The sequence below is a fragment of the Cyprinodon tularosa genome, unplaced genomic scaffold, assembly GCF_016077235.1.
Source record: "Cyprinodon tularosa strain WSP-4 unplaced genomic scaffold, ASM1607723v1 ctg490, whole genome shotgun sequence".
Lineage (NCBI taxonomy): Eukaryota > Metazoa > Chordata > Actinopteri > Cyprinodontiformes > Cyprinodontidae > Cyprinodon > Cyprinodon tularosa.
Window position 1 is genome coordinate 29,557 of NW_024039219.1, and position 72,089 is coordinate 101,645.

At 38.8% G+C, this 72,089-nt stretch overlaps 1 protein-coding gene across 1 annotated transcript; it reads right to left on the minus strand.

The window, feature by feature from the left end:
* Positions 1-5,238: 5,238 nt before the first annotated feature.
* On the minus strand, positions 5,239-53,028 carry scinlb (scinderin like b). Its single transcript, XM_038302475.1, has 17 exons — positions 52,873-53,028; positions 43,112-43,299; positions 35,040-35,194; positions 25,291-25,452; positions 23,584-23,733; positions 23,177-23,266; positions 20,171-20,303; positions 17,090-17,178; positions 16,806-17,021; positions 16,596-16,729; positions 16,419-16,509; positions 12,614-12,784; positions 11,984-12,158; positions 9,959-10,074; positions 9,777-9,854; positions 9,586-9,646; positions 5,239-5,882 (listed from the first exon to the last, which is right to left on the minus strand). Exons 2-17 carry the CDS (start codon positions 43,290-43,292, stop codon positions 5,722-5,724), a joined length of 2,163 nt encoding a protein of 720 aa, XP_038158403.1. The 5' UTR covers positions 43,293-43,299; positions 52,873-53,028; the 3' UTR covers positions 5,239-5,721.
* Between the last annotated feature and the right edge of the window lie 19,061 nt (positions 53,029-72,089).

Consider the following 72,089-nt stretch of genomic DNA (forward strand, 5'->3'; position numbering starts at 1 on the left):
CGTAGACTTCTTCAGCCACAGAACCAAGACGAATAGGCACATAAATAACGCTAAATGCGGCAGTATAGGGGAATTAAAACCATTTCTTACCTCGAAATATTTAGAAATACGTTTCTGCTGCCTATTGCTAGCCATGCCTAAACGAATGTGAAGCTTCCGGGGGAGTAGCCTAGTGTTTTATGAAATATTAAAATAATGAATCATTAGTTTATATCTTATACACAGCCTATCATTTTAATCCCATATCAAACACAGTCTTTTAAAAATAAATACATAAATAATTTCATGTTTTTAAGTACAATATTATGTTACTCCACAGCCCCCCACCATGGGGGGCTGATGCTATGACGAGGGAGGCTGCAGCCCCCGCAGCACCCCCCTTCCCGTGCCACTGATCGGTTCTTAATTATTCACAAAGCTTTTAAACACTTACCTTTAGCATAAAATGGGAATCCAAGCACAGACCCAAGCTCAGATTATCTAATGAAAGTAAGTGTCCAGGAAACACAGAGCCAGACAGACAAGCTCAGAGCCAGCTCCCATGTCAGAGGATGAAGAGAGCACATCCAGTTAGTCACAGTCAGAGAAACAGGACTACACTGGAAAACAGGCCAAGCTCCAACATCTAGAAACAAAGGTGTTGATGGCAGCAGCACAGCTGATATTTCTCTCCAGGATGGAGTCACACCCAAACAGGAACAGACCAGATGAAGCTACTATGAGAAAAAGCAGAGAGAGCAGAACGTTAGAGATTGAACTAACAGATTCTACAGAGTGGGAGAATAGAGATAGAATGAAGCAGAATGATGAAAAAGGGGTCCCTATGTCCTCCAGCAGTCTAAGCCTATAGCAGCAGAACTATAGAGATAGCTCAGGATAACCTGAGCCACTCTAACTAGAAGCTTTATAGTTATAAGCTTTGGCAATTCTATTCTGGATTTAACAGGAAGCCAATGAAGAGAAGCCAGGATAGAAGAGATACGATCTCTCTTTTTCATTTTCATCAGAACTCTGGCTGCAGCATTTTGGATCAGCTGAAGGCTTTTAACTACAGTTTGTGGACTTCCTGATAGTAAAGAATTACAATAGTCCAGCCTTGAAGTAACAAATGCATGGACTAGTTTCTCAGCATCACCCCGCGACAGGAGATTTCTCATTTTTATATGTGAGAACGAGGATGTTGGAGCTTGGCCTGTTTTCCAGTGTGGTCCTGTTTCTCTGACTGTGACCAACTGGATGTGCTCTCTTCATCCTCTGACATGGGAGCTGGCTCGGAGCTCGTCTGCCTGGCTGTGTGTTTCCTGGACGGGGCCGCCTGTGGAGCTGGTTGACAGTTGCCTTTTGTATCTATGCTTCTTTTTCTATGTCTGCTTCTGTCTCCTTGAACCCCAGTGGGCCTCAGCAGATGGCTGCTCACACTGAGCCTGGTTCTGCTGGAGGTTTCTTCCTGTTCAAAAGGAGTTTTTCCTCTCCACTGTCGCTACAAGCATGCTTAGTGTGAGGAATTGCTGAAGAGTCAATGAGTCGATGCAATCGGCGGAAAACTTGGACCAATCTGACTGGATGATCTGGTTGAATTGTGACCTGAGATGACATGTTGTTATTTGGCGCTATATAAATAAACTGAATTAATTTGAATACATTTTGCAATATTCCGGAGATAAAAGAAGGAAATTGTAGAAAACTCTTATATATGGGATTTTAATGACAGATCCTGATCAAGAATAAAGAAATATAACGTATTAAAATCTGGATTCTGTTCAGGGCACTCATTCTTGGGGCTCCTTAATAGCAGCTTATCATATGTTTGATAATTGCCAATATTGACACATCTTGGCCAATACTCCACAAAGATTAGCTATATTTTCTTACTTTTTATTGTTTTAATATATTTATATAAGACATGGGATCAGAGTTGTACCAACTTCCTCTCTAATGGAACATCTTTGTATGAGAAGGCTCACTGTAAACAGCTGAGGCTTCAGCTTCTTTGTCCTTCTCTGTAGAGCTTTAGGTGGAGACATTTCAGTTGGCTGCTACAGATGTCTCCATGACAGCGGTAGACAGGCCTGTGCAGAGGATAAATCTAGCCTGTAGGCAATCATCACTCTCTAAACCTGTCCTTCACAGACATATGTCCTGCCAGGGTCTGCCACTACCTGACTGGCAGACAAGAGTTTTTGTCCTGCAGTACAATTAAAAGATGTTGTCATGAAGCCGAGGTCAGATGGACCCAGTATTCAAGGCGAGACAGTCAGTAGGAAAGTTCAAAAAAGGTTTATTAAACAAAAACTAAGGTGGAGCTGCGGCTCGCGGATACTGCAGGCAGGAGGGGGGGGCACCGCCCAATCTCAGACATTCTGTAGTGGGAGAAACACAGGTAAGTGACCGCGATCATCTGACTGAAAATGATGTTCTCAGTGAGTCACTTACCTGGTTTAGCAGTCCAGACCAAGAATGTCCCAGTGCTGCAGTTCCAGAGGACGTGCTGAAAGCCGGTCCTGGTCAGGGATCCAGAACAGATAGAAACAGAAACAGGTGGCAGGATCCAGACTTCCAGGCATCCACAGGCTTCTAGGAGGGTTCAGAGTCTGACTGGGACCAGAAGCGTGACCAGGTGGTCACGCACAGGAGCAGACAGGAACAGGTGCAGACAGGCAGGCTCAGTGGAAGAGGGTAGCCGAGACAGGACGTGGAACCAGAACTTGAAGCAGGACTTTAAACTGGTTTTCTCCTGGAGCCAGGCTTACTCAGATAAAAACTGAACCTCCCCCCATAATGAGCCAAAAACCCAGAGGACTCCGCGGGGGAGGAACAGTGGACGATCAGGAGACGAGACAAACACAAAACCCTCTTTCCACTGGCAGCTAGGATCCAGGACATGAACCAAATAAAACTGAACAGAAAGACTGACAGAAAGACAAGCAATGATCTGGCCCTGAATGCTCAGGCTGAACTGAATATAAACCAGAGGAAACAGGTGAGAGGAATAAATTATAATTGAGGCAGGGAGGGAAAAACGACAGGTGAAAGGAATGACAAATTAAGGAGCAAACAGGCCAGATCATGACAGATGTTCATATTAATTCTAATAGTAATAATAAATGCAGCCAGAGTTCTGATGAAAATCATATTTCTCCTATCTTTGCTTCCCTTTATTGGCATCTCGTTAAATCCAGTACATAATTAAAAATCCTCATTCTCATTAATTAAGCCATAAATAACAAAGCTCCATCTGATATCAGAGATCTGATTGTTCCTGATGTTCCTAACAGAGCACTTCGCTCTCAATCCGCAGGTTTACTAGTGGTTCCTAGAATTTCTAAAAGTAGAATGGGAGGCAGGTCTTTTAGTTATCAGGCTCCTCTCCTGTGGAACCAACTACCAGTTTTAGTCCGCGAGGCAGACACCCTGTCTACTTTTAAGGTGTGGTCAGAAAATTTAGATTTCTTTTATTTCATATACTAATTCATACTATTTACTCACTATAAAAGTTTATCCTGCAAGGCCACACAATTCTCCTGGGGTGAATAGTTGAACACCTTTTTCCCACCACAAAGGGTGGGCTTAGAACTTTCCTTTTTGATAAAGCTTATAGTTAGAGTGGCTCAGGTTATCCTGAGCCACTCTATAGTTTGTCCTCTATAGCAGGCATCCACAACCTCGGTCCTGGAGGCCGCCTGTCCTGCAGGTTTAAGAGGTTTCCCTGCTTTAGCACAGCTGATTATAATGATTGCAGTAGACCAAAAGCCTGTTAATCAGCTTTCAATTAAAATCAGCTGTGCTGGAGCAAGGAAACCTCTAAAACCTGCAGGACAGCGGGCCTCCAGGACCGAGGGTGGGGGATGCCTGCTCTATAGCCTTAGGCTGATGGAGGACATAGGGACCCCTTTTCATCTTTCTGCTTCATTTTATCTCTATTTCCTCTTCTGCAGTATTTGTTGGTTTAACCTCTAAATTTATATTTCCTTTGCTTTTTCCTCATCATAGTAGCTTAATCTGAACTATTCCTGTTTGGTTGTGACAGCATCTCAGAGAGAAATAGCAGCTGGGCTATTGCCATTAACACCTTTGGTTAGAGATGATAAATTTGGGCCTGTTTTTCAGTGATATTCCTGTATCTATTGTAGACAAAGTTTGTGTCTATAACACGAAAAACGTAAATATAATTTCAAAGTATATGAATGCTTTTAGCAAGTGTCTATTAAAAATGGAAATGATTGTAAAAAAACAAACAAAAAAACAATGTGCCTCTTAACAACCTTCTTCTTCTTCTTTTTTCTTTTATCATGATTTAATATTAATTCCAAAGTTAAAATACAATCCACTGGACTTACAAACCACTGAAAAGACGTTTCTCTTCCATCCAGGAAGCTTTTTCAATTCAAAATGTCAGAAATAGTGTTGAGTTCCAGGCCTTATAGAGGGGACTAACAAAGCCTTGTTTTTGATGAACGGGTCCACCCCTTTGGTATGGGGGTCATTTGGCTTCTTTTGTGTTTTTTAGCTTTTTTGGAATGACCTGGATGACTGAGAATCTTCCCCAGCACATGATTTAATAGCTTCAGATGATTTTGGTTGATTCTTAGCACATTCATTTAAAAACACCCCCTATAAAGTAGATAAACTTTGCTCATCTAAGCCTTTTAAAAATAAAGTGAATATTTTATATTCGTTTACTGCTCAGTTTCTAAAATGGCTATAAAAAACATGCGATCTTTTCCCTATTCCTCTGCACCTTCTCTTTTTCAGAGGGAATCTGATGACCTGTACATTTCAGGGCAGATATTTGTTTTTCCCATGATCATAACACAAGCTTAAATTTCACATCCTTGTCACGTTTTGGTTGGTTTGAGGACCCAAAATGCCAAACCAAACACAAGGAGCCAGGGAGAGACGAGGTAGGAAGACAACAACATGAGAAGCCAGCAAAGACAAGGAACCAACAAGGAGAGACAGCAGAGGGAGAGAATATATAGCTGACTGAGACAAAGGCAGGGCTAACGAGCTGATGAGGAGCAGGTGTGAGAGGAGACAACAAGGGAGCCAAGGGGAAAGGAACACACACAAGAAGACAACAGAAGACAACAGAAAAACCTGAGAACTAACATAAATCTAGAAACTACAACAAAACAGGAATTAAACCAATAGAACTAGGAAACATGGAGCAAAGTAAAGCGCAACAGAACCAAAACCATGACAATCCTTAAATAAAGGATCAAAGACCAAAAGCTTTAAACTAAAAAGTTTTATTTAAAAGCCATTCACATGAATATATCAGGGTGATTTAAAAAGCCATGAAGACAAATATTCCGTCTACAGATCTTACAGAGCATGTTTTAAATTTAACAAGCAGAAAAGTCAACAACAAAGAGTAGGATGTAATTCATGGAATATGTTCTGTTTAACTAAACATGATGCAAAAAGAAATAACAGGTAATGGAGATGGTTTCGCTACTAGTTTATAAACCGAAGAATAAAGCGCTAAGAGATAGAAACAGGACAGACTGTTTATATTTTATTCAGGTTCTTCCTGACAATCCAAAGGCAAGAAGCCCAAACTGAGAGATGAATGAACCATAGTGGAGCTATTCAACCTCATAAATGTAATAACATTGGTATTGGCACTTAGGTATTTGATTAAAGCAGGAATTATACTGTAATGTAGAGAGCTGATAGAAAAAAGGGCAGAGTGCAGAGGATAAGGCTGGGGTTTTGTGTTCAGAAGCGGGCGCGGATTCTATCCAGTGGATCCTTGTCCCACATCTTGGCATCCCAGGCCTGGAACCAACCTGTGAAAGTGGGAGGCTCTGCGCCCTGCTTGATGGTGGTGATGGGCAGCCCTTTGCGACCAGACGGGTCTGAGTCCACGTAGTCTTTGGCTGTGTGACGAAAAGTGAAAGAAAGAGATAGTTTCGTTCATTAAGGATGAAACTAACAGCGAGTCCAAAAGGGATCTTTATTTACATAAAACTGATTATTATTTACACCGAAAATACAGGCAGTAGGAGGTAAACCATCCTTCCCTGTGAAACACGGACCAAAAACAAAACATTTAATGTGTCTCTGGTCAAACTGAATGTTAGCGCCCTCGTAGATTAAAAAAGGGTATATATTTTTGCCAAAACAAATGAAATTAATTTCAATATAAAAAATAAAAAACTCAGACGTCGAAAATGCAAATTTTGTGTTTTTTACGGCACTAGTGGCTTGTTTTTTTGGACAGGAGGCTGTATGAAAGATGGGGAGAGACATACAACAAAGGACCACAGGTTGGATTTGAACCCAGGTGGGCCTCCATACATGGGTCATGTGTGCTAACCGCTGTGCCACCAAAGCACACCCAAAGTTGCACATTTTTTTTAAATTTCCATGATTAGAGGTAAATATATGGTGGCCCTGAAGTGCAAACTGCAACTACAAATCTAAAAGCGCAACTACATTAAGGAAATCGCAACTACATAAAGCAAAGCGCAACTACATTAAGAAAACAAAACTACATAAAGCGCCGTTTGACCCTTGAACCGGAAGTCATTCTGCCTGCTGCGGCTTTTGAAAACATGGATATTGTCGGCGCCCCAAACATAGCTGCCGTTATCCAGGAATATTTTGAATCAGGACATACGTACGAGGCGATACTGGATATGCTCAAGACTAATCACGAAAGTTTAGTTAGTTTGCGTACACTGAAGACACACTTAAAAGAAGCTGGACTGTTCAGACGACGCAACTTCCGGTTCAAGGGTCAAACGGCGCCGTCGTCCAATCAGCGATGTCTGATGTTTCCCACTGGTACCTACCTTTTCCGGTAGGTTCATGTAATTGTGTTTTCCTTAATGTAGTTGCGCTTTGCTTTATGTAGTTTTGTTTTTCTTAAAGTAGTTGCGCTTTTAGATTTGTAGTTGCAGTTTGCACTTCAGGGCCACCGTACAAATATTTCTAACATTTAAAAAAAAGGTTTCCTGACATTGTAAAGAATGATATTTGGGGTTTGCGATTCCAGGCCCGGGGTCTCTCTCCATGGGAGTTTGCATGTTCTCCCTGAGCATGTGTCGGTTCTCTCCGGATACTCCAGCGTCCTCCCAAAGTCTGAAATCTTTCTCCCCCAGGAACTTGGGGCCCTAGGCAACTGCCTAGTATTGCCCAATGGTAAATCCCTCGCTGGCTGTAAGATAATGTACTTGACACGTTTTATTCATTTTGTTTAAGCTGGGATTACATGTGTTTCGTTTTTCAAAAACATGGAAAGGATGCCATTTGTGCCTTTGTGGAAGATGTTGAAGATGCACATTCCTCCATACTGGATTTGGCAAAAGTTTGATTTATCAGTTAACTCAGCTAATTGTGTAGCAAATCAAGAATGTGATGTGTCACATTTGGTACTGCATCTACACTTAGCTAAATGTTCAATGTGGGAAGCAGGTGCCACTTGGTGATTTTACCCAATCAGCTCTAAGCATTCCATTGAATGAAATCCCTCCCTTTTGCGAAAACTTTTCACAGGAGTCTATCCGGATGGATACACGTATAAATGTTCTTATGATCTTATGATCTTATGCCAGATCAGTGCCAATACTTCATGTCACGCAATAGATTGTAGGCAACCATTTAGCTCCCAGCGGTGGCTAGTGATGGCAATTTCAAAGCCCCGTGAACAAATGAACTATTTTGACACAATTGGACAAAACTTGACACCATGTTTGATACATTCGATACAGTTAAGAATGGCGGCATCTGCTGGATGCTATCAGAACTACAACTGAGCAGGTATCCTAATGTCTGCATAATTTCATGCTTGAACTTGTTTGTTGCATAATAATGGTGTTAATAAATATTCTAGAAATAAATAAGAAAACTAATGTCTGACCTGTGCCCCATTATTATCAGGTTTTAAGTTCGGATCCAACCCGTTTCCACTTAGGATACCTCTCGGCATGTGTGACCTAATATTTGAGTAGGCTGGACCTACAACTATATAAACACGTCAATAAATTATCCTTTAAATAGTTACTTCTACTGTTTTCTTCATTGTCTACTGTGGTGTATATATATATATATATATATATATATATATATATATATATATATATATATATATATATATATATATATATATATATTGTATATATGGTATCTGTATCGGCGAGTACCAACAAATACGGCATTGATACCATTTTGAGAGCCAAAAGTTTATTCAACTATTGTCACCCATTCTAGGTAGGCAAAAAAACCTAGCCCAATGCCTATGCTGTAGTCTGTGCATATAATCTGTTATAGTCTATGTTTCAAATTTACCAAGGAATCGCCAAGATGAGGATTGCATATTGTCGGATAGAAAGTGGGATAAAATATCATAGAAACATGAACTAACTATACTTAACAATACAGAGTGGTTTTATATAAAGTGATTGTTATGGTAAGAGCCTGGTTTTGAAAATGGATCGTTTATATTCTATTATCTCATTTGCAGTGGGATGCAAAATGACCTTTTCTTAATGTAGTCTAGTAAAACAAATCCCAAAATTTAGAAAATTTCTATAAAAAAAATAATAAATTCCTGTCTTAAAATCTGTGTTGTTTTTTTTTCGTTATCTTCTGCAGGCCAGTTAGTTCTACGTCAGCCTGAACACCTTAATTCGGCCAATCATATATCAATGCTTATCTGTCAATCAAATGTGGGGGGAGTAATTAACCAGCGCTCTCCCCCATCCTCCTCCATGACTGAGGTACCCTGAGCATGGTACCGTCCCGCCACACTGCTCCCTTGGGGCGCCATTGAGGGCTGCACGGGTGAGGCATAAATGCAATTTCATGGTGTGCAGTGTTCACTTGTGTGTCACAATGACAATGGGAGTTGGAGGAGTTTCCCAAAGGGCTTTCACGCTTTCACAATCTTGATTCATGTCGCAGCTAATATACGCAACGGTTGAAATCAGAATCCTTTCCTTTCCCATTGAGTTGCGTCCCAGTGTTCACGGGGATGGACGTCTGTGTCTTCAGCAGGCGTAGAGCTAATAGAACTGCGAGGCAAGGGCTCAAACATGTACGGCTGGAAGCCTTCTACACCAAACCAAGCTTCTGCCGCCCTGGCGTCCTCTTCCACAACATCTTCGCTTTCCTCCTCTAAATAAAAAATGGATGACGGAGGAGACTCATCCACGACCTCCGACACTAAACTCTCCTCCTCTTGCATGTTTCCGCTGTCCATAGCGTTCCTTGACAGCGTCGTTTCTAAGTCACCAATTTAGTGCTACTTGGTCCCAATGGAATTTCCCATTGGGAACCTGCTAGCACTAAGCTGCTAACTGGTTAGCAAGATGCTTCAGACAAACCGGCCACAACCAAACTTGCTTGCAAACCTTCCGCCACAACAATCCCGCCCCTTTGACAATCGACCAATCACATTTACTTTATTCACTCGTGTAAAGTCGGGCACCATCTGGGGAGAATTCGGAAATGCAACGGTTGGAACGGCCGCTTTCCTACGCCTTAAAAAATGTTTAAAGCCCAAATTACTTAAACGAAACACATTTAAAGATCCCCTCAGTTTTTGCGTCAATCTTCACACCTTTTAGCGTTACCAACCTATTTTGGGCGCTGCGTTCTTTTCCTCGTCGTTGGCCTCATTGCCGACCCAAAGGAAGAGCTGCAGAAGGGAAAGAGACACATTCAGTCAATATGGTACCGTAGCACCAGGTTTGAGGCTCCAGTCAGAGCCAGCAGAGCTCTAAATTCTGAAATGAGCGTTTGGGTGAAAATAAAAACACTAATCTTACCTGATCCCAAGCATCCAGGATCATGACGTCATCAGTGGCCAGATCTGACTGTGTGAAGTCTCCTGGTACCTCTTCCACCTGAACAACAGCGTAAAGTCAGGCTGGCAGCTTTTAAGTCTGCTGCTTTTTACAGCCACATTATAATAAATAAAGAAATTCTGACATGACTGCATTCGACTTACGATGAGTCTTCCTGTTTTGTTGGAGCAACCGAACAAACGAGGAGGTCTGGCTGTGCCCTGCAGGCTCTTTGAGGTCTGGTACTCCTTTTTGCCGCCCAGAACTGACCAGAAATCAGCTGAGGAGGAAAAAAACATTTAACCTTTAGCTAAAAGATGCTAACAGACACAGGGAGACTTTTTTTCTACAGCAGATCTAATAGAGTGGTTTAGGTTAGAATGGAACGTGGAATTAAACAGTGCTGCCCCACCCCCACTTGTTGCTGTGCACTGCCTGTCAGCTCTCTAGTGGTGGCCTAGTGGTTGGGGTGGAAGTTTTCAATAGGGGGTTCAAGACCCCTAGGGGATCTACAGAGGTACTGAATTGGGATCGCAAAACTTTTGGGTGATTAGACTTTTTTTAATAGTAAACCCTGCAATTTTTTCCACTATTTGAAATGTATTTAAATCCACATTAACATGAATTCAACAGACTAGTAAACAGATAAATGGAGGCAGAAGATGTCTTTCAGTCATCAATGCTCACATTCAGCGACACACAGGAGCTCTTTCAAGCTGGGCAGCGTTTCATTCACAACACCTGTTCCATCAACCAGGAATCAGAAATACTTTAATAATCCCAGGGAGGGATTACTTTAGTTACATTACTCCATCTGTAATAGAGGGACTATAGGAGCAGTTTGATATAACACTATTTCATACAATATATATAATTAGGGGGTCCCTGTTCCATCTCGCCATCAGTTTGGGGTCCTTGGCCTGGAAAACTTTGAAGACTCCTGGGTTAGTAACCTGACTCCGCCAGATGGATTTGCTCCGCATATCCATCTGGAAACCTTCCGTTGAAGTAATTTTGGGAAGGGGCGAAAATCCTGGTTAGCTGATTGGCCTATGTTGGTGATAGACGGGCCAAATAAACCAAGCAGATCAACGAAGCATGTGACGTACTAACAGAGCGACGATGAAAACAGAACCACAAGCCAGGCTACTCTTGCCGAAACCAGTCGGGAGAAGAGCAAAAACATCTTTTCCTCTGAGAAAAGCCTCCAGAGCAGTGTTTTGCTCTTCTTTCAGTGAAGAAATACTCTGTAATTCCGATAAAACTTGCTCGATAGCCACACTAATGCTAGTTTCATCGGCTGAAGCCGCCATGTTCTTTAGACTGAACTGTCGCGCTTCTCGTTGCGTCACACCTCAACCCGCCTCAAAGCCAACGCTGATTGGACGTTCGTTTGGTGAACGGCTCCAGATTTTCTTTAACGGAGAGTCTCCAGACTGATCTGCGAGTGAAACCTTGAAAGCTCGCGAGATCAGGATGGTCTCACGAGGCTACTGGGTTAGGACATTGCACAATTCAAGCCCCACTCCCACAGACTGCCACTCTGGCTCCCTGATCAAAGACCCTTAACCCCAAACTGCTCCCTGGGCTCCACACTATGGCAGCCCACTGCTCCATGTGGAGTAAAGATGTTGAGATATGTTTGTTCTTAGCCTCACAGGCTCCAAACGAAGGTCATGAGAGATAAGAATGAGTCACAAAGCCTCCTTCATGGCATGAAGGTGAGGACTGCTGTTATTAGGAGATCCATCTGACCAGTGAGAGATAGATTAACCCTACAGGGAATGGCCTTGATGAACTTAAGTTGTTTTTCCTAAAAATGAGGGAGAAAGTTCTTTATGCAGGGGGTGGGTTAGTTCCCCTGGGGGGAGTGTGTTTGGGATTTCTGTAAGGTATAAATAAATGTACTGAGGTTTCCTCAGTCACAGCTCTATCTCTCCGTCGGAGGATGTAAAATAAATATGAAACTTATTTCCTGCAAGAAATGCTTCTGTCTCAGCTTCTTAACTCCACATCCCCAATGGGATGGGTTAAATGCAGAGAGGTAATTTCGTTGCTCTGTACTTGTGACAATGTAATAACAATAAGAGCTAAAAAAACAAATGTTTTCTTTACTTTAGAGAAAGAAGCATTAGACCATCTTGTAAACCTTCCTCTTTTTCTCCGCATGCATTAAAAATGAGACCCACCTGGCTCCTTGCCCTCTGAGACATTGTTGGGACTGCCGCCCAAAAAGCCAACAACGTGCTTGGCCGCGTTCATCTCCTCCTCGCTGGCTCCCACGCCGCGCCACACAAACAGGCCTTTGGGGGATTTCAGCACGAACACGTCGTTGGTGTTCAGATTGGAAGCCGAGGCCTCGACCTGATTGGAACAGAGTTAGAAAACTAAGACTGAGCTTCCCCGCATGTGACCGTAAACACTGTGATTGGAAAATTTATATTTCTCTTATTTCATATATTTATTACGCTATTTACTCACTGAAAACGTTTGTCTGTGAGGGGTGTTTGTAGAAAAGACACTTCTTCCCATAACAAACCAGATTCTTTCTCAAGGTTTATTTATAACATGTTACTGTTTAACCAAAATGTCTGTAATTTGTTTTGACTCTGACTTCTTTCCATTGTTGTAAGTAAGGAGGAACGAACGCTGCCCAGGCAGAACAGGGCTGATTACCGAGCAATCAGGGCTTTATGATGAACTGTTCTCGCTTTACAAAGATAAAATAAATTGAGTAAAATCCATCGATCTCCGTTTATTTAACTGGAGTAAATAGTTGGATACTTTTTTCCCACTACAACACCTGTAAACAAACTCACCTCTACAGCACGGGTGGCGCCGGAAGAGCTCTGACGGATGTGGAAGAGACGGGTGCTGCCAGGCTGAGACTGCCCACCTTTACGAGAAGTTCCCCCACTGTGGATGATCATGGGTTTGCCCTGGAAGAGGCTCATCAGGTGGGGAGGCTCCTGACCCTGAGTCACTCTCACCTGTGGATAGGGGGGGGCGAGCTGATTTAAAATCCTTCTCCAAATTAACCCTTTATAGGGGACTCAGTGAAATACAAGACATTTTTACCTTCAAAACATTAAAAAAATATGGATATTCTGAGGGCAAAAATGAAAAAACAAAAAACAAAAGTACGGAGCCCCTAAAGGGACATGGAGGGGAAAAAAACAACTTTTGCGAGATCCTGCAATACTTTTGCTAGATCTCGCAATACTTTTGCAAGATCCCGCAATACTTTTGGGAGATCCTGCAATACTTTTGCGAGATCCCGCAATACTTTTGCGAGATCCCGCAATACTTTTGCGAGATCCTGCAATACTTTTGCGAGATCCCCCAATACTTTTGCGACATCTGGCAATACTATTGCGAGATCCCGCAATACTTTTGCTAGATCCTGCAATACTTTTGCGAGATCCAGCAATACTTTTGCGAGATCCCCCAATACTTTTGCGAAATCTGGCAATACTATTGCGAGATCCCGCAATACTTTTGCGAGCTCCTGCAATACTTTTGGGAGATCTAGCAATACTTTTGCGAGATCCTGCAATACTTTTGCGAGATCCCCCAATACTTTTGCAAGATCCTGCAATACTTTTGCGAGATCTCGCAATTGTTTTGCAAGATCCCGCAATACTTTTGCAAGATCTCGCAATTCTTTTGCAAGTTCCCGCAATACTTTTGCGAGATCCTGCAATAGTTTTAGGAGATCTCGCAAAAGTATTGCGGGATCTCGCAAATGTTTATTTTTTCCCTCCGTACAAAAGTGCTTCTATAAGAAATTCATGGAAAACACACTGAGAGTGAAAGAAACATATTTTTTGGTCCAACATAACCTTAGAGGCATTAATGCTGATTCTGGCACTTATAGTTTTTATTTTATAAACCTAAGTATAATTGTTAACTAGGCTAATTAACTTTTTAACTTGACTTTTTAATTTTTCAATTAGATTTTTACCTTTTTTCTTAAGTTAACTTTTTTTCCAACTCAATTTCTAGTAGGTAATATCTCACTTAAGGGCTCGTCTACATACTGAAATGTCAAAATAAGATGTACAGCCATGTAGCAGCATCTTTGCTGAATGGCTGGATATAGATCTTGTGCTTCTAGACCTCACCGCGGGACATGAAGGGGGGGTTCATTTGTAAGGGGTATGAAAGTGAGGGTTAGGAATAAAAAATACAGACTACGCAAACCGCATACAGCTGTTCACATGGAGGGAAAGAGCTGCTCAGAGCGTCAATCATCTTGAACTTTAGGAGAGACATTCAGTAAAAGTGAAGAAGTTTGAAGACATTTAAGAGATCCCAGCAAGTTCCAGGACTGAGAAGTTTCTTTGACACCAGTGCAGAGCCATGAGGTTGGTGTAAGAACCTCTAACCCGAGTACTTATGGTGAGAGGCTTCTGATGCAGAAAACAGCAAATATTTATGTTATTTTTTCCGCAATGCTGGCCTCTGTATTTATTAGTTAATGGAAAATGAGCAGCCGGGATTGAAATGGGACTGAGAGCAGAGGACATGTGTCAAAAATCAACAGGCTCAAACCCGTGAGACATTGAAGAGGAGGGTCAACCCCTCTGGCTCAAAATGTCTCAAGAGTCTCAAAATGCTGATTGAAATATTCTCACTTCACAGCATCTTTATGATCGGATCAACATATTTCCACTCTCTTTAGGAAACTCATGGAGTGAAAATTGTTTCATTATTCTTTCACCAAATAACATGTTTTTTAAATGAAAGTTTGGGAAAAAAAATGCAATCCAGGAATGAAATAAAAAAATTCTTAATTGGAAAAAGATTTAGATAACAATTTTCCTTTTTTCTTAGATTTTATCTCTTCAAATGATTCATTCTTCATAGTCTTTATTTACATTTTATTTTTTCCTCATTTAAAAAAGTAATTTTTTTAATATTTTAATTTCCTTTAATTTAATTAAAAAACATGTTCATGGGTTTTTTTTTTTATTTTGTTTGTTGTTTTTGTTTTAGACAATTTTTCTTTGGGTTGAAATTTACTCTTTAAATTCTCTTTAAATTGCATTTTACAGATCAGATTTTCTTCACTTTTGGGGGCGGGTTTTCCTCTGGTGTGACACAACTGCAACACAATTGCATTGTCTTATTCCAAGTGCATATTATCTAATTATCTTATTTAAAGAGTAAAAATACTCAATCCATTGCAAACTATCTCATTTACCTACTCAAATTACGGGTAAAAACACATCGTTTAAGAAATTTTTACTTATTTCTAGATCGTTTTTCCAGTGTACAGCACAAATGGAAAAGAATCACATTTTTAAAACTCAAAAAGTGAAAATTAAAAATATAAATTCTGTAAAAACTATAAAAAAAAAGTCAATAGTGAAAAAGAAATAAATGTTAAAAAATCCAAATAAAATATGTGAAAACAGCAATATTCTTAAAATCTTCTTTCAATTTTTTTAACGTTTCATCTCTGGATTATATTAAAAACACGTCATTTGTTTGCAGCAATAATAAAACATAATTTACTCCACAGAAATTCTCCATATGTCCAACAAACAGGATCTGAGTTCTGAGTCTGTGGGGCTCAAACTAACGGAGACTTTTATCACAGGACGCCCTGCTCCGACCTCTAGGCCTCCAATCCCCCAAATATTGTCTAATCTTTCAAAAAGAAAAATAAAGAATAGATTTGATAACAAAGCCTTAGCAGCACATGAAACAATTTAACATTTTAAAGCTGAGAAAGTCAAATTTTCACAGTTTGTTGATGTGTTGCCATGGCTACAAGATCATGAAAGGTTTATCTATTACACTAAACTAACATGGTTTGGAATGAAGGAGCTAAAATAAACCAACCAGGCATGTTGGGTTTATTTCAGGTGGTTATCAGCAACCTTTATGCTGTGCTGTGAAAATAAGGTCCGGTCAAAAGTAAAGAAACACTGCCCTCTGCTGGATATTATGAGAACTGCTTTTGTTTGGGTCATCAAAAGGAAATCAAGTTTTATGCTGGAGAAGATTCCCAGTCATCCAGGTCATGGTCATTCCATAAAGTTAATGTTAAAAAACAAACCACTGGACCCTTAACGACTGCATTTTCAGAGGAATGGACCAGTATCGGGTTTTGCAGGCCAATAACGACCTCAACGACTCCCATTATTAAGGGGTGGGGCTGGTTTTCCAGTTTCAAACTGCATGTTTTCTACGCCATTACGAGGCTTTTGTTGGGCTGCTCTATAAAAGCCTGGAACTGAACGCTAATCCAGACATTTAGAATTGAGAAAACTTCCTGGATGAGAAGCGAAACGTCTTCAAACTTGGAAAAACAAAGTCCACTGGTTTGCTTTTTAACTTTAACTTTTTGGACACACATGCTTCACAAAATAAGTCAGTGATAGTTACAAAAATCTCCATAATTACAGCTATGTGTAAAAGTTGTACCCAAACTTGGTTTTATCGGTAACAAATAAAGCAAGTTCCTATTTTAATTCCTCTTTAGCATTTTATTTCTATCTTTTGACAACACTGCTAATGGGACAGGTGAGCAGGAGCAAAAGAAAAAGCCAACCAAAATGATTTTGCAGACACTGGTCTGTTCTTTCTGCCTCGTAAGGTCTGTCATGTTCCAACCTGAACTGGGGATCCTCCCATTGAGTCATCCAGCTTGACTGTGAGGAACGCCGAAGCTGCCAGTTCATCCTGCGTACACTTCAGCCCCTGCCTGACAGAGGAGCACACCTAGTCTGAGCCATTCTCCATCTCTGGGTCTTAAACATCTCTACCTGGTTCTGCTCTCTGTTTCCTCACCAGGTGTAAATGATGTGTTGCTCCCTGCTGCCCTTTCTGTAACTGTAGAGGATGAGGTAGCAGTCTCCGCCGTAGAAGTGGCCGTGGGTTGAAGGATCCACCTGTACCCTGTCTCCGCCCTCGACGCGCCAGATCTAAACACAGCAGAACGGTGTTTTCACACAGCCTTGCTGCGATGGCTCTCCGTTCAACATAGGAACACCCTCCTACCTGGACCTTGCCTTTGCCGTCATCCACCATGCCGTGCTGGGCCGCCATGGTTGCGTTTGAGTGCAGAGAGGAGGCATCAAAGGGAACTTGCTCCACCTTGGCGATGCGGCCAATGGTGTAGGCCTTGCTTGGTCCTGTTGTCTCATCCTTGTCCCTCCAGTCACTAAAAAACTGCTTGAACAGGATTGTTTCTGCCCCTGCAGGAAGGACTTGGATCTGCAGGTGAAACGTGACGTTAGCTTTGAGACACAATGGGGGACCTTTGAAGAATGCATTGACCTTACCTGTGTCTTATTGCTGTATCCCTTGTCTTTAATGAACTGCTGCCCTGCAGACATGGCCGCTTTACGCTCAGAAGGATTGGCCTTCGGACCTTTATGGGTTCAAAGGAAAAATGAAATTAACTCCAAACGAAAAAGCCTAAAGGGAATTTGAGTTTCTTCACATGGAATAAGTGTGTCATTGGCAGAAAGACTTTGTTTCCAAGTTTGAAGACGTTTCTCTTCCCAACCAGGAAGCTTTTTCAGTTCAAAATGGCGTTTAGTTGAAGGTTTTATAGAGTGGACCAAAAACAAAGCTTTAGAAAACATGCAACACTGAAAAAAGTAATGCAACAATTTTTTGGGCATTTACTTAATCCTATTTAGGTACTTTAACACAATTGTTTCATGTTAGCATCGTAGGACATAAAAAAAAAATATGGTAAAGTAACTAAATATGATAAGAAAAAATGGAGAAAAGTGGGTGCATTATTTTTTTCAGTGAAATTGAACCGGATGAATGGATCCGCCCCTTTATTATGGGGGTCGTTTGGTTTATTTGTTTTGTCCACTCTATAAAAGCCTGGAACTCGACGCTGTTCCTGACATTTTGAATAAAAAAAATCTTCCTTGATGGGAAGTGACACGTCTTTGAACTTGGAAACAAAGTCCAGTGGATTGTTTTGAACTTTCCTGGAATGACGATGACCTGGATGACTGGGAATGATAGAGCTGTATTATTATGAGCTTAAAGACATTCGCTGTTTAAGTCAGTCATGAGCAGTGATGTTCCAGCTTTTATACGATCACAAATAGTTTTTAGTATTTCTGTTCATGATGACGACACTAGAGGTTCCATCAATAAGCAGCTTGTTTTACCAGCTAATGCTCTAGAGCAGAGGTCTTCAACAGGGGGTCTGCGACCCCTAGGAGTCCATGGAGGTACTGCATGGGGGTCGCCAAAGTTTTAAATGATTAGTTATTTTTTTTATATTCTCTCCTGCTATTTTTTTCCACTAATTAAAATATCTTTAAATCCACATTAACATGAATTCAACAGACTGTAGTAAACAGATAAATGGAGGCAGAAGATGTCTTTCAGTCATCAATGCCAGTGGCGGTTCTAGACCAAATATACCAGGGGGCCAGGAGGGGGCCAGCATGTTTTCATGGGGTCCCGAAAAGCATGAAATAAAAAAAAAAGAGGCAAGGGATTCAAATATATTAATAGAGCTCCATGAAGTGAAATTTTTATTCAATTAGGTTTATTTAACATTCTATGTCATATTAGGTCAATATACATTCAGAATTTAGGAATTTTCCATATTTTTGACTTTTAGTTAAAACGACCTTTTTTCTACAAAATCTGAATTAGAACTCAAGAAAAACTGATAAATTCAGACGTAAAAAATAGAGAAATTTGTTTTGAAAAACACATTTAGCAGATGGAAACTGGGATCCTATCTCAATCCCACTGAAGCTATCGAGTTATGGTTTTTAAATAATTAGTAGAACAGAATTTATAAAGGAAAAAAATGAAATAGATCCAAAGGAGCTCTCAGTAACCATGTCTGTTCCAGCGCAGATCATCATTAGAATTTCTTTGAGTATTATGTGTTCAGTACAGGGGCCATAACAGGGGCCAGGGCATGATCTACAGGGGCACTGGCCCCCGTTGGCCCCTATCTAGAACCGCCCATGATCAATGCACACATTCAGCGACACACAGGAGCTCTTTCAAGCTGGGCACCGTTTCATTCACAACACCTGTCCCATCAACCAGGAATCAGAAATACTTTAATAATCCCAGGGAGGGATTACTTTAGTTACATTACTCCATCTGTAATAGAGTAACTATAGGACCAGTTTGATTGAACACTATTTTATTCAATATATATAATTAGGGGGTCCCCGCTCCGTCGCCATCAGTTTGGGGTCCTTAGCCTGGAAAACGTTGAAACCCCTGCTATAGAGACATTTTTTATTTATAGATTATTGCATGTTTGGAATAATCTACCTAAATATCATCATAGCCAAAATTTCTTTTTAAAAGATTCTGAGACTCTATTTGATGCCCTGAAGTGCTTTTTTTGTTTTATTTTATTTTTTTATTGTTTTTTTTATTTTACTTTTGTATATTCTCTGATCATTTCTAAAGTACTTTGTGTTGAGAAATTACATTTTTAGAAATCCAGTATTTGAGACTGTGTTTTTTACGTTTTAAATGTGGATCCCTGTTAGCTGTTTGCCATGGCAACAGCTAACAGGGATCCTTAATACTATTAGAAATTATGGTTTAAAGGAATAGTACACCCAAAACATGATTAGCCTTCATTTTCTACTCACCCCCATGCTGAACAACACTCTGGAGTACTTCTTTGATATCTCAAATGCATCTGGAGATCTGGGAGGCTTCTTGCTGTCTGCTGACATTCAAATAATGGAGGTCTATGGCGCCCGAGGCAGAAAGGTCCATAAAAGTCCACAAAAAACGTGTCAATATTCCTCCATACTGCTCGTCCAATGTATTCCAAGTGTCCTGAGTGGGTAGCGTCCATAATTTACTCGAAACAAAGTCATTTAGAATGTTTTTAGAGCATAAACAGTAGTGTATAGGATTTCCTGAAAGCGCGATCACGAGTCTACAGAAACAGCGGCAGACCAAACCAGATGAAAGTGCGCATTCAGCTCGGCAAAGAACTCATGCTCTTCCTCAACACTGAAGTCCTCAGACATTTTTCTTTCGTTGTTTCTTTCTTTGCACAGGTAAACAGCACATTTCTTCTTCTACGCTTGCATTATCGGCAGAGCAGACGCTGAATGCGCACTTTCATCTGGTTTGGTCTGCCGCGGTTTCCGTAGACTCGTGAACGCGCTTTTAGGAAATCCTATACACTACTGTTTATGCTCTAAAAACATTGTTGTTCAGTGTTGAACAGTGTTGTTCAGCATGGGGGTGAGTAGAAAATGAAGGCTAATCATGTTTTGGGTGTACTATTCCTTTAAGTAAATTGGTAAAAAGTCCAACATGAATGACATCTGTCCAGTAATGTCTGTGGTTTAACCTGCTGCGTTATCATCCAGTTATAAGAACATTTCTGGTACCTTTCCAAACAAAGATGTTGTTGTCCACCCCGTTGTCCAGGATGTAGCATTCATCAGGGGACAACATGGCCTGTTTGAATGGACTGGACTGAGCCACGCAGGACACCTTCATGGACCCAGAGGCATCTGAGATCTGAGGACCGAAAACACACCATCAGATGAAAGCGCAGTGAGGAGGGACCCTCTGGGATTGCATCGTACGTTTGTGGTTTTTAGACCAGGGGTGCTGTATTAGGGGGGGAAAGTTAGGACCATTCTAAGGACCCTTGACTCAAAAGAAGAAATCCCGCTAAATTTTTCAAATATAAAAAAGAAAATCCAGCAGTAAAATAAATAATCTTCATGTTCTCCCTGATTTTTCAGCAGTAAACAGTGAAACAAGGCATGCATTTTTTGACACACACCCTTCCTGTGAAACTGCAATAAATGGTTTGGTCCTCAGCTCCTGCATCGCATCAGGTCTCCCCGTCCTTCACTGGCAGTTTGCTCTTACCGGGTCTTAAATGCCACGCACACGTCATTTTACGTAGTGATAATAAAAGAAACAAATGAACAAGAAAAGGTGTAAATAAGCAGCCGTTTGGTTAGAAATATCTGCCTGGGTTTCAAAAAGGAATGGACAGGAAGGAGAAAGAAGAGAGAGAGAGAAGGCGTCCGATACCGGGACCTAGTTTTTATCCCCTTCTCATTTTTCTAGAAATGATTGTTACCTGAATAGTTCAAATTGACAATAGATTATTAACCTGTTGAGTGAAATAAGACGCTATCTGCTGGAAACAACTACTTAAAGCCTGGTTATCCTCAATCAGGAACTAGCTGTGGGTCTGGATACGGCCGAGGAGAAGAGGGAGTGGGGGCAAGTTTGTGTGACAACTGAGGGACATGAGGGCCAAAAAGAGCAGAGATCAAGGTGGGAAAATGGTCCCAGCGTTCTAACGCACCTCGCTCTTCCAGCTGCTCCATCTTCACCAGTCGATTTCCACAATGGCGGTCAGACAAACACAATAAGCCGGTAAGGAACCCAACAGGAAATACGCATAGAGCGGATGGAAAATTGACCAATCAGATGCTGATTTATAATGAGAAACCAGGTTTAGCTGTAGGTGACCCAGGGGCGTAGCCAAAACATTTTTATAAGGGTGGCCAGGCAATAACCAATGTACACTGAGGGGTGGCCTAAAGTGCATCGGTGCCAGAACCTCAGGATCAATCTTTTTTTAATGAGCACAAGATCCAAATGTTCTAAATAAAGACAAAATATCCTTTCCTATAGCCTTTGCTAACAAATAGACACATATATTTAAACATCTTCCTAGATAAAAGGTATAGTGGATACATTTCTTCAGATTTGTAGTTCTGGGGCGAACATCTTTTCCTTTGTCAAAAGTTACAATTACTAATAATTTTGCAAAATAATTATATTTACAAACACTAATATCTACATAAATTGATTATTTAATACGTTTTTATTAAAATGGTTATCTACTATTTAACTGAATATTCCAATATGTCTTGCAGAGAAACATATTTATCTCTTTACCCCATTTAATGTCAGTATATTGATGTGCAAAATTAACCACAGTATTTTTGTTGTCAAGTAAATGTTAATGTATGAAAAACTAAAATTTTTTGAATATTCTACTTGAGAGTATTACTGTTGCCACCGTCTGTATTAGAGGGGGAAAAATAGTAGGTGTGGCCACAGGGGTGGCCAATGATTGGCTTAGGGTGGCCATGTCTACCTCTGGCCCCCCATCTAGCTCCGCCCCTGAGGTGACCGCAGATAGGAGGTCTCTGATTGACAATCAGCTAGTTCCTGATTTTCCCTCTTGCGTTGTGGAGTGGAATAACATAGCGCAGACCACGCTTCAATATTGGGAATAAATCAAAAATATCTGAGATAAGCTCAGTGCGACACGCTGCTGAGGGAGGATAACCAGGCCTTTAAGGTCGTAGGGAAGCGGCTGTTCCAATCGTTGCATTTCCGAATTCTACCGAGTGGTGCCCGACTTTACACGAGTGAATAAAGTGAATGTGATTGGTCGATTATCAAGGGGGCGGGATTGTTGTGGCGGAAGGTTTGCAAGCCCGTTTGATTGTTGCCAATTTGTTGGAAGCATCTTGCTAACCAGTTAGCAACTTAGTGCTAGTAGGTTCCCAATGGGAAATTCCATTGGGACCAAGTAGCACTAAATTGGTGACTTAGAAACGACGCTGTCAAGGAACGCTATGGACAGAGGAAACATGCAAGAGGAGGAGAGTTTAGTGTCGGAGGTCGTGGATGAGTCTCCTCCGTCATCCATTTTTTATTTAGAGGAGGAAAGCGGGGACGAAGATGTTCTGGAAGAGGACGCCAGGGCGGCAGAAGCTTGGTTTGGTGTTGAAGGCTTCCAGCCGTACATGTTTGAGCCCTTGCCTCGCAACGCTGCCAGTTCTGTTAGCTCTACGCCTGCTGAAGACACAGACGTCCATCCCCGAGAACACTGGGACGCAACTCAATGGGAAAGGAAAGAATTCTGATTTCAACCGTTGCGTATATTAGCTGCGACACATGAATCAAGATGCTATGACCGAAAACATTTGATTGACAGATGACCGTTGATATATGATTGGCCGAATTTAGGTGTTCATGCTGACGTAGAACTAACTGGCCTGAAGAAGATAACGAAACAATATGGGACAATATGGTCTGATAAAAAGAACATGTATATACATGTTTAAGCCAGAATGACTTGACATTTAAATATGACTTCCCTACAACTTTAAGTGTCCAATATGAATGTCTTTCATGGGACCTCAAATTACTTGCGGCCCCCCTGTTTTAGAAGGTGCTGATGTGGAGTTTTGTTTTAGCAGATCCCCTTTGCTAATTAAACTACTAACTTTCACATTCAAGTAAAATTTCTTCGGCTTTCACAAAAAAACTAAACAAAAAACAGACAAACCAACTTTAAAAATGATCAGAGCCACAAGTATTTGAATCCAGTTTGCCTGTTTTTTTTTTACCATGTAGAGGGCGCCCTTCCTCTTGTTGGAGGTGTCCACCTTGTCATCATCCGGAGTGCTGGGAGCAATGGCAGATTTGGGTCCAAGAGCCTAAAAAAAAACCAAGCCAAATATTATATAGCTGTGTTTTTATCCTGGGTAGTTCAGGCTGCAGAGCCACAAACCTTCGTCAGATCTAAATAAAAACAGATGAATCCAAAATGTTTTCTAGTTAGTCAGCATGTTTCCATGTAAAGGAAGTGTTTACAGATTCACCGTGACAAAGAGCTGGCACAGAGACAACAAACGCCTTTGCGTCCATCCGTTCCCACGCTGACTAACTTTAATTACACAGAAAGATCCTGTTTGAGGCTTCAATATGATGCGGTTCTGCGGGAAAAGAGAGAAATTGTTGTTGTTTTTTTTACCTCTATGATTTCCGAAGGCTCGCTGCCCTCCTCCACCATGTGCACTTTGGCTCGCCCATTTCTTTCATTATCTCTGATGTCAATGGCCACCTGGGAGGCCTTGAGGCGCTCAAAGCGGTTACACTCGCTGCCGCACCACTGATACACGTCCTGCAAGAGGAAAAGAAGAAAATGAATCTTATAAATCCTGTGATGAAAGGAGGTAATGGACCTGCAGCTCTAGCTTCATTTTGGACACGGGGTCAACAAGCCACTACCCTCTAACAGTGACCTAAAAAAGTATTTACGACCTTAATATGAACTAGAAAAACAATTTTATTCAATTTCAATTCACTTCAGTTTATTTCTAGAGCTCCAATTCACATCATGTCATCTCAGGTCACTTTAAAGTTCACCAGATTATTCAGTCAGATTGATTCAAAGTTTTGTAACTAAGGAAAACAAGTTGATTGCATCGACTCATTGACTTTACAGCAATCTCTCACACTAAGCATGCTTGTAGCGACAGTGGAGAGGAAAAACTCCCTTTTAACAGTAAGAAACCCCCATTAGAACCAGGCTCAGTGTGAGCGGCCATCTGCTTACAGAAAGCAACTGTAAAAGGCGACCCCGTCCAGGAAAATCAAAGCCAGGCAGATATAATTGCGAATTGAATGAAAATTGTGTTGTTTTTAGGGATAAAAATCTGAAAAGGGGGCTTTCAAAGCTCGGTTATTTTTATTCCACCTTATTCTAGCCAACTAAAATAAAAAGCTAATTTTTCTAAGGGAGCTCTGGACAGGCGGCAGCTAATCTTACGCTAGGTTCAGACCACAAGCAGCAGAAGCAGCAGATGCAGCTATTTTACATGCAAAGTCAAAGGTTGAGGCGTATCAAGGTGCAGCAAAAGGACCTGAGTGAAGTTGGCCCCCTACGTTCTTCAAATCAGACAAAATTAGTGTCAAACGTTTGTGCTGGTTTGTGCCGCAATCGTTTTAAAGATATAAAGAAATATTTCTAGAGGTCATCAAAGGTCAACCAGCCCCCCCTCCTTCTTTAAATCAGACGAAATGGGTGTCAATTAACTCAGCTCTGTTTGTGCAGCAAACATTTTCGTTTGTGCTGCTTTGGCTTTGAAGATTTGAAGAAGGTGGGGGGGGCTGGTTGACCTTTTCACCTTTACATTTTCATTAATATCTTCAAAGCCAAAGCAGCACAAACGAAGCTGAGGTAATTGACACCCATTTCGTCTGATTTGAAGAAGGTGGGGGGGCTGGTTGACCTTTGATGACCTCTAGAAACCTTTCTTTATATCTTTAAAACGATAGCGGCACAAACGAACATTTTTGCTGCACAAACGTAGCACAAATGTAGCACAAACGTTTGACACCAATTTTGTCTGATTTGAAGAAGGTGGGGGGGACAACTTCACTCAGGTCGGAGAAAACTCCTTTAGCCGCCACTGGATCAGAGTTAACTGTTTGACCACGATCTGAGCTTTTATTGGTGTTCTAAGACACAGCCAGCTGGGCGCCTGTTCACAGAGAAATATCTGTCTGAAGATTATGATTAAATTAAGCTTAACATTTAACTGCACAACACACTGAAGCTACCTGCAGAAATAAAAGGATATCCATCTTATCCAGCTTTCAGTGAATCAGCTCATTCCTCATAGAGCTGTAGTATCAAAACCCATCTGGATTTGAGCAGGTAGAAAAGGCGTCTTACCTTTCCTAGGTCAATGATGAAGCAATCTCCTTTGTTGAAGCTGGACCAGGACAAATCCACCTCTGTTGCTCTGATGGCCCTGCGACCCTTCACGTGAAGCAGGCGCTTCACGCTCATGTCATTGGTGACCACGTGCTTGAAGCCAGACGCCACGCCTCCTTTCTGCAATAAACAAGTGACATCAGAACGGCCGTAAACACGGCTGAAATGTTTGAAACCCTGGAAACATGGTCACACCTTTGGCTGACAGAAAAAAAAAACAACCTTTGAAGATATTTTTTGGTTAGCTTAAAATAAATGAATGCTTGCTATTCCTCTCTAGTTGTAAATACATATTTAAAGCAACTCACACTAAACAATCACATTAACGTATAACTAGGGTTGCATGCCTTGCCCAAAAGCAAACTGACATGCAGCAGAAAGCTGGAATAGAAGCAGAAACCTCTGGATTGTAAGACTCTGAGACTTCCTGATTGGAGCATCCAGAGTTCATCTTTGCATAATGTCTGTATATCATCTTTCTGGGTCGTCTCTAATGCTCTCATCTCTGGAGCCCAGCCTTCGCTGGAATCTGGGGGATTTAGATATTTAGATATAACCACTGATCCTCTTTAAGGAGGATCATTCTGTAGGGGCGGAGCCAGAAGGGGGACCAGGCATTGGCCACCCCTATGGCCAGCCCTACCAGGTAATTTGTTGTTCCTATAGGTTTATCCTTCATCTCTATAACAAGCAGTTCCCTTCTAAACCACAGGGTGGCAGTAGTGAGAGGCCCAGTTTCATTCCTCTCACTTGGTTCCACTCCAAGAAGTTCCCTCCACAGTGAAGTCTACTAAATGAGTGAAGTGCAAGTGAAGATTTTCTCCCTAAGAAATGGGACACCACTACACTGCAAAAAAATAAAATCTAAATAAGTATTTTTTTCTTAAAATAAGTGCATTTTTTCTTGAATTAAAGGAATAGTACACCCAAAACATGATTAGCCTTCATTCTCTACTCACCCCCATGCTGAACAACACTCTGGAGTACTTTTTTGATATCTCAAATGCATCTGGAGATCTGGGAGGCTTCTTGCTGTCTGCTGACATTCAAATAATGGAGGTCTATGGCGCCCGAGGCAGAAAGGTCCATAAAAGTCCACAAAAAACGTGTCAATATTCCTCCATACTGCTCGTCCAATGTATTCCAAGTGTCCTGAGTGGGTAGCGTCCAGAATTTACTCGAAACAAAGTCATTTAGAATGTTCTTAGAGCATAAACAGTAGTGTATAGGATTTCCTGAAAGCGCGCAGCTGCGCGTTCACGACGCTACGGAAGCCGGCAGACCAAACCAGATGAAAGTGCGCATTCAGCGTCTGCTCTGCCAATAATGCAAGCGTAGAAGAAGAAATGTGCTGTTTACCTGTGCAAAGAAAGAAACAACGAAAGAAAAATGTCTGAGGACTTCAGTGTTGAGGAAGAGCATGAGTTCTTTGCCGAGCTGAATGCGCACTTTCATCTGGTTTGGTCTGCCGCGGTTTCCGTAGACTCGTGAACGCGCTTTCAGGAAATCCTATACACTACTGTTTATGCTCTAAAAACATTCTAAATGACCTCGTTTCGAGTAAATTCTGGATGCTACCCACTCAGGACACTTGGAATACATTGGACGAGCAGTATGGAGGAATATTGACACGTTTTTTGTGGACTTTTATGGACCTTTCTGCCTCGGGCGCCATAGACCTCCATTATTTGAATGTCAGCAGACAGCAAGAAGCCTCCCAGATCTCCAGATGCATTTGAGATATCAAAAAAGTACTCCAGAGTGTTGTTCAGCATGGGGGTGAGTAGAAAATGAATGCTAATCATGTTTTGGGTGTACTATTCCTTTAAGGATTGAAGTGAGACACTTTGCCAATGGAACAAGACAATTTACAGTTTAAACAAGAAAAAAACAATTGCATTGTCTTATTTCAAACGCATAATATCTAAATACCTTATTTCAAGAGTAAAAATACTCATTCCATTGGCAAATCATCTAATTTACCTGCTCGAATTAAGGGTAAATACACTTAATTTAAGACATTTGTAGACATTTTGAGATCATTTTTGCAGTGTAGTTGCAAAATTACACCCCAGCCCAGTAGATGGCGGTAATACATTGCCTGTACAAATCAGTGATGTGTTCACCTACATCATGCATAAACACAGTGTGAGTCACAAGGGGCGTGCAAAATAATCGTCATGATGATGCATCGTGATTCTAATTTTCGTGATCTACTGCATCGATTCTTTACGGAGCCCCTCTGATGACATGGTAAAAAAATTTTTTTAATTGTGGCCACGAAATACTACTTCGTGGCCACGCAATAAGTTTAACGTGCGCACGAAATACTTATTAATAATATTAATATAATTCCTGAACAACTGGGTAAGCAAATCGAGCGCGCCTTCTCTAAGGTCTAAGGCGCGCTCGATTTGCTTACCCAGTCGGTCTCCACCAGTCACGTGATATTTGTTGCTAAGACGCCATTTTAGGTGGAAAAGGCGTAGTGTAAACAACCGCAGCATAGCTAAACGAAGGACTAAAGGCCCGTTTACATAGCAGCCTGTCCAAGATAAGTCATTACAGTTAACATAAGCCTGAAAACAGGGGCGGATTTATTGATATTATTAATAAGTATTTCGTGCGCACGATAAACTTATTGCGTGGCCACGAAGTAGTATTTCGTGGCCACAATTAAACATTTTTTTTGACCATGTCATCAGAGGGGCTCCGTAATTCTTGACGCCAAGTATCGATTATTAATTCTAAAAAATAAATAAATAAAATTGCATGAATGGTTGGCGATCATCAGCCAAAAACAAGTGTAATACAACTTCCAGTCCAGTAGATGTCGCTGTGGATGTGTTGACGCACGCTGCCTTGTGTCACAAGCATTACCGGCCGGGGGATACTGCGCCGTGACCTAACAACAGCCAGATGCATGTCTCGCTCCGCCCAGCTCCACTCACATACATCTGGGAACCCGCTCATTGAAAGTGATTTCACCAACCGAATTTATGGTCTGTCCAATCAGGACGCAGGGCGGGTGTGTCCTGGAGTGGAGAAGCGATCGTGAGATTCCAACAACAATGACGGCTCGCATTGAGGAAGCAAGCGTTAGCATTGATGCTGCTATTTCTTCTGTGTTGTCCAATCTATCTGATATTGTTTCATTAAAAGAACATCAGAGAACGGCTTTGAAGGCTTTTGTTGGTGGAAACGATGTTTTCGCCCTTCTCCCGACCGGATTTGGCAAGAGCTTGATCTACCAAATGGCTCCTCCTCTCACAGCGTCACGGGTTAGCTTCGGTGTGAGTGGTTGAAATAGCACGTCAATAAAGATGACAGACAAGTGGCTTATCCAATCATATGCAAGGAGTTTTGATAAGGCCCAGCCTTCAGTAAAGGCAATTCCTATGGCGGGTTCCCAGATGTATGTGAGTGGAGCTAGGCAGAGCGAGACATGCATCTGGCTGTTGTCAGGTTAACTGCGCCGAGTCATTCAAAAACAAAACATGGAGGAGAAAATATTGCAATGCATCACAATAATTCAAGTATTGTGATGCATCGTGATAGAATCGCATCGTGGCCTGAGAATCGGGATTCGCATTGAATCGTGACTTCTTTGGCAATACCTACCCCTAATCTACACTGAACTAACTGCTGCTCAGGGAAGGCAAAGAGAGAGAAACACAACAGATAAGATCTGCTATGAAGCTGATTTGTTTTACAAAACATGCAAAAAAAGCTCCTGAAGGGATGTTGCAGAGGAGATGTGACCTGTGACCTCTAGTCGGAAACTGAAGCTGTCATTTTATGAGAACAATGGAAGGGAACTAGAACTATCTAGTTAGGTGGTTTGTTTGGTGAGTTCAGCAGCATAAGTCAGACATAGAACCAGAGCTGGAGCACTAAACTCAATTTAGACCAAAGAACGGACACCGCATGTGTGCTGCTCTTTGGTCTTTAAATGTTTCTGTGGTAACGACGCAGGCCCCGCCCACCTGGTGTCTGTAACAATGAATGTGCTGTTTTTTTTTTTTACATCTCTTTGCAGGTGATGAAGCAGACTGAAGATGCTTTATCATTATCTCCTCTTTCTTTCATCCTTTCTCCTTTTTTCTGTTTTTCCGTTCCTGTTCTACTTACATTGCAGTGTCCATATAATCTGTAAAACTCCCTGCATGAATTAAAATAAAGCAATTTATGTGCATAAATAAAGCAGAACACTATGGCGATAGCCGTACTGCTCCACTTGTGAAAGCAAAATCTGTTGGGGTTTTTTAGCATCTAGACAATTATTCTTATTGTCACACTGACAGACAGGACACTATAAAAAATGTGCAAAATGACAACAGCATGTTATTTAACTGACTAAAATAGAAACTGTGCAAATTCAGTTGGGAACAGTGATGGTTATAAAGTCTTCCAGCTACTGGGAGGAAGGGACTGTGATAATGCTGGTATTGCATTTAGCGTGCAGTAAAAATTGTTGGGTCCTTTTTTGGCATCAAGACAATTATTATATAAACAACAAACACAAAAAAAACAATGAATTTGCCAAGGCTGGAAAAGTTAATAGTGATTCTTCGCAGTGAGGGTGCGTGAGGACCACCATGTGCAGCACAGCCTTTCCAACCTCCAACTGGAGCAGTAAACAAGAATTTCAGCTAATTATATTCAGCTTAAACCGAGTTTGCTGTGGGTGGGGGCGGGGCTGCTCTTTGCCTGCTCGTGTGGAAATGAGAAACACATTGCTGGTACAAAAAAAAAAAGAAAAAAAGTGGTTTAGCTGCGTGTTTCAGATGTCCTTTTTTGAACTATGTGGATGGTTAAGTTAAATGCGGCCATCTGACACACCCCGACTGTGAGATACTGTAGCTGCTGGGGAAGGTGCTCTCTGAACTCCTGAATCATGAGCTCAGCTCTGTGGCAAAGTACGGGAAACATAATCATTAAACAGCATAATTATGTATCAGGTCAACTGATTGGAGCTCCTTCCCTCCAGGGTATTAGTCACCCTGACTCTCAGAGTTTATGTCAGTTTGGTTCCCTTTTTTAGTTCAACTAGTGAAACTTTAACTGGAAACAATAAAAACATTAAAAAAAAAAAAAAAAAAAAGCTATTCTTCCAGAGGAGAGCTACTTTATCGTAACCCAGTGCAGATGGTTATTGTTGTTTGTAGAGAACCAGAAGTTGTCTCTCTGTAATCAGTCACAGTGACTGGTATCCTGCAGCTGTATGATGCCGGGATTATAGCTGCAGCCGAGCTTTGAAATGAGCGATGTCATCGGCATGGTAACGTATAATAAAGGCCAAGAGGCTGGGGTTAAATACGCATACAGCTTATAATTATCTGTAGATTTAGGGTGAGAATAATCGTTAATTAACAGTAAACACTGTTTATCTCCTGGATGGACATTGACGTTATTCACTGTGTATTTAGTACTTTTTGTACCATTATTGTTGCAAACAAAAAACACGCTTTCAATTTTTTTTTTCATGTATTTTATTTATTTATTTTTCTTTTTATTTCTGTTTTTCAGATTGAGCTCCATTCCTTTCAATTTAACTCAATTCAGTTTGTTTCTATAGAGCCAATTCACATCCTGTCATCTCAGGTCACCTTCCTACGGAGCCCCTCTGATGACATGGTCAAAAAATCTTTTTTAATTGTGGCCATGAAGTAGTATTTCGTGGCCACGCAATAAGTATAACGTGCGCACGAAATACTACTTCGTAATATTAATATCATTCCTGGACAACTGGGTAAGCAAATCGAGCGCGCCTTCTCTAAGGTCTAAGGCGCGCTCGATTTGCTTACCCAGTCGGTCTCCGCCAGTCACGTGACACTTGTTGCTAAGACGCCATTTTAGGTGGAAAAGGCGTAGTGTAAACAACTGCAGCATAGCTAAACGAAGGACTAAAGGCCCGTTTACATAGCAGCCTGTCCAAGATAAGTCATTACAGTTAATGTAAGCCTGAAAACAGGGGCGGATTTATTGATATTATTAATAAGTATTTCGTGCGCACGTTAAAATTATTGCGTGGCCGCGAAATACTACTTTGTGGCCACAATTAAACATTTTTTTTGACCATGTCATCAGAGGGGCTCCGTACTTCCCAGTTCACCAGATCATCCAGTCAAATTAATTCAAAGTTTTCTATCTAAGGAAAACCAGTTGATTGCATCGACTCATTGACTCTTCAGCAATCCCTCACACTATTCCAAATTTTCTCCCCTTCCAACCAAATACAAACGCTTGCTGTTGATGTGTACATTAACAACTATAATGTTGTTCAGACTTTAAGTCCATCACTAGAAAAAAATCTAAATCCAGATAAGTAATTTTTTTCTTAAATTAAGTGCATTTGTTCTTGGATCGAGTAGATAAAAGATAAATTTTGCAAATGGAACAAGACAATTTACACTTAAAATATGAAAACATAATTGCATTGTCTTACTCCAAGTGCAAGTTATCTAATTATCTTATTTTAAGAGTAAAAATACTCATTCCATTGGCAAACTATCTCATTTACCAACTCAAATTAAGGATAAACAGTTAATTTAAGACATTTTTACTTATTTCAAGATCGTTTTTCCAGTGTAGTAATGAGTTTGAAATTTGAAAAAAAAAAACAGAAATTTGAAAAAAATAGGAAATCTATAAAAAAAAGAAGAAGAAATGAAGAAAATAAAACCTGAAAAACAGCAGAGTTACTCTTAAAACCTTTTTTTTATTATTAAAACTTGTTTTAAAGTTAAATTAGCAAAATATGTTTTTTTTTGTTTTTCTCCATTTTTTTTAAATGTGTTCCTTTCTTGCAACAATAATGGACCATAACTGACTCCATAACAATAATGTAAAGTACATTATATTTTAAAAACAACACTTAAAAAATAACAACTTTTCAGATACTAGGCGTCCTGGCAACCGTTTTCAAGACTTTTCCTCCTTACATTTTATAACATCATATCCGTAAACTTTGCACGGTTTATAGGTGTTTTATTTATGCCAACAACAACGAAGCACATTAGGGGAATTTAAGTGGAATGATTCATGGTTAATGAGGGCTTCACAAATACTAGTCTAAAAAATGTGGCATGTGTTTGTATTTAGCCCTCCTAAGCCAATACCATGCAGCTTCATCTTTTGGGAATTTTTTGCAGCTGAATTTTCACCAGGTAAAAATTCAGTGTAAGGAATTCAATGCGTAAAAATTTCAGTATTTAAAATTCGGTGCTAAAAAAATGTCAGTGTTTGAAATTCGGTGTAAAAAAAAAAAGGCAGATTCCAATGAGACTTTCCGTAAAAATTCAAAAAATATCCACTGGACTTGGTTTTCAAGATTTGAAGACGTTTCGCCACCCCTCCAGGAAGCTTTCTCAATTCAAACATTTGAATTGAGAAAGCTTCCTGGAGGGGTGGCGAAACGTCTTCAAATCTTGAAAACCAAGTCCAGTGGATATTTTTTGAATTTTTACGGAATGACTATGACCTGGATGACTGAGAACCTTCATCTCCAATGAGACTGTTTTCCTTCCGTAGGTTTTCATGATTCTGTATGTTCTTCAATGTTCTCTTACATTAGAGGACTTCATAGAACAGATTTATACCAGGATTGCGTTTTGCACTTCAGACGGTAGCTTGTTACACTGGACTTTATTCCACAAAACCAAAGTCAATTAAAAACAAATGTGCCTTTTAGTTGTAATTAACTTTAAGAATAGGGATGCACGATATTGGGATTTTGGCCGATATCCGATATGCCGATATTTTAAAACTCATGTAGCCGATAACCGATATCGATACCGATGTTAAAGCTGGACAAAAATAAGTAGTCATTGAAAATAGCAGTTTTGTTATCCATTTCTGACACTTTGAAAAATAATATACTCAAATATATTTTCATATGCTGATATCAAATTGATTTTTATTTATTTATTTTTTTATTTTATTTTTTTTATTTATTATAAAAAAAAAATAAATAAATAAAAAAAATTTAATAAATAAATAATATTTATTTTAAAAAACGCGGTATCTATCTATTTTACTTTCAAAATCTCGTGAAATTTCATCGTTCTGTTACAAACTCTCGTGATATTTTGCAAATTCTTGTGAGATTTTGTTAGTAAAATAGATCGATACCGCGTCAATATATCAACATATAAAAATATGGCAACATTTGGTGAATTTTCGGGGGATTTCGTAGCATAACAATGACATATAGCAATATTTCATTAGTAAAAGAGATTGATATGGTGTTTTTAAATGGCAATATATCAGCATATGAAGATATTGGGATATTTTAATGTATCAATATTTTTTCCCTCGTCTTTAGAAGTTTTTAAGTCTGTAAAAACGAAGTTTTTGAGGAAGAAGAAGAAGTAGTATTTTTATTTATTTTTTTTTTTAGACTTTAGAAACTCAGAAGCTGATCAAATATCGGGTTAAATATCGGTGGGGTGGCCGATGTCCGATATTCAGTTTTAAGGCCGATACCGATAGGGGGCCGATTATATCATGCATCCCTATTTAAGAACAATGCTTCCTTCTCCATTTTCTTCACTGCAGTATTATAATGTATTAATATTAAATACTGTTGGATAGACTGAAGATCTACTTTAGTCTTTTATATAAAAAGAAAGAAATATAGTGAAGTTTGTGGCTGCTGCATTATAAGATAAGCAAGAGTCAATTAAGGTCAAACATCTTTGCACCATAAATAATGAGAATTGTGGAGTAAAACATGTTGAGGTATGTCTGTTCTTATCCTCAAAGTACGGTGGCCCTGAAGTTCAAACTGCAACTAAAAATCTAAAAGCGCAACTACATTTAGAAAAACACAATTACATGAACCTACCGGAAAAGGTAGGTACCAGTGGGAAACATGAGACATCGCTGATTGGACGACGGCGCCGTTTGACCCTTGAACCGGAAGTTGCGTCGTCTGAACAGTCCAGCTTCTTTTAAGTGTGTCTTCAGTGTACGCAAACTAACTGAAATTTCGTGATTAGTCTTGAGCATATCCAGTATCGCCTCGTACGTATGTCCTGATTCAAAATATTCCTGGATAACGGCAGCTATGTTTGGGGCGCCGACAATATCCATGTTTTCAAAAGCCGCAGCAGGCAGAATGACTTCCGGTTCAAGGGTCAAACGGCGCCGTCATCCAATCAGCGATGTCTCATGTTTCCCACTGGTACCTACCTTTTCCGGTAGGTTAATGTAGTTGTGTTTTCCTTAATGTAGTTGTGCTTTTAGATTTGTAGTTGCAGTTTGCACTTCAGGGCCACCGTATCACAGGCTTCAATCGAAGGTCATGAGAGATAAAAATGAGTCACACAGCTTCCTTCATGGCATGAAGTGGAGGACTGCTGTTTAGAGGAGATCCATCTGTCCAGTGAAAGATATATGAACCTAACAGTGTTCTTGTGTGAGAAAGTTCTTTGTGCCGGGGGTGGGATAGTTCCAAGGTGTGTGTGTCAGGATTTTTTTAAAGTTATAAATGTATGTACTGAGCTTTGCCCAGTCAGAGCTCTATCTCTCCGTCTGAGGATGTTAAATTGATTTGAACCTTTTTTCTTGCAAGAAATGCTTCTGTCTCTGCTTCCTAACTCCACAGAAATAAAGCTTTTTCACTATAGATATCATCCTAGATATATTTTAAACCAAGGATCTCGCTTTGCCCACGTTGTTCTGGGCAGACCGGTGAGGCTCACCTGGTACTTGATGCCTGACTTGAAGTATCCCAGGAAGGTGGTGGACTCGTTGTTCTGCATCTCCCTGAACTGGACCGGCCCACCGCCCAGGAAGTCATCCAGCTGTGTGGCAAAGATGGCCGCCGCACCATATTCATCCTGCGAGCACTCGTTGCCTGCAGAACACAAACTGTTTTTTAAATAGAGTAGCTCTCTGGTTTTGCTTTCAGAGCAAATCGTTGCGCTTGGGTCGGTTTAGTGTTTTTACAGGCATACATATCCGGTAACATCATCCTGTTATTTTTCACATGACTGACATCTATGCCAACAGACTGGTGTTGATTCTCTCTGCAGCATCTTAAACACGGTTGCTTGTTTAAGCTGCCTTTAGAAGGTCACTGTTTTTTTTGGTTTAAACTAAATATTAAGACTCTATAGCTCCATTTACTCTACCCTCTGAAAAACGATCCGTACCGAGCTTGGATCAGGTAACTGACATCCCAAGTCTCCCAGAAGTTCCAGGAGTCTCCCTGATATCGATAGTTGGTCACGGATGCCTACAAGTCCCGGATTTTAGACTATGTGAGGTGTTTTTTTTTTTAATACGAGTGATAGATTAGAAGTACTTTGATTGCGCAGACAAGAGAGAGCGGGGTGCGGGGAGGAGAGTGCAGCATATCTGTCCAAAGCGATGCTCTGTTCAACAACGTTCCAGGCAACTGGTTGATCAGAGAGCGTGCTGATTGGTTTAAAAACAAGCCAATAAGTTTCGGTTTACTTTCTGACAGTCACCTAGTTACCACTCAAAGCTGTGCATCCTGTGAAATCGGTTGAATCCTCGACTAAAAAATGAAAATTTAAGACTCATTTTACAGCAGAATATACTTAAGTATGACCATGTCTAGCGAATCAAAAGCACAACAGATGTTCTTGGCTGGACGATTGAAAGTATTGAGTAAGTTCTACTTTGTGTTTAAGAAATTACAGTTAGTTATTAACAGAGATGGGAAGTAACGAAGTACAAATACTTCGTTACTGTACTCAAGTAGATTTTTCTGATATTTTTACTTTACTTTACTACTTATTTTTATGGCGACTTTTTACTTCTACTCCTTACATTTTAAAAAATTGGCTCGTTACTTTAGTTTTGAATCATTTCAATGGAGTTACCGTTAATATTTTTCACGTCATCAATACCAAATTCAATCTAACTGGATGGGAATCTACGTTGCATTTGACGCACCACTACAAGATGAATCGACAGATTCGGCGGTATTCATTGGCGGCAAATCATTGCAGCTTGGTGGCGGTGGCGTTAGCATAGTAGCATGGACGACGAGATGATTGAAAATGAACACAAGGGAGATCTAGTCCTATTGGCAGACATCCATTTAAAATGTAGGCAACGGCATGAAAAAAGTGGTTTCTACTTTTACTTTTATACTTTAAGTAAATTTACAAGCCTGTACTTTGTTACTTTTACTTGAGTAAAGAAGTTTAATCAGTACTTCCACTTTTACCAGAGTATTTTTTAACACAAGTATCTGTACTTTTACTCAAGTACGGAAAGTGAGTACTTTTGCCATCTCTGGTTATTAAACAGTTGTTGAAAATGAGTTTTTGGCTCTTGGGATTTCTGAGTTAACCGTGCAGATCTCGATTTCTTACGATTATTGACACATCACGTTAGCACAGTTCCTCGCCTCCTAGTGGCAATCTACAGTAATATCTCATCTCTAGAGGGAAACAAGCAAATCAACATGGCGGCGGCAGTAACATTCAGGAAGTTTCTTTGGAGAGTCAGGCGAAGAAGGCAGCGTTGAATTTACTTGACAGAGTCGGCTTTTGGGAAGCGGATACAACAAGGCAGACACCCTGTCTACTCTTAAGGCTAGGCTTAAAACTTTCCTTTTTGATAAAGCTTCTAGTTAGAGTGGCTCAGGTTATCCAGAGCTATCTCTATAGTTCTGCTGCTATAGGCTTAGACTGCTGGAGGACATAGGGACCCCTATTTCATCATTCTGCTTCATTCTATCTCTATTCTCCCACTCTGCAGAATCTGTTAGTTCAATCTCTAACGTTCTGCTCTCTCTGCTTTTTCTCATAGTAGCTTCATCTGGTCTGTTCCTGTTTGGCTGTGACTCCATCCTGGAGAGAAATATTAGCTGTGCTGCTGCCATCAACACCTTTGTTTCTAGATGTTGGAGCTTGGCCTGTTTTCCAGTGTAGTCCTGTTTCTCTGACTGTGACTAACTGGATGTGCTCTCTTCATCCTCTGACATGGGAGCTGGCTCGGAGCTCGTCTGCCTGGCTGTGTGTTTCTTGGACGGGGCCGCCTGTGGAGCTGGTTGACAGTTGCCTTTTGTATCTATGCTTCTTTTTCTATGTCTGCTTCTGTCTCCTTGAACCCCAGTGGGCCTCAGCAGATGGCCGCTCACACTGAGCCTGGTTCTGCTGGAGGTTTCTTCCTGTTCAAAGGGAGTTTTTCCTCTCCACTGTCGCTACAAGCATCCTTAGTGTAAGGGATTGCTGAAGAGTCAATGAGTCGATGCAATCAGCTGGTTTTCCTTAGATAGAAAACTTTGAATCAATTTGACTGGATGATCTGGTGAACTGGAAAGTGCCTTGAGATGACATGATGTGAATTGGATCTATAGAAATAAACTGAATTGAACCGTGCGGCACAGTAGGGAAGCTAGTTTTTTATGAATGATTACGGAAGCTGACTGTAAGGAGACGACGCTGTCTGTTCATGCGCTCTTTGTTATCTGAGAACCGAGCCAGAGCTGAACCGTGCGGAGCCCTACTGATGAACTAGAACCAGTTTAGCCCAGTTCGGTTGTGTCTGGTACAGTTCGGTTCTGTTCTGCGTGTCATTTACACTCAACAGTTATCTCGGTTACCGTCTCTGCACGGTTTCAAAGGGGTAGAGTAAACACGGCATATGTCACAGACCGGTTTCTGTTTGGGTTCCAGTTCCTGTCGGCTCCTTTATGTGAACCCACTCTGGATTTAAGTTCATAAAGGTTCAACCTGACAGCCTTCACTGGGAAAATAGGACGCTGCACAGAGGAAATGATTAAAGGTGTAGACTTGCGTCACGTTACTCAAGTCAGATTGCAGCAGATTTGGACTTTGGCTCCAATGATTCATGACTCCCCTTGGACTCGATCCCTCTCACTTAAAAATAGTTGATATCCTCGATCAAACAGAAAGCGACGTGCGATCCAACATAAAACACGACGACCCCCCATTCATCAGATTTTTCCTTCTCTTGTTGCTGCAACAAACACACTTGATTTACTATGCTCTTTCTTTTTCTCTCTGTAAATATATATAGGCACATATATATATATATATATATATATATATATATATATATATATATATATATATAGTCACATATGTATATATTTATATTTTAGTGTGAAAAGTTGTATTGTATTTCTTTAGATGATGAATGTGTGCAACATGTTTTCCGATTCTGAAGCTGTTTTTATATATTTTTTTTCATGCATTCTAGAGAAAATAAAGACAGAGAATAGTAGACAGGTCCTGTCAGGTGAAAACCAAGATCTAAAAGAGAAAAATAAAGCTTTGCATTGATCCCTAAATTACTGTACAGCCTTCCTGTCAGAGTCTTGGTTTGTTAGTTCCTGTTTTTCTTGGTTTTCCATTTGCTGTCCTCTGCTGCCCTCTTGTGTCCTCTTTCCCTTGCTCTGTTTTCTGTTCTGCCCTCACCTGTTTTCAATTCCCTCGTTAGCCCTCTCTTTGTCTCTGTCCCCTTTAAAAGCCTCCCTCTTCAGTTCCTGTTTGCTGGATCCTCGTCTAACATCTGTCTGCTTACCTCGTCTCTCCCTGGTTCCTAGAGTTTGGTTTTCCCCTGATGTCTCCTTGGTTCTGGTTCGTTTGGTTATTTTCTGTTGGATTTTGATTCCTGACTCAGTTCCTGTGAACCTTAATAAAACCACTTAAATTCACCTCTGCCTACTGGTCTCTGCATTTGGGTCCTCCAAACAAACACCTTTTCCTGACACTTCCCTTCAGTCTTGAAAGGACATTACCTGAAGTTCCTCAAAGCTGTTATAAGTTTTTGTTTATAGTGGGCCCAGTGGGAGATCTTTTCTGAATTCATACCAGATTTAAGAAAAATCAGTTGATGTTTTTCATGTAGTCTGCTCCGCTTTGCGTCAACAGATCGCTCACCTGCTTTATTTTTCTTTAGTATTTAGGTTTCATTTATATATCACTAATTCAATATTTTCATTCCTGCAGGTGTAATAACACTGAGCAGAGGTGTCACCTAACAAAATACAAATACCTTGTTACTTTACTTCAGTAAAAATTTTAGCTATCTATACTTTATTGGAGAAATTATTTTTTAGACAACTTTTTACTTTCTACTCCTTACATTTTGTTTCGTTTCATTTAAGCTCATTTTCATTCTGGTCCGTTGGTATTTAAACAAAAATAAAAAACCAACAAAATAATTAGTTTCATCCAGACAATTCATTTATTTGTGTTTGGACTCGGTGCTGCCCCAACTTGTTGCTCACCCCATAACAAAATAAATAGTTTTTCAAGATGATGCAAAGTTAAATTTGACACTAACTGAAAAAAATAATGCAGCCGTTTTGGGATTTATTTAATCATATTTAGTTACTTTAACACAATTGTTTCATGTTAGCAGGGTAGGACATAAAACTATTTTGTTGAAGTTACTAAATATGATTAAATAAATGCCAAAAACGATTGCTTTATTTATTTGCAGTGCTGTTACCATTAGTTATAAAACTAAAAAAAATAAAGTCTAAGGAAGTTATTATTCAGAATTGTAGAAAAATGTTCCATTAATAGGATAGTGCAGTAAAGCCTCTCCTCTTAACTTTTCTTTTTTTTTGCATTACTTTTACTTTTATACTTTAAGTAGTTTTAAAAATTGTACTTTTACTGGAGTAAAAAGCTGAAGTTGATCCTCTAACTTCTATTAAAGTTTTTTTTAACTATTTGAACTAAACAGATTAATATAATCCTTCACTAGTTAACTAAGGTTCAATTTCACATTTCTTAAATGAGTCAGTTTTTAATAAATTATCATGGTAATCATTTATAGGGCAAAAATAAACATATTTAAATTTGCCTGTACCGACTATAGAAAGGTCAAAGGGAAATGCATCATGTGGGCTGAAATCTAAATGCAGCAACAGATAAAATCACTGGACAGCAACATTTAACTAGATCACATATATTGATGAATCAAAACTAATTTAATAATTGATAAACGCTTAACGTTAGCTAATAGAACATGGTTGTGTTTTTTCGATGTGCCAATTTAGCAGGAAAGCATCATGTCTAATAAAAACGAATGAAATACTAACCAGTATCTTTATCAGTTTTTCAGTAATCTATTTACAAACAAACTATATTTAATTTAGTTATCATGGATTTTGTAAAAATCATTCCACTTCTAAAGCCTTGAAGCAGATGCCTGAAGGAATAAATTCCAGAATATTTGCTAGAATTTAAAATGTAAAAAATGATTTAGAAATGATCAATTATAGTAAAAATAAATAAATAAGGTGAAATGAAAGTTTGTTAATAATATAACTTACCATTTTCTACTTATTTGACTTATCATGACAAAGTTTGGGGAGGATATTGAAAATGTAGACTAGTTTAGTTTTCACTTTGCCAAAAAGAGCTATAAGGATTCTAAATAGAAAACGCTACAGAGGTCCAACAAATCCTTTAATCCTAAACTAAACGATAATGTTTTAAAGACGTTATTGAAGATTATGTTATTGCAAGGTATGTTTAAAATAAATAACTTTTTTCCAACAAATAGGCAAAATATTATTTTTTTTTTTAAGAGATTGCAATTACAATTTGAGATAACACTAATGAAAAGAAAAAAGAAATAAAGTCGGAACTAGATTAAGGAAACATTGCATTTATGGAAATAATCTGTGGAAAAATCTGTCTAAAGAAACCAAAGAGCGTAAACCAATTTCTTAATTCTTTTTAGTAAAATATTTTATGAGGCCAACATTCTGTCAGCTAGGCTTAAAAATGTCCTTTTAGATAAAACAGAGTAGCTCAGGTTATCCTGAGCTATTTCTATAGTTATGCTGCTGTAGGCTTAGGCTGCTGGACGACATGGGGTCCACTTCTCCTCACTCTGCTTCATTCTACTTCCAAACTCCAGTTCTGCAGTATTTGTTAGTTCAAATTCTACCTTTATCTTCTCGCAGTTTTTTCTGATCATAGTAGCTTCATCGGGTCTGGCTCTGTTTAACTGTGACATCATCCTGTTTCTCTACTAGAGATTGCTGTGGCTTCAACACACCTTCATCCTTTTTGACACAAAAAAACGACTCAGAGATCATCACCTTCACTATTTTGTTTCTAAAAATACGGAGGTTTACTCTTGTTAAAATAGGTTTTTCCCTTGGACTGTTGCTGCATGCATGTTGTGGGTGAGAATCCTGCAAAGTCAATGACTGAATGCAATCAGCTGGTTTTCCTTAGATATAAAACTATTAACCAATTGACTGTAGAATCTTATTGAATTATCTCTGCAAACTACCTCGAAATGATTAAAATATTGCTTGTGTTCAAGTGAAAAATGATGTTCATCATAACCCTTATTGAATATTTTTTTTATAAAATAAAAGCAGATTGTACACTTACATGAAATTTAATTTGTAAGGAAATCTGTTTTATTTATCATACATCAGTTTGTTCATTATTTATTTATTAGATATTTTTGCTTTATTTTCACAAACTATCTGCTTTTAAAAGCAATACAAATATTGCTTTCATCTTCCTCTTGCTGGTTGTTATTGCAAACACAAAGGAACTAAACAATTTAAACTACTATATGTGGTGAAATGACTAATTTAACTTTAAAATCCAGACTTAATACTTGTCTTATTAGTGGACTCCATTTGAGACTTTCATGCCTTTACTTTAAACCAGACTTGCAACGCTATGACTGGGGCCCATCTCTACAAGCTACGCAAATGGAATTTCACAAGCATCTCTGACTTTCAGCATAAATTATTTCAACCCAACTTACTAAAGAGGATGTGTCAGCGGTTGGAGCCTCAGATTTCAAAATAGAACAAACTTATCTCACCACATTTTAGCAGTTTTGTGAGTTCTGTTGCTTATACGCACCATTGTTGCATTAGCTTTAGAAGAAGTGACACTTAAAGCTGCTACTGTGGACACAAAAATCTTCTATTGCATAGAATGCATTGCAATGATGCCTAAATTTATATACATGCATATACATTAGTTTTTTTTGCCTTGAAGTTGTTGCCAAAATAGACTCAAATTTCGGTAGGTTTCCAGATTTGTGACTGTTATAACTCTCATGACTCTGCACTGCTAATTTCCACCACTCCTGTCTACTCCTGCTCATCTCTGTGCTGCATGTAACTGAATAATAATTTTCAACTTGCGTCTCTCCCGCCTGCATCCTAATCAAGCCTCATCCATATCACCTGTGATCCTGGCTTTATATGCAGCTCTGTGGTGAAAAAGCTTTGCCAGATTATCAAAAGCCATCTGTTGATAAATATCCAGCGTTATTTTCCTGCTTCCTGTCTGATCTCAATCACGTTTTTGTCTCCTGGATTTCCCAGTTCTGCCATGTGTCTGTGTCCATGTTGGATATTCTCATGGCTTCTGATATCTGGATATCAACTTTACTTCTGCTTCATAACTACCTTGTCTATTCCCCAGATTTGTCAGCATTAATCTGCCTCCTTGTCTTTGACTTTTTGCTTCCACTGCTATAACAACGTTTCTTTTCCCTGATCACATAGTCCTACCTTTTTCATGCCTTTTTGGTCAGCAATTGTTAAATTACATTTTATGTATGATACTTCTTTCACTATTTATCGTTCCTAACAAATCACTAGTGGTGATAAGGTGGCAAAGTAAAGGAAGTTTAAAGAGGGTTTAAAAGTAATTTTGAAAGCTAGAGCAAAGAAATAAACCTGGTGCAGTAGAAAAAAGTGAAATTCTGAAAAAATAAAATCTCTAGAGGCATTTAGAAAGACTTTCATTTGGGGTTGCCATCTTACCCAGCCACATGTGAAGGCAGTAGGACGGTGCAGAGGTGGTGAAGAGCAGCAGGTAGGCGTCCCCGGTGTAAAAGCTGCCATGTAGGGCTTTGGGAACAGGCTTAAGGTCCATGTTCTCAATACGCCAGACCTGCAGCCCAGGCTCTTTCCCTGCATTTTGAAACTCCTTGTGGGAAACCATGGTGGCTCTGAGGGGGGAGAGGGGAAAACACAGAGGACACAAAGACGACAGGTTTAAACTGATTCAGTTTCTAAAATATTTGCAACATGAAGACACACATGAACCTACTGACAGAAAATATAGGACAGAAAACACAAACCGCACAACCACAAGGTGACACAATGTTTTTTTTAGCATTGACTGTGATGTGTTTCCCTCAGCGAGGCTCATAGATAGCGCATGTAGAGAGAGATCGAAACCCACCATAGATATGAAACCTCTACGTGAGAGCTCTTCTAGACAAGCTCTGAAAACATCCGTCAGCCCCCCCCCCCACTGCAGCTTTAAAACCTTAGATTCACTGAAATCATTAGCCAATGAGTACAGGATGCAAGGCAACATAAAATATTTATAGATTTCTTTTCTTGTTTCTTTCTGAATCCCTCATTATCTCCATCTATGTATTACATGTGGAGTACCCCAAGGTAGCTGTCTGGGTCCACTATTATTTAATATTTTTACTAATGATTTACCATATATTTTACATAAGGCTAACATTGCTGTCAATTCAACTATATATACATCAGCAAGTACACAAATGGAATTAGAAACTGTTTTAAATACAGAATTACAATATGTAGTAGATTGGGTCAAATAAAATAAATTGGCATTAAATACTGTAAAAACTAACTGCATGATTTTAGGTTCAAATTACAATATTAATCAGGATCCTGTAATTAATATTAAGATTAACAACGCCGTTATTGAACAGGTGCATGAGACCAGACTGCTGGGTGTAATAGTTGACTCTAGATTATCATGGAAAAAAACATATTTGTAATATTATTGCAAAAATGGGAAGAGGTATATCCATTATGAGAAGACATGCAAATTTCTTAACTTCAAACATTAGGAATTATGCAATGAAAGCACTAATATTGACATACCTCGACTATTGCCCAGCAGTTTGGTCAAAGATAGATTGTTGTATTCATTGTTAATTTTCATAAGAAACATTTCTTTTTCCAAATTTCCTTCTGTTTTGTTCAAGCATCTTTCTTTCAGTGTAGTAAATCATCAGTACAGTACTAGACATGCAACTAAAGGTAATTTCACTTTACCCATAGTGAGAACAAATGCCATAAAAAATACTGTTGTGTTTAGAGGTATGAAAGAATGGAATGATCTGCCAAAACATATCCTGCTTGCTAATAATGTCAATAAATTCAAATTATATGTGAAACAGAATTTATCAAAATAATATAACTGAATGTTTATATTTATATATGTGTGTGAATATGTATGTATATGTGTAGGTATGTTTGCAGGTGTAAGAGTAGAATGTGTTTTATATTTGTCATATATCACACCCGCATGAGGGTACATATGTACGTTAATATGTGTATATATTGTATATGTATTTGTATATGTGTTTGTGTATTTTCTTTTTCTTTCAAATATTGGTTGTATTCTTGGTTTTGTTTTTAATGTATATATTTTTTCAGGACCCCAGGAAGAATAGCTGCAGCATAGCTGTAGCTAATGGGGATCCTTTCAATAAAACCAAAACTATGTATAATAAATGTAACTATTTAAAAGTAAGGCACTTATTCTTAGGTGGAATAAATTAGCAGTGACGCTGTATGGCAACGATCACAAAACTGCAAAAACAGGCCATGGAGAAAAAACATCCAGCTTTAAGAAAAGACACAATTCTTTCTGTAAAGGTCTACAACTTTTTCATCACAATTATACATTTTTTTTAAAATATCACAGCCACCAAACATCTAGAGTGGTTCAGACTAAAAGTATTAATTTTACTGAAAAAAGGCAACAAATTATCACCTTATCAGTTGGTTTTTTGCGGGATTACATAAAAATGTACAACTAATTTTATTTAAACATTTACCAGAGATGTAAATCAAGCCAAGAAACAACCCAATACAATATGGTGATGATCCAGATTCTAATCCAGAAACAGGACTTTTTTTAAAGGTTTCTTTAACATTATTTGGCGGAACAAGCAGTTCCCCCCTAAACCAGAGGGTGGCAGCAGTGTCTAGTGCTAGCATCAGCATTAGATAAAAAAAAAAAAAAAAGTTTGGAAGTATTATACTGAAGAGAAAAACACAAAAAAAATCAAAGAAGGAAGCAGAACCTATAATGAAGGTGAGAGCAGAACAGACACCAGAGGCTGCAGGAGCACTTGGTGCCTTATATGATTTCTACAGAGGTGTGCCTCATGCCAAGGAAAAATTATTCGTTAAAATGAGCACGGGCAGAGATGGCAAAAGTACTCACTTTCCGTACTTGAGTAAAAGTACAGATACTACTGTTAAAAAATACTCTGGTAAAAGTGGAAGTACTGATTAAACTTCTTTACTCAAGTAAAAGTAACAAAGTACAGGCTTGTAAATTTACTTAAAGTATAAAAGTAAAAGTAGAAACCACTTTTTTCATGCCGTTGCCTACATTTTAAATGGATGTCTGCCAATAGGACTAGATCTCCGTTGTGTTCATTTTCAATCATCTCGTCGTCCATGCTACTATGCTAACGCCACCGCCACCAAGCTGCAATGATTTGCCGCCAATGAATCCCGCCGAATCTGTCGATTCATCTTGTAGTGGTGCGTCAAATGCAACGTAGATTCCCATCCAATTAGATTGAATTTGGTATTGATGACGTGAAAAATAATAACGGTAACTCCATTGAAATGATTCAAAACTAAAGTAACGAGCCAATTTTTAAAAATGTAAGGAGTAGAAAGTACAGATATTTGTGTAAAAATGTAAGGAGTAGAAGTAAAAAGTCGCCATAAAAATAAGTAGTAAAGTAAAGTAAAAATATCAGAAAAATCTACTTGAGTACTTGTACTAGTATTTGTACTTCATTACTTCCCATCTCTGAGCATGGGCGATTTTTAGCTATATGTTTAAGTCAAGACATGGGGCAAAATGGCGGAGGTCTGCACTCTCCGTGTACTTTTCTAGTTGTTTTACCGTAAATCCTCTAATATTGGCCTGTATTCCATTAGCAGCCGGGTCTCTAATAATGGCCGGTTTTGTATGTCTTTTTTTTTGTATTGCAGTGCAGAAAAATAGCAGCTGCTGGAAGATGTCTGAATAATGTTCTGTAAACCGTTATGGTAACTGTACTTTTTCAATAAATTAACCTAGTATTTTATCGGTTTAAAGAGACACAATCTGTTTTTATTCCTTCCACTGGTCGTCTGTTTTGATCAAATAGAAATAGAGGCCTGCCTCTAATTCTGGCCTCCTTCCAATAATGGCCTGGACCAAGATGCACCTGAGTGAAATAAAGGCCCCGGCCTATATTAGAGGATTTACGGTATGTATTTTGATGGATAAATAAATAGATAAATATTTATTTATGGTTTCAATGCTGACCTTGACTCGTTTCCTGCAACCTTTAGATGTGCCTTTGGTTCGACGCACCTGAATCAAGTAATTAGATGATTGAGAAGAACTGACTGCTTACTGATGAGGCAACTCAGCCGTTTTATTCAGGTGTGTTGGACCAAGAATGGATCTAAAAATTGCAGGATACCGGCCCCCAGGAACTGGAATTGCTAACCACTGCTTTAGAGCAGTGGTTAGCACTCACCTGGTTTAGGCGCTCAGGTGAAACATGGACGTTTCCACTTTTTAACTGGTAAGTTAAATGTTTGGTTTGGTTGACTTTAGCATTTTTGGACCTGGAAACTGACGGCAAACAGTTAAGAAGGTGAGCCGGGGAGCGACAGTGCGCTACTTACCGGTCGCAAGGAGTTAAAGTTTTAGTTATCACCTATAACTAAAATTTTATTTCATAATTTTAGAAAAAATATATATTCTAAAGTGATATTCCATGTTTTTAAATCATATTTGTTTCAGTTTCGTCTCTTTGAATATTCAAATGGACCGCTGTCATAGTTCGAACAAGAGCCAGATTGAAGCACACTTCCTGTTATTTGTAACTCCTCTGCTGTGAAAACGTCCGTATGAAAATAATGGAAATGGGCTTTAATGTTTTAGAACCAGCCACCGCGTATAACTGCTTTTTGTGCGTCTAAGGCGTCAAGAGGAAGAAGCGTCTTGGTAACGTCCTCTAAACACATCTAGGAAGTGAAAATACACTTATTGTTATCTGATGCAGCTTCTGCAGCAAGCGAGCGTCATTGCGGAGTTTGTGGCTCTTATTTTAGAGAAGCAAATGACAAAAAAACTCATGGATTGAGTCATTTCTGATGGTTGGGGCCTGAATGGACACTCGCTATGGAAGTGAACTAGTCAAGGGCGTAGGTTTGATTTCAACTTTGGTAGGGACACTATTCTTCAGTTTCATTGGTCCTTTGCAAAAATATGCATGCTCTTTTTTATGCTTAATGTGAGCTTCAGGGCTCATTTTGTTTAAAGAAAACAGCAGCATTTCTTGCTACATTAATACAAATCTTATAAGCACTACATGCTCTAGATGCTGTTTATCAATATTTAAAGCATCACTGGCTCTGATGAATGTGGTATTAGGACTTTTTCCAATTTGAAAAGGATTGCATTTAAATTTACCTGCTACTAAGACAGTGTCTGTTTAACCAAATATAGTCTAAATATGTGGATTTATCCTGTGTTTTCTTCTGAAGATAGAGAATTGTGCAGAGGTAAACAGAGGTAAAACCCACTCTTATTTTTTTTTTATCTAATATGCTCTCTCTGGATAATGCAAAATAATACATTCAAGGGACGGCAAATAAATGTATTGTATTTACATGTGCACTGGAACTATAAGAGGAACTGACACTGAGCATTTAAAGTATTAATATTAGAAGTTGTACATCTGGGCTGTAGTCACTCTGTGTAGCTAATTTCATGTATTTTATCTATGGCTGAAACAATTAATCATATTAACAAATTATTTAAATAATCGTGAACTATGTAATTGATTAATCGTTAACTGGAATATAGGACCACTTAAATGTGCCTTTAGCCGACAGAGCGACCCACTTAGAGCAGGAATTATACCAAGATTGTAAAAAATATGTAAACATTTTGCATTTAAGAAGTAAAAAAAAAATAGTTTTTGTCTGTCAATATTCTCCATCCAGAACTCCTCCAAAGGAAACGTTTAAACGTTTCACCTGGTTTCATTTCATAAAAGATCTTCTTTAAGGAGCCTTTGGCTATCTGATTAAAAGATAAAATAAAAGAAATCCTAACGTTGTTAACTTACATTTCTCAAGTTCCACAAATCAAAAAACTCTCTCCTGCTTCTTTACAGAACTCCAATCAGAAGCTTTCGCCTGTTTTAGCGTAGATAATATATTTTTTAATTCGGACTAGTTTCGTAGCCCAATATTAATTTATTTTAGCGTCTTTTTTTTTCGCGCTCCAAGCACCCGCGCACGCACACATACAGACTAGAAAACACGCAATCAGAAAGAGAGAAGGCGGAACTTAAGGCAGAATAATCAGAGAGTTAAACCGCGCAGCACAGTTGATGCGCTGCTATGTGAAAGGGACAGGAAAGAGCAGGCAGCTGCAGCTACCAGGCAGAGAAGCTGCGAGAGGAAAAGAAGCGGCTGCTGTATAGTAAATTATAAACATGTTGTTTACATCCAATTATTGGTAGGGACAAATAGGTCCTTCCAAAATTTTGGTAGGGACATGTCCCTATGGTCCCTATGCAAACCTACGCCCATGGAACTAGTGTAAGACATTTAGGTTTTGTTTTTTTGCTCCCAAAACAAAAATTAACTGAGAAAATCCCGCCGAATGAGTTGGATAATTGCATCAGTTTTTATAAAAACAGTCAGATTTAGAAGTTAGAAACGGATTCCTTAAATCAACGGGTCTCTATTTGGACCATAAATGTGATCCTGATCAGATCCAAGAGCAGCCTGCTGACGCTGCTCAACTTTTAAAGCCTTTATTTGTCAACTGGAAGCATCAAAATGACAAGAAAAGTTCAATCAGGCTAAAATTTAAGTGTTCAGAAAAATTCAACCGGATTTTTATCAGAAATATACAGCAATATGGAGGGAATTTTGTTCCATTATTGCTGCCAGCAAATAATGCATTTTTAAAGTCAAAGGTAAATAAAAAAAAAAAAAAAACGCAATCCTTAAGTGAAACTTCTTAAATTAAAAAAGGAACATTTTGAAACTAACTTTTATATTTTCCCCAAATGTTTTTATTCTAAACTTTTTTCGTTTTTCTCAGTTTCTTTTTTGCAGATGGAGTTTTACGAATTGCATTCTTTATAATAGCATTTTACGGATCACCTTCTCTTCACTTTAAGCCCAATGCTAAGGCTCAACCAATAAAATATTGCTGCTAACGTCCAGCAGACCAATAGGAATGCATCTTTACTCCCTACACAAGAGGAAAACCCGCCCTCAGAGGTGAAGAGAATTTGACCTGGAAAACGCAATTTGAAAATAATTAAATTAGGAAAAAAACAATTGAAAATGTAAAATCTTTAAAAAAAAATGAAATTAATTGATATATCATTTGAAAAAAAAAAAAAAAAAAAGTCCAGTAAAGATACTCTACCCTTTTTAAATAAAAAAAGTTTCATATTTTTGGGTTGATTTTTTTTTTTCTTCAAAATTTCCATTCACAAAACATGCTCTTGCTTTGCAGCAGTAATGGAACAAAATTCACTCCATATAGGAGAAGCTGGATCTGGGCCAAAACCAAGCAACTTAAATGAGCTTTGTGATGGGAGGGGGGGGGGGGGGGGGGGGGGTCAAACTCCAGCCAGACTCATGCCAGGAACTCACTGAAGGCAATAAATGGTATGAGCTTTGTTTTTCTGCGTCGTCATTAAGTTGAGTCAAACAGTTGAGAGAAGTTGGTTCAGATATCAGTGAACGAATTTGGAAATAAAGAAGCTATTTACGTCATTCTGACCTTTTATTTAAAACTTTATAACTTGCAAAATTATGGCGACCAGTGTATGCATTTATGGCAAAGCTGAACTTTTTCCTTCAGGACACCAAACATGGTGTTTAACTGTTTTAACAACAAAGATAAAAAAAAAAACTCCCTTATAGGAGGTTTAATTAAATAAACATTTTAAAGAAAAAAAACAGCCTTTAGAGGAACTATTCTTCCTCTTTTGGGCCTTTGATGCATATTGAAAATTCAGATAAGCCCAGATCTCTGCCTCCATCCTGATATCAGTGGATATCTAATCAGTATCTCTGCTGAAATAAACCGGATAATCACCATGGAGTTAGAGTGACGTCTACCTTCATAAAGGCACGGAAGATTTTAAATTAACAGCTACATTTACAATCAGGGTTTAGTTTAGAATTGGGGCCCCCCCGTAGACCTGGATTTGTGGGGCCACATCTCACAGAACGCTGCACATTTAGGACAACAATGTTCAGTATTTAGCAGATAATTAGACTGTGGTAGAGGTGAGAGGCACTGTGGGATATTTCTCTGGCCTGGCCATTAGCTGTTGTTGTCATTGCGTTCTAGGGATTCGTTAGAGCAAAACAGACGATTCCTTAGCGGGGAAAAAACGCGATTAAATGAGACAAACATGATAAAACTGCAAAAGTAGAATTATAACTATTCAAACTGAACCGTAAAGGGCTGGTTATCCTCCTGCAGCAGTGTGTCGCAGTTAGCTTCTCGCAGGTAAGAAGCAGATATTTTGGATTTATACTCAATTTTGAAGCGTGGTCTGCACTAGCGTTGCCAATCGTCCCTTAAAAAACTGAATCTGTCCCGTATTTAGTGGAAAACGAACACACTTTGTCACCTTTACTGTGAGAGTAAAAAATAGTCAGTAAAAAGCTAATGAAAAATGAAGAACAATGGCACGTTATATACAAAACTTACGGTAAACTTGTCCCCGGGCCCTGTCCTGCATTATGACCAATGAGCTGACAGCATATAATTAACATATAATTATTATAATTTTTGCTTTACTCATCTTTAATCTGCAGAACTCAAACACAAACAACTCCTCACTGCTGCAAAAGCTCAGAGGAAATACAGGGAAAAGCAGGCTAACACCACATAATGTGGCATTGAGCTAAAAAAATGTTTTTCTGTTGTACAACTGTAGCTTCCAGTCATTACATTTAAGGCACAAATATGTTTACAAGTTTGCTGTTGCACTAAAAATGTTATATTGGCGTTAAGTGCGACACCCACGCAGACGACCTGGTTTCTGAGCATAAACTAGGCTTAAACGTTTAACTCTTCCCAGCCACTAGGTGGCGGGATAAGCCACACTCAATCTCCTGTACTGCTTGACAGTTGCTCTGCTAATGCTAATGCTAACCACATTCTGGGGGCGGGCTTTCCTCTGGACAGAGCATCGAAGACGCATTCCTATTGGTCTCCACAGACTTTCGCAAAAACATTTTTATTGGTCAAAAGAGAGTTAATAATGATGTTGAAGCAAAAGAGAATATTTTTCTGTAAAATGACGTTTTTAAAGAATGTAATTTATAAATTGCAATGTGAAAAACTGAAATATGAATAACAAATGTGAAAAAATACAAAATAAAAGACAATGTCTGAAAAAACAGCAAATGTAATCTCAAAGCCTCTTTTTGACTAAAAGATTTTTCAAAATTGTATTTCCTGTTTTGCATTTTTCGGATTTCCATGTTCTGTGCTTGCAACAATAACGGAGCAAATTTTACTTCATACATTTATACTCTTTTTCAGTTTTGCATAAAATAAAATTCTGTGGTTCTTCCCTAAAATCATTACATCAAATAGTTTCACATCTGCTTCTAATAAAAACTGAAATAAAGTCCTGAGAAACATCCTGTTTCTAACATCTAAAGATGTTAAACTCTTCCTGCAGACATGGTGTCACCAGCATCAAAGATGGCAGATTACCCTGAATGCCTTTTCTTCAGGATTACACAAGCATTAGATTATAACATCTGTGTGGCTGCAGGATTACAGTCTGGTAACATTTACTGGCTGCTCTGCATCCACAGTGCTTGTGGATGAAGGGAAACCAGTTTGCACCAGTAAAAACACTGATGCCACCATAAGACTGTTATTACAGAGGAGTTTGTTCAGCTCCGGTTTCACAGGATTTACTGTAAGAGCTTCCTGATCGATAAAGTGTGCAGCCATCAGGCTGCAGAGGATTAATGCACATTAATAGAAGAATCTCACTGATGGAGTTTGACTGTTGCAGCAAATAAGACTTTTTTTATTATCCAAATAATTGGGAATTTGTTGTTTAGAATGAATGTTAAACTAAAGATCATGCTTTTTTTTTTTTACTTTAATCATTTATTAAAGGATATTTTACCGTATTTCCTGTATAGCAGATGGTAATACCATATAAATACGCACTAATGCGCCAACATGTTGTCTTTTTACAGACACGGAACAGTTTTTTTCCTCCTCTCTCTGCATGATCGTCTCATTAAACCCTCTTTTTTTCCTTTCCTCTTTTTTTTTCCACTAATGGAAAATCTCGTTAAACTCTCCAATAAGCGCAAACAGATCATCCTGCGCGTCCAGCAAGTCCTGACGAGCGGATTATGATCAGCAGAGAAGAAATCATGACTGAACCTGAACCGAAGAGAAGGAAGAAGAAAATGATTTTACTCACAGATTGTTTTTCTTTTTGGATGAAACGCAGCAGAGACGGACAGAGAGGAGCAGGAGGAGAAGAAGGAGGAGGAGGAGAAGGAGGAGCGCTTCTGGAGGCTGGAGATGTGGGAGTGAGTCGGTAGTGAAGCGAGTTTGTGTTTTACTGTGAAAAAAGGGGAGGAGGAGGAGGAGGAGCAGAAAGGCGCACTGATTGGTCCTCTTGGCTGTCAGCAGTTTAAGTCTCAAGTTTGCAGAAATATTAATGCTTCACTTCAGTAAAAGGAGCTAAAACTATCATTGATCATACTGAATTTATTGCACGTTTTTAAAGCACCATGTACTTGAAAGTATTCTAATAAAATGCTCCTTCAGACTAAATTGGGGAATTTTTAAGTTTGCAAAAGTGTATTTTGAATATTCTGTGGGATGGACAAACATTTAATTCAGTTTATTTCTATAGCTCCAATTCACATCATGTCATCTCAGGTCACTTTCCAGTTCACCAGATCATCCAGTCAGATTGATTCAAAGTTTTCTATCTAAGGAAAACCAGCTGATTGCATCGACTCATTGACTCTTCAGCAATCCCTCACACTAAGCAAGGTAAAGAAAATTTATTTGTATAGCACAATTCAGTACAAAGACAATGCAAAGTGCTTTGCATGATTAAAATATAGAAAAATAAAACAGAATCAAAGCAAGTAGGAATAAAATAAGAAAATAAATAAAAAAAATAAAAAATAAAAATAAAAAAACGCATGCTTGTAGTGACAGTGGGGAGGAAAAACTCCCTTTGAACAAGAAGAAACCTCCAGCAGAACCAGGCTCAGTGTGAGCGGCCATCTGGGGTTCAAGGAGACAGAAGCAGACATAGAAAAATAAGCATAGATACAAAAGGCAACTGTCAACCAGCTCCACAGGCGGCCCCGTCCAGGAAACACACAGCCAGGCAGACGAGCTCCGAGCCAGCTCCCATGTCAGAGGATGAAGAGAGCACATCCAGTTAGTCACAGTCAGAGAAACAGGACTACACTGGAAAACAGGCCAAGCTCCAACATCTAGAAACAAAGGTGTTGATGGCAGCAGCACAGCTGATATTTCTCTCCAGGATGGAGTCACAGCCAAACAGGAACAGACCAGATGAAGCTACTATGAGAAAAAGCAGAGAGAGCAGAACGTTAGAGATTGAACTAACAGATTCTGCAGAGTGGGAGAATAGAGATAGAATGAAGCAGAATGATGAAAAAGGGGTCCCTAGGTCCTCTAACAGTCTAAGCCTATAGCAGCACAAATGCAGAAAATATCTCAGGGTAACCTAAATGTTTTGGATTAAGTATAAGAAAGGTAGAGCTAATGAGAAACGTCTTTCCGAACTGCAATTCCGGATCAGGCTGTTAATGTTTTACCTCCACTTACCTTTCTACTTACCCAGCAACAGATCCTCACTGTGTTTTTTTTTCCTCCATCTGGCCTCCTTAGTTTACTGTAGTGCATTAACTTCCTTTAGAGACTGAGGATGGAGCCCAAAGTAAACACATGTATTTATCTTTACATGTTTGTATTCTTGTCAGCTGAAACCTGAAGTATGTTTTGCATTTATAGTCCTCTTCTTGACTCAGTATCCAGTGAATTTTTTTTATTTTTTTTTACTACAGTAAGCTGCAACTTTTTGTGTTCCACTTTTTCTTTGTTTATTGGGAATCACTCCAGTCTCAGGTAGATTGGGGAGGTTTTAAGTTGGGGTGGACTTTGATTAGGACATTCTAACTGGATTGGGTTTATGTCCTGCTTAAAATGTGAACCATCAACAGGAATTTTCTTTATTTAGAAGAGCGTCCCTAAAGGGACATGGGGCCAGCTCCTTCTGTCAGTGTGGAGATGATTTGCTCTTAAAACATAATTAATGGCTTCCTTTTAACTAGGGATGCACGATATAATCGGCCCCCTATCGGTATCGGCCTTAAAACTGAATATCGGACATCGGCCACCCCACCGATATTTTTTTTACCAACATATTTTTATTGAGTTTTTACACTTCGGAAATACAAGCATGTAGTTATTTGAACAGGTTCTCTTTGTAGTCATTACATGACAATAATTATTTTACTCAATCCAGAGAAATAAAATACAACAACAACAAAAAAACAAAACAAAGAACACAGCTTCTCAAAAACTGGGGTATTCACACAGATTACAAATTGGTCAGATATAATTATACACATCTATACAACATGGCACACCACAGGTTCTGGCAAATCAGAACTCAAACAAACCCTCTGTCAAGTCCTTAATAAAATTAATGAAAGGCCCCCAAATCCTCTCAAAAAGATACCCTTTGGATTTCCTAATATATGTTATTCTTTCTAGCGGCAAATTAGACGCCATCTGTTTTAACCACTGCGTGACACTAGGTCTATTGATATTTTTCCAAGTCAAAGCAATACATTTTTTTGCAGCCAATGAGCTTATTTCTATGAAAGTGCATTCTGATTTACTAAAGTTATGTTTCCCAGGGAATAAAGCTAGCAGGAACAATTTAGAATCCAGTGGAACTTGCTTTAAGATATTTTTTTCAATTATATCTTTCACCTCTGTCCAAAATGCTTTGATTGGTCTGCATTCCCACATGCAGTGTATCAGAGTCCCTTTAGAATTACATTTTACACACAGATCTGGGATGTTATTATTGTATTTATTTAAATGCACAGGTGTAACATAGATACGCATTAGCCATTTAAATTGTAGGATTCTAAGACGACTGCTTATGGACATTGTGTGAATTTTAATGCAAGCCTTTTTCCAATCCTGTTCACTGATATTTGATGATAGGTCCAAATTCCAGTTTATAAGTTTATTGTTTGAGTCCTCTAATGAGTTAGAAACCAGCACATTATAAAAATCTGAAATGATGCCCTTCCTTGATTTATTCCGAGTCATTAATTTTTCAAGTAACGTAAGAGGGGGCTTGTTAAGGTTGTTGTAATTTGCTTTAACAAAGCTTCTTATCTGAAGAAATTTGAAGTAATGTTTTTTATCCAGATTGAATTTGGTTTGTAGCTCTGCAAATGACAAAAATATATCAGAATTTGATGGGTAAAGGTCACCAACAGTTTTTAAACCTTGCAGCGCCCAAAGCCTAAAGGTTCCATCCGCTCTACCTGGAGCAAACAGCTGATTACCCCATATTGGGCTAAATTGGGATATGTTGTTTGGCTCCGCAAGGTAATTTCTAACGTCCTGCCAAATTTTTAACATGTTTTTCAGAATGGGATTTGTAGTACGTTTCTTTAACTTCGTTGATGTGTCAGAGTATATGAACAATGGAAGAGCTAAACTTAAATTTTGGGACTCCATTTCTACCCAGTGAGGATTATTTTTATCTGTAAAATAGAACATAATAGTCCTTAACTGAGTGGCCCAGTAATAAAATTTAAAGTTGGGACACTTTAACCCCCCTCTTTCAAATGGTAAATAAAGCAGCGAGAGGCGTAGCCTAGGCTTTCCATTATTCCACACAAAAGCCAAAATGTTTTTTTTTAGCCAATTGAATAGTTCAGGAGGAGGCGGCAGTGGAATGCTTTGAAAGAGGTATAATAGCTTTGGAAGTATATTCATTTTCAGGACATTAATTCTTCCCAATATGGATATAGGCATAGATGTCCAGTTGTCAATTGAGGCAGCTATTGTTTTCATTAAGAGTTCGTAATTGGATTTGACCCCACCGATATTTAACCCAATATTTAAACAGCTTAGTCTAAAAAAAAAAAAAAAAAAAAATACTACTTCTTCTTCTTCCTCAAAAACTTATTTTTTCCAAAGACGAGGGAAGAAATATTGACACATTAAAATATCCCAATATCTTCATATGCTGATATATTGCCATTTAAAAACACCATATCAATCTCTTTTACTAATGAAATATTGCTATATGTCATCGTTATGCTGCGAAATCCCCCGAAAATTCACCAAATGTTGCCATATTTTTATATGTTGATATATTGACGCGGTATCAATCTATTTTACTAACAAAATCTCACAAGAATTTGCAAAATATCACGAGAGTTTGTAACAGAACGATGAAATTTCACCAGATTTTGAAAGTAAAATAGATCGATACCGCGTTTTTTAAAATCTATTTGATATCAGCATATGAAAATATATTTGAGTATATTATTTTTCAATGTGTCAGAAATGGATAACAAAACTGCTATTTTCAATGACTACTTATTTTTGTCCAGCTTTAACATCGGTATCGATATCGGTTATCGGCTACATGAGTTTTAAAATATCGGCATATCGGATATCGGCCAAAATCCCAATATCATACATTTTAACAATAAATCCATAATATTAAACGCTTGAGATGTTGGTCCATAACCTGCTTAACAATAAGCCCACATAGTTAATCCTGACCCGTCTGCTGTGTTTCTCGGTCTTCCTGATGCTCTTTGTTCTCCAATGTTCTCTATCAAACCTCTGAGGTCAAACAAAGAACAGCATTCCTGCCTTTATGCTAATTCTATTACGCGCTAATGAATTTACTTTAATACAATTTGGCAGATTGATGTTAATGATGCGGATATTAGAAATTTTTGGCCTAAGGCGAAGGCAGGCATGGGGTGTTCAGAAAAAACAAAATCACTGGTCAATTATAGAAATGCAGACAATATAGTATAATAATACGTGTGTAATATCCAGCCACGCGGGCCACCTCCTCCAGGGGAATTCCATGGCGTTCCCAGGCCAGCCGAGAAAAAATTTGCACCATTTCCACTAGACCTCTGAAAACCGATCTGTGCCGAGTTCGGAACGAGCTTGGATCAGCTAACCGTGCCGGGCTTGGTTCCTTACGACCGTTTACACACCAAGCTAGCACGGTTCCTCGCCTCCTAGTGGCGATCTCCGGTACTGCTGCTCTCTAGAGGTAATCAAGCAATGAAGGAGGCAGCTTTTGGTGAATTTACTCGACAGAGTCGGCTTTAGGGAAGTGGATACAACAAACGATAGTCTAATCAGGGCTTCAAGACGCAGGAAACAACGACAGACATTGAGGTTCATCACCTGCTAAGCAGAGACATCACTGGAAATCCTGTAGCCCGATAGGAAAGCTAGTGTTTTCTCTGAAATTCCATGATTATGGAGGCGGACTGTAAGGAGATGATGCAGTCTTCTCGTCTTCTCATGCGCTCTTTGTTATCCGAGAACCGAACCAGAACTGAACTGTGCCGAGCCCTACTGATGGACTAGTACCATCTTAGTGCGGTTCGGTTGTGTCTTCAGACACCCTGTCTACTTTTAAGGCTAGGCTTAAAACTTTCCTTTTTGATAAAGCTTCTAGTTAGAGTGGCTCAGGTTATCCTGAGCTATCTCTATAGTTCTGCTGCTATAGGCTTAGACTGCTGGAGGACATAGGGACCCCTTTTTCATCATTCTGTTTTATTCTATCTTTGTTCTGCGTTATTTTTGAGTTCAATCCCTAATCTCGATGTAATCTCTTTCATCTCTTTGACATGAAAACTGGCTCAGAGCTTGTCTGTTTAATTGTTTCCCAGACAGAGTATGGAGATAGTTTACAGTTACCTTTCCTATGACGGAAAGTATTTATAGATTAGCTTTTCTCTTTCTTCTTCTGTCTCCTTAAACTCCACACTGATCCTGGTTCTACTGGTTTCTTCTTGTTCAAAGGGAGTCTTTTCCTCTTCGCTGTCGCTGCAATCAGGCTCAGTGTGAGGGATTGCTGTAGATTCAACGACAAAATGCAAGCGAAAGTCTCTTCACATGTTCATTCAGTACGAGCGCACCCTGCACTGGAAAAAAAAGAAATGTTGATAAGCCTTTTTTCTTAAAATAAGTGCATTTGTTCTTGGAATGAGGAGATAAAAGAGATATTTTGCCAATGGAACAAGACAAGAGAAAAACTAGGAAAACACAATTGCATTGTCTTATATCAAGTGCATATTATCCAATTATCTAATTTAAAGAGTAAAAAAACTAATTCCATTGGCAAACTATCTCATTTACCTACTCAAATCAAGAGTAAACACACAATCTACGAAGTTTTTACTTATTTCTAGATCATTTTTCCAGTGTGTAAAGTCAATGACTGGATGGAATCAGATGGTTTTCCTTAGTTTGAACCAATTTGACTGAATAATCAGATTTATTTTTTCTGGAAAGACCCTTGAATGACATGTGTTATGAATTAGAGCTATGAAAATAAACTGAACTGTATTGAAAGATCTCCCCCCAAACATGGATTCTTACACTCCAAGCATGTTATGGTAGCATGGCTGTGCATCTTTACTGTTTATTCTCTCCTTCTGGGCCTGTGAGTTGACTGCAGTGGAATAACTGGCTTTATGGACTAAGGATGGAGCCCAAGGCAAAGCTGATTCATAACTCAGACCTGCTTAACAATAAGCCCTCAAAGTTGTTCCTGACCTGTCTGTGTTTCTTCGTATTCCTGCTGTTAGTTCTCCGAATTCTCTACCAAACCTCTGAGGCCAAAAATGCATTTATGCTAATTCTATTATGCACTAATGAATTTACTTTAATACAATTTGTCAGATTGAAGCCGAAAGGATCCAGTTGATCAAAGATTTTCAGACCTTTATTTGTTGATAGTTTGCAATTTTTCTTCAATATTCTTTAATAAGATGAGAAATAATAACCATGTACACTGCAAAAAAACCAAAACCTAGATAAGTCATTTTTTTCTTAAAATAAGTGCATTTGTTCTTGAATTGAGGAGGTAAAATAGACATTTTGCCAATGGAACAAGACAATTTACACTTAAAATAAGAAAACATAATTGCATTGTCTTATTTCAAGTCCATATTATCTAATTATCTTCCTGTAAGAGTAAAATTTATGGAAGTAAATATGTGCCATCAGAATTTGAATAAAAAATACCTCTGAAATTTGAATGTTGTATATTAGTGCTTACTTTTTCAGTATTAAAATAAATTCAGAATATATTTTTAACCTAAAAAAAATTCAACGTCATTATTTGTGCATAAAAAAAAAATTCAGTGTAATTTTTTTTACATGGTTGCAATTTTCAGTTATTAAAAAAATTCACATTCCTATTTCAAAGTGATAAAATATTCAATATACATATTTCTCACAGTTTAAATTTTCAGTGTTAAAAAATTCAGCATATAAAAAATTCAACTTTTCAAAATTCAAATGCAATATTTTCGTTGTCCTCCAATTCAACTTCAGCGTCAAATTCAGCGTCTAAAAATTCGCTGTAAAAATGGCCAAGGTTACTTCAGGTCACAGACATTAGCAATGGATGTCCGATTCCAACATCCACCTAATCACGTGACACAACCGTCATATCATATCACGGAGGTAGCGTGAAGTAATATGCCGGCACTACACGGTGTAAGATTAACAACGGCCCAAACCAGTGTTTTAAATCAGGCTATAAGATAATGTATCAAACTTCATGCGCAAAATAAAACATACTACAGAAATATGAAAGCATTAAACTCACCGTTGGGTTTGAGTTCGCCTCCATGGTCGCCAGCCTGGGTGATACTGGTACTTCTTCAATATGACGGTTGTGTCACGTGATTAGGTGGATGTTGGAATCGGACATCCATTGCTAATTTCTGTGACCTGAAGTAACCTTGGCCATTTTTACAGCGAATTTTTAGACGCTGAATTTGAGACAGTGAATTTGAGCAAGTTGAATTGGAGGACAACGAAAATATTGCATTTGAATTTTGAAAAGTTGAATTTTTTATATGTTGAATTTTTTAACACTGAAAATTTAAACTGTGAAAAGTATGTATATTGAAAATTTTATCACTTTGAAAGAGGAATGTGATTTTTTTTAATAACTGAAAATTGCAACCATGTAAAAAAAATTACACTGAATTTTTTTTGTAATGTACAAATAATGACATTTAATTTTTTAGGTTAAAAATATATTCTGAATTTATTTTAATACTGAAAAAGTAAGCACTAATATACAACATTCAAATTTCAGAGGTATTTTTTATTCAAATTCTGATGGCACATATTTACTTCCATAAAAATTACTCATTCCATTGGCAAACTATCTCATTTACCTGCTCAAATTAAGGGTAAATACACTTAATTTAAGAAATTTTTACTTATTTCTAGGTCGTTTTTGCAGTGTAGTATGAGTGCAAACCTCCACCCTAAATGATTTAATTGCTCTTATATATTTAAGGTGCTGATAATTTTCTCGTTAACTTATTCAGAATCCTGGGTTTGTTATTACGAGACTCATAAAAATGAATTTGAAGTTTCAAAGTATTTTTTTCTGTTTGTTATAATATCAGCCATTTTTGAAGTTGAATTAAGCCTAAAGAAACGAACTTTCCTCAGTAACAGAGGCGTCCATTCTCTAAACCTCTGGCGACATGCAGCAGATTCCACACAATCCAATAGAAAGAAGGGGAATTGCACTGGAAAAACGATCTACAAATAAGTACTAATGTCTTAAATCAAGTTTATTTACCATTAATTTAAGCAGGTAAATGAGATAGTTTGCCAATAGAATGAGTATTTTTACTTTTAAAATAAGATAATTAGATAATATGCACTTGAAATAAGACAATTCAGTTGTGTTTTCTTAATTTAAATGTAAATTGTCTTGTTCCATTGGCAAAATGTCTCTTTTACTTCCTCAACCCAAGAACAAATGCACTTATTTTAAGAAAAAATGACTTATTTTTCCAGTGTGCTGCATTTAATCCATTATTAGCAGCGTAAAAGCTGCTTTTATTTCTGTAACACGCAGGTCTGAACCTGTCGCTCAGCTTTTCACTCATCAGTTCTCTGTCAACTTTGCCTGTTTAAACAGGTCCCACCCACCATGCTGTCCTGTCTGGATGTGTAGCTCACTATGACAGTAGCGCTACAATGCATAAATGATCTAGAAATAGGTCAACATGTCTTAAATTAAATTTATTTAGCCTAAAATTTGAGCAGGTAAATAAGATAATTTGCCAATGAAATGGATACTTTTACTATTACTAAGAGTTTATGTAAAAGGGCTGCTTATATAATCTAGTTATATGGCATTATTCTCATATTATAACTTTAATCTCATTATATTAAAACCTGATTCTGATACTATTACAGCTTTAATCTTGTAATGTTACCACTTTAACTCGGGCAATGTTGCAATTTTAATTTGTTTTTGTTACAACTTTTATTTTGCAATATTGGACTTAATCGTTGCATTATGACTTTTAATTCTTTTATCTGTAACAACTTTATTCTTGTAATAATTTAACTTTGATAATATTATAGCTTAAACCTTATTATTTTACAACTTTTCTTTGGCAATGTTACAAATAATTTTCTTAATCGTAGGACTTACGATCACAATTTTATGACCTCATTCTGGTAACGTAGAGCTTTTATTTTGTAATATTATGGCTTTAATACGGCTATATAACAACTCTATTCACGGTACGGTGCTGACTTTATCACAATATTTTTACCTAATTCTGGTAATATAATACAGCTTTAAATTTGTTTAAACTTTAATCAAGTAAGTACATTTTTCTACTAATGTTATGAATTTATTCTGATGATGGTGTGATTTAGGTCTGTTAATGTTACAACTTTAATCTACTTATGTTATAAACTTAATCTTGCAACCTTACAGCTTTTATCTTGAAGACATAATATTTTAATTTTATGTCCTTAATTTTTCAACTTTAACCTTGTAATAGTACACATGGATTTTTATACTGTTATGCTTATATTATTATACGATTACTTTATTTTCACAATATATTAAAGGTATTGTGGCGGATTTTTTTTAAAGACCCGCCCTCTCCACTTAAAAAAAAAAAACGTAACTCCTTTCCACTGCGCGGTGCTTTCGCCATCTTTGTTATTAGCCGCTGCTGTCGGGTAACGACAGCCTATGGTGACAGCAGGCTGCTGTGAAAACAAATCCCATAATGCTTTGTGCGGAGAGCTTTCTACGCAAAGCATTATGGGATATATCTGCCTCTTCTGAGGCCTTTCTTTTCTTCTCAAATACTTTGTAGACACTTTGTTCTTAAGAACCTCAGCCATTTTCAAGTAGCTCACCACAGATATACGCCTGAAGGTGCGCATGGGTACAAACAGATAGATAACGGCACATAGATCAGCCTTACATAAACATTTCACCAGAATGATTGACAGTTAGGAGGACTATTTATTTAGATGATCCACCCGGAAATAAAAGATCATATTTTCATAATTTTATTATTGGATATTATGTATTTATGTATGTAATTGTTAGGACTCCTGTCTGTGTGTTTGTGTTTTGTGTGTTTGTTTGTCTTCCTTCCTCCACCAGGCGGCGCCTGGTCCTGATTCACCTCCTCACACACCTGCAAGGGGCTACCTCGTTAACAGAGCGTTCTTAAGCTGCTGACTGCCACTACCTCGACGCCAGAGTGTTTGCCAGTTTTGGGTCCTCTAGTCAAACTGAGTTTTTGTCAACCTGAGTTTTAATCTTGCTATTTTTGTCTTTGCCTCCCGGCAGGAAGTCATCCTGCAAACTGGACGTTTCGGACCTTCTCTCCCTGGAAGGATCAACTGAGCTTCAAACTGAGCTGGGGATTCAAACTGGAGGTTTGGATCCACTTTCCTCCAAGGGATTGTTTGATTTTCACACTGAGGAAGGGATTCATTTGCACCACAGTCCGTTCAAGTACTGCAGGAAATCTGAGTGGCAGTCAGTTTCTCCGTTCTCCTACAAACAACCGCATTCTGGGTAAACCCTGTCCGCCCTCCACCGAATGAGACAAACACTGGAAAACCCCACACCGACTGGAGTCAAAGAGTCAACCACTTTCCTGGAAACGTGAGTCTGCAAACCATTTCTCCTCTTCAAGTTCGAGAATCAATTTTCCCCTCACCTTTCAGTTCCGGTTGAGCAGTGTTCAGAGAAACACTGGAATCTTCACAAGCTTCTCAATAAGCCTGTTAAACTTTTTCCCTGGTCTCTCTGTATTGGTTTCTCTGCATGTCGGTCCGAGCTCTTGATAAAATCATGACAGTAATATTATGGTTTTATTTACATAATATTAAGTCTTTAATCTTATTTTGTCTAAATAAATATTAGTATACCCCTGATACTTCGTAATACCACACACTCTAAAAAGGGGGCATATATGGAGAGAAATTTGTTTCAATACTATTATAGCAACAACTGTTTTTAAAAAAGATTCCACATTTTTTAGATAGAGTTTCTAATTATTTCATAGATTTCACATTAGCCTACGTTGCATTTGACGCACCACTACAAGATGAATCGACAGATTCGGCGGTATTCATTGGCGGCAAATCATTGCAGCTTGGTGGCGGTGGCGTTAGCATAGTAGCATGGACGACGAGATGATTGAAAATGAACACAACGGAGATCTAGTCCTATTGGCAGACATCCATTTAAAATGTAGGCAACGGCATGAAAAAAGTGGTTTCTACTTTTACTTTTATACTTTAAGTAAATTTACAAGCCTGTACTTTGTTACTTTTACTTGAGTAAAGAAGTTTAATCAGTACTTCCACTTTTACCAGAGTATTTTTTAACACAAGTATTTGTACTTTTACTCAAGTACGGAAAGTGAGTACTTTTGCCATCTCTGGAAATATGTAAAATAGGATTTGAAAATATGCATTTTGTAAACTCTGACAGAGATTTTTTTTTTTAAATTAAAACCTTTTTTAGATTGTAATGTTTTGTTTTTTTTTTTTTGTTTTTTATGTCCTCTTATGAAATGTTGCTTTCAATAATATATCCGGTTAGATAACAGCCTGAGCATGAACTCATCACTCAGCCCCTCAGCAGGGAATAGGCATGTTTATCATCGAGTTGCTCTGGTATAAAGCTTCCAGCTAATGCAAAGATGGCCGACCACTTTAGACAGAAGTTCAAATTAATTCAGAAGCACTTCTTGCAAATTTCCCCTTTTCAAAGTGTAGCTCTTCCATTTTTTAAGCCAGTGATAACATCTGCAGCAACCCACTCAAGTTTCAATGAGGAGGATGCAGCAAATTTTTCTGATGGTGATAAAGCTTTGCAGGAAGATGTTAGGCCGATTTTAAAGAACACTTCTTCATATCAGATTTGTGAGGAACCTAAAAAAAGAAAGAAAAAGATCAATTTGAAAATATTTTTGGTTAGAATGCATCTCAGGTTAGACAAATTTGCAAAGCTGGGAAACAAATCAGGAGGCCATGTGAAAGTCTCAAAATAATTTATATCAAATTAAACAACATAGAAGAATGTAAATATGCTGATGATGCTGTTATGTACACCTCTAACGCTAATTCAATTAAATTCAGTGTATTCTTATAGCTCCAATTCACAACACATGTCATCTCAAGTGTCTATACAGCCTTAAAAGTAGACAGGGTGTCTGCCTCACGGACTAAAACTGGTAGTTGGTTCCACAGGAGAGGAGCCTGAGAACTAAAAGATCTGCCTCCCATTCTACTTTTAGATGCTAATGCTGAATTCAACTCAATCAGATTTTAATTCTCATCAGAGATGGTTTCAGAAGAACAAACTATTCTTATATAATAAGTAAAAGTCTTGTTGCCTTACTCCCACAGATTCACACGTAAAAAAAATTATTTGGTTACACAGCTATAAAAAAAAAAAAAGTATTTGCAAAAATAGATTTGAAACATGTTTTTAGAAATTTTAAAGCCCCATTTGAAAGGCGTGTGGATGAAACACCATGTGACTGTGTTTTTTGCCATTTCTATAAATAAATAAACATGAGCAGCTGTCAGTTAGACCCTGTACCGGGCCTGCCTGGCTTAAGTGTTAAAATAACCGATCTAGGCAGGAAGAAGGTTCTGGGTTCAATTCCCGGCCCAGGGTCTTTCAGCATGGAGTTTGCATGTTCTCCCTGAGCATGCGTGGGTTCTCTCCAGGTACTCTGGCTTCCTCCCACAGACCAAAAACAGGACTGTCAGGTTAATTGGCTTAAGTGCGAGTGTGTGTGGGAATTGTTGTCTTAATGTGTCTCTGTGTTGCCCTGAGACAGACTGGCGACCTGTCCAAGGTGGACCCGCCTCCTGCCAATAGACTGCCGGAGATAGGCAGCAGCCCCACCGGGACCCTAACAAGGACTAAGTAGGAGTAAATGCATGAGGAGCAGAATGTCCACATTTTGGACAAAGACGACAGGCGGTTTGAGAGGGGCGTGAAGGAAGCCATCTATGTTAAGAAAGAAAAAACAACCTTAAAGGAATAGTACACCCAAAACATGATTAGCCTTCATTTTCTACTCACCCCCATGCTGAACAACACTCTGGAGTACTTTTTTGATATCTCAAATGCATCTGGAGATCTGGGAGGCTTCTTGCTGTCTGCTGACATTCAAATAATGGAGGTCTATGGCGCCCGAGGCAGAAAGGTCCATAAAAGTCCACAAAAAACGTGTCAATATTCCTCCAATATTGCTCTAAAAACAATCTAAATGACTTTGTTTCGAGTAAATTCTGGATGCTACCCACTCAGGACACTTGGAATACATTGGACAACCTCGCCTATTCAGCCAGACCAACTATTCCCTTTAACGACCCCCCTTTCAGAGACATAGACAGTTATGGGGCATTGCAGGCTAACAAAGAAGCCAAACGACCCCCATTCCAAAGGGGGGGGGACCCGTTCATCCGTTTCTATTTGCATGTTTTCTAAACAAAAACAAGGTTTTGTTTGGCTGCTTTATAAAACCTCAACGCTATTTCTGACATTTTGAATTGAAAAATCTTCCTGGATGGGAAGAGAAACGTCTTCAAACTTGGAAACAAAGTCCAGTGGATTGTTTTTAGTTTTCTTTTTTTGGAACGACTCTGACCTGGATGACTGAGAATCTTCACCAGGATAAATGCATGATTTAAGGATGGATGGAAAAGCTAAACTAATAATTAACTGGGACTAATTTTAGTAATAAGGTTGCAATAATTTAATAATTTAGCCATAATGTTGCTTATTAACTTGTTAACTTATTGGACCCAATAAGTTACTTGCACTTATGAGTGAAAGGGGTTTTGGCTTCACCGGTTATTATTTTTTTAGTCCCGTAAAAAGAGCTAAGTTTTCCATTAGTTCCTGGTTAGTTTCAAAGTAAGTGAATCAAACTTTTTGTACTGTTTTTGTTTACACATATTCGCATAGTGAGGTCTGAGCCTTCTGTTCACATAAAGCCACAGCTCAGCCAGCTCAGGCCGCTGTTATGTCTGCTGCAGCCTAATATGGAGCGGCCATAAATTAACAGGACGAGGAAAGGCGCACCCCCTCCCTCTGTGTGTCAAGGTTTGCTTTAGAGAAGGGGAGGGCTGCCAGCTGTAACCTGGTGCTTGTAGAGTGCTGTGTGGCGAGATAACGCCGACCTTTCAACAGCACAGACCATTGATAATCTGGTTAAACAATGCTGAGGCCGACCTCACCGCTTTGCCTGGCAAAGCAACAAAACACTGATGACAAACTTCATCAGTCATGCAAATCTAACCAAAATGATCTGTGGCATGGATTACTTTTACAGCCTGGTTATATGTGGAATGCATGGCATCCTGATGACTACTGCAGACAGGAGTTTAATGTTGCCGATGCTACAAAGGAAGTTGTCAGGCTGTGAGAAAATCTGCATCTTTAATGTCTGCAGCTGCAAATGTAGTTCCTTTAAAGGAACCTTTCAGTTCTGCAACATCACTAAAGTTAGCAGAACTGCACTGCCCACAATGCAAACATCCTGATTCTGCTGTCGGCAAACAATGAGCGTTGATGCTTTATTTACCATTGTCCCGCTCAGTCCGTTATGCTTGGTATGAAAAACCATGAAGGCGTGGGTTTCGTTCTCTAGTCGTATACCTGGCACACTTCTTGGTGCTGCTGCTGCAGGGTGCAGCTAGCCCTGCGGTTAACCCTGGCACACAATCCCCCCTCTAATCTCACCGAGCTCTCGTGTAGCTGTTGGTGCATCTGCATGCAGTTTATGAATCTACAAATCTAGTGAAGGATTTAGGAAATTATTGATGTTTAAATGCAAACATAACAACCTGCACAAACCCTAGTGAGGAAGTTTAACACGTAATAGGAAATTTTTTGCTTTTTAAAAGGACTTCCTATTATCATATCTGTCTGTGAACAATAATTTAATTCCAGGAAACTCTTTTCTATTTGTCAACAAAAAGTAGGATCTAGAAATGAAAATATTGCACATTAACTATAGACCAGTTGCAAGCTAGAAGCCCAGAGAAATGGACTAAAAGTTACAGAGAGTGTCCAGGAAAAGTGGGAAAACATATACAGGCTGATAATGAGGAGCTTCTAGCCATGTTGTGCATCTAGTTGTTAAGGTTTATAGTAAAAACTGCAAGTACCACAAAATACAATGGTTTATTTTTCACCGGGAGATGAAATTTAAGGTTTTTTTTTAGGTATTTATGATCTGTTTCGCCACAGTTCATCTCACTTGAAGATAACAATCCATTTTTCATGGTTCTTTAAAACCTGTGGAGTTTAACCCATTTATATTTATTTATTTTTCATATGCAGACAGCTCTGCAGAGGCGATCATGGATTGCATGTACTCTCTGTCTCCCAAAAAAACTCCTGGATCGGCTTTTCTGAGTGGTGAACGTTCAGACGCCCCGATGCACCGCTACAGATTTGGCAATACTAGGCAGTTGCCCAGGGCCCCAAAAAACTACATGTATTGTTAATACAACTATTCCTTATTAGTGTACATTATGTTTTTGATAAAAATCCTTTCACTTAAATGCCATCAGAACGCTGATAATATTAAGTGTGTCTCAGCCCCCCCCTTCAGTGTCCACCATATTGGATCAGTCCATTTGCTGCACATGTTCAGAAAGGTCCAATCAGACAGCAGCAAACCATTTGAAAACAAACCATGCAAAGAGCAGTGTTGCCAACTTAGCGCTTTAGTCGCTATATTTAGCCACTTTTCAGACCCCTCTAGCACTTTGATTTCTAAAAAGCTCCTAGCGCCAAATCTGGTTAACAGCTGCCTTTTGTATCTATGCTTCTTTTTCTATGTCTGCTTCTGTCTCCTTGAACCCCAGTGGGCCTCAGCAGATGGCCGCTCACACTGAGCCTGGTTCTGCTGGAGGTTTCTTCCTGTTCAAAGGGAGTTTTTCCTCTCCACTGTCGCTACAAGCATGCTTAGTGTGAGGGATTGCTGAAGAGTCAATGAGTCGATGCAATCAGCTGGTTTTCCTTAGATAGAAAACTTTGAATCAATCTGACTGGATGATCTGGTGAACTGGAAAAGATGACATGATGTGAATTGGAGCTATAGAAATAAACTGAATAGAATTGAAGATGTGGCAGCTAAATTGATAGATGGCTTAGTAAATGTCCCTATTAATACTGACAATGTTATTCTTAGTCTCTACTGTCGAAGTTCCAATGATAATATATATATATATATTTATACAGAGATGGCAAAAGTACTCACTTTCCGTACTTGAGTAAAAGTACAGATACTTGTGTTAAAAAATACTCTGGTAAAAGTGGAAGTACTGATTAAACTTCTTTACTCAAGTAAAAGTAACAAAGTACAGGCTTGTAAATTTACTTAAAGTATAAAAGTAAAAGTAGAAACCACTTTTTTCATGCCGTTGCCTACATTTTAAATGGATGTCTGCCAATAGGACTAGATCTCCGTTGTGTTCATTTTCAATCATCTCGTCATCCATGCTACTATGCTAACGCCACCGCCACCAAGCTGCAATGATTTGCCGCCAATGAATCCCGCCGAATCTGTCGATTCATCTTGTAGTGGTGCGTCAAATGCAACGTAGATTCCCATCCAATTAGATTGAATTTGGTATTGATGACGTGAAAAATAATAACGGTAACTCCATTGAAATGATTCAAAACTAAAGTAACGAGACAATTTTTAAAAATGTAAGGAGTAGAAAGTACAGATATTTGTGTAAAAATGTAAGGAGTAGAAGTAAAAAGTCGCCATAAAAATAAGTAGTAAAGTAAAGTAAAAATATCAGAAAAATCTACTTGAGTACAGTAACGAAGTATTTGTACTTCGTTACTTCCCATCTATGTATATATATATATATATATATATATATATATATATATATATATATATATATATATATATATATATATATATATATATATACACTATATTGCCAAAAGTATTTGCTCACCTGCCTTGACTCACATATGAGCTTAAGTGACATCCCGTTCCTAATCCATAGGGTTCAATATGACGTCGGTCCACCCTTTGCAGCTAGAACAGCTTCAACTCTTCTGGGAAGGCTGTCCACAAGGTTTAGGAGTGTGTTTATGGGAATTTTTGACCATTCTTCCAGAAGCGCATTTGTGAGGTCGCACACTGATGTTGGACGAGAAGGCCTGGCTCTCAGTCTCCGCTCTAATTCATCCCAAAGGTGTTCTATCGGGTTGAGGTCAGGACTCTGTGCAGGCCAGTCAAGTTCATCCACACCAGACTCTGTCATCCATGTCTTTATGGACCTTGCTTTGTGCACTGGTGCACAGTCATGTTGGAAGAGGAAGGGGCCAGCTCCAAACTGTTCCCACAAAGTTGGGAGCATGGAATTGTCCAAAATGTCTTGGTATGCTGAAGCATTCAGAGTTCCTTTCACTGGAACTAAGGGGCCAAGCCCAGCTCCTGAAAAACAACCTCACACCATAATCCCCCCTCCACCAAACTTTACACTTGGCACAATGCAGTCAGACAAGTACCGTTCTCCTGGCAACCGCCAAACCCAGACCCGTCCATCAGATTGCCAGATGGAGAAGCGCGATTCGTCACTCCAGAGAACGCGTCTCCACTGCTCTAGAGTCCAGTGGCGGCGTGCTTTACACCACCGCATCCGACGCTTTGCATTGCACTTGGTGATGTATGGCTTGGATGCAGCTGCTCGACCATGGAAACCCATTCCATGAAGCTCTCTGCGCACTGTTCTTGAGCTAATCTGAAGGCCACATGAAGTTTGGAGGTCTGTAGTGATTGACTCTGCAGAAAGTTGGCGACCTCTTCGCACTATGCGCGTCAGCATCCGCTGACCCCGCTCCGTCAGTTTACGTGGCCTACCACTTCGTGGCTGAGTTGCTGTCGTTCCCAAACACTTCCATTTTCTTATAATACAGCTGACAGTTGACTGTGGAATATTTAGGAGCGAGGAAATTTCACGACTGGATTTGTTGCACAGGTGGCATCCTATCACAGTTCCACGCTGGAATTCACTGAGCTCCTGAGAGCGACCCATTCTTTCACAAATGTTTGTAAAAACAGTCTGCATGCCTAGGTGCTTGAATTTATACACCTGTGGCCATGGAAGTGATTGGAACACCTGATTCCAATAATTTGGATGGGTGAGCAAATACTTTTGGCAATATAGTGTATATATATATATATATATATTCAACTCTTCTGTCTAACCATTACTAAGGCTTGCCATCTTCAGCTCATCTCCTGATCATAAAGCTCCTGATTTGCAAGCAAGAAGTGGAAACCTGTGTGGAAAGCACAATCCACTCTTCATTGTTTATTGGATAGAGGCATAAATAGAGACATAGATCTTTATTACAAACGCAACCTGTTGCAGTGTTTATTTTTTCAGAAGGACTTTTAACAGACAAATGAACCATTAAATGATGAATGGGTATAAATCAATTAAAATAAGCAGAAATAGGTGAAAAAAATACAATTACAGTATTTCAAAATTAGCACAGTTCTAGTTCAGCTTATTAAGCCAGGAAGTCAAAACATTTAGACCAGTTAAGATATTAAACTGTGATGGTAATGGGTTCCAGAGCGCTTAACTAAACAGAAAAGGCTGTCTGTCCAAACGTTGCCCTGCAGATTATTTTACACTAATGGTTTGTGGTGCAAAGTGATTCTAGTAGTTCTGGTGAGGGATCGGCTTTAAGAGAAGTGAAATTTCCCACAATGAAACTCTAGAATTTTAAGTAGAAATGTGTCTATTCATTTTCAAACATTTTTAAAGACAACAAATGTGACTTTTCAAAATAAAACAGTATGATATCATCAGCTCAAAAAGAAGACTAAACTCATCCAATCCAACATCTTAAATACTAATCTCAATTGTAAACTCAAAATAACACTAACATAGATTAAAGGAATAGTACACCCAAAACATGTTTAGCCTTCATTTTCTACTCACCCCCATGCTGAACTAGCCTGGGTGCCAGTC

Excerpts from the sequence above, each read along its gene's own strand:
- scinlb (XM_038302475.1), bottom strand. The coding sequence starts at position 43,292 with ATGGTTTCCCACAAGGAGTTTCAAAATGCAGGGAAAGAGCCTGGGCTG. Across the intron at positions 20,304-23,176 it reads GGAAGGGCGCCCTCTACATG|ATCTCAGATGCCTCTGGGTC; the intron begins GTAAAAAAAAAA and ends TTCGGTCCTCAG. Across the intron at positions 17,022-17,089 it reads GATACAGCAATAAGACACAG|ATCCAAGTCCTTCCTGCAGG; the intron begins GTAAGGTCAATG and ends TTTCACCTGCAG.